This window comes from Lactuca virosa, chromosome 2 (assembly GCF_052849685.1).
Source record: "Lactuca virosa cultivar CGN04683 chromosome 2, Lactuca_virosa_CGN04683_v6, whole genome shotgun sequence".
In the NCBI taxonomy this organism is placed as follows: domain Eukaryota; kingdom Viridiplantae; phylum Streptophyta; class Magnoliopsida; order Asterales; family Asteraceae; genus Lactuca; species Lactuca virosa.
In genome coordinates this window covers 281497120-281569208 of record NC_136427.1, presented here as the reverse complement: position 1 = coordinate 281569208, position 72089 = coordinate 281497120, and the positions used below count along the sequence as shown (strand labels likewise).

Below are 72089 nucleotides of genomic sequence, written 5' to 3'. Positions count from 1 at the left end.
CACTTCTTCCACATCGTGGGCTTGGTCGTCACTGCATGCGTCATCGTCCACTTGCTCTGTCAGGCTCCAGAAGGCGTCAGAAGCCATGCCACGTCGTGGTCTCTGACAGTTTTGGGGTTTCGTGCCCCGAACTTCAGAAATTCATAACTTTCGCATACGAACTCCGTTTTCGACGTTATTTATATCGACGCGTAGGTGAGATTATGCTCTACAACTCTCGTTTAGACTCCGTTGGCTATTTTTGACTTCAACTTTAATATATTATTAATATATTGTTTTTAGTAGGCCGGGACAGGAAAACTCCGTTAGAAATCCATAACTTCTTCGTCTGACGTCCGTTTTCGTCTGTCTTTTTATCGTTGGACTACTATCGATGAGATCTTCAATTCTCATTTATAAAGTTTTGGCTAAATATCACTCGATCTCAATCTCGAGTTTCGGGCTGCATACTTCTAAGCTGAAACTTAGATAAATCATAACTTCCTCATACAAAGTAAGATTTGGGCATTCTTTTTATGCACGCTCTTGGTTTAACGTATTCTACGACTTTCGTTTAGATTAATAAGTCTAGATGTCGCTCTATCTTAAATTCATATTTTACGTCATTCAGCGTCGTGCCGGTTCTGTCGCGAAACTTCGACAGGTCATAACTTCTTCGTTATAACTCGGATTTCGGCATTCTTTATATATTCGGAAACCTCGTTTCAACTACTACAACATTATCCATAGATATCGGCTTTATCTAACATTTCATTTTGACGCTTATTTTCATACTTAATTCAATTAAGACACACAATTAAGCACAAAACACATAATACTCAAATAATACACTTCTATTATTTCAAAACGGGTTACAAAGGTTAACCTAGAGTATTATATCAACATTAATGACAAGCCCAGAAACACAGGCGTTACAATAGGAGTGTTAGAATGCCCATTAAACCTAACAGTGGTATCAGAGCCTAGGCTTGTTTTCACTTATACTTGATGCAAACTGCTTAAAAAACGAAGTTTTGTGCTGTCTGGACAGGGGACTCGACGAGTCCAAGGAAAAATGCATCCAACTCGCCGATTTTGTTCATGCACTCGACGAGTTGGACCCCCAAATAGCATATCTTCGAGTTTTGGTGCTGGAATTGGTCTAGAATCATTACTTTTGACTGTTTTGGACTTATAAATGTAACACCCAAATTTTCAAAACAATTTTTCACATTTTATAAAACACATTTCCATTCATAATCGTTATAAAAACACCATTGTATCACATAGTCAATCATAACATCATATCCCAAGATCATAATAAAAATCTTCCCGTGTGTGTACTGATCAAGCCGGCGCCTTCCCGCGATCCTCGCTGGTACCTGAGACACATAACACAACACTGTAAGCATAAATGCTTAGTGAGTTCCCCAAAATACCACACACAACACATATTAGCCACTCGAGGCTATAACTCTGATGACCCTCTGGTCAAGGTGTCTCTGTGGGACCCTCCAGTCCCATAACTCTGTGGGCCCTCTGGCCCTAACTCTGTGGACCTTCCGGTCCTAACTCTGAAAACTCTGTAACATACATAGCATATAACACATAGAAATCACATCATGCAAAAGCATACAGCATACTCTGTCTCATAGCTCTAATTACCACTCTAAGTAAAGTATAGTGAGAAGACTCACCTCGGGTAACTCGGTAAAGCTCGAACTCTGTAAAATCAGGTCTAGCCTCCGCCTAATCATGTAAAATAAATACCCTCAATCAATACATCTCTCAAGGCTAGACTATTCCTCCTCTTAGTACTCTCAGAAGGGTAAAAGACCATTTTACCCCTCTCATAACTCAAAGGCCCCACTATAGACCAAACCCTAAAAGTCAACCAAAAGTCAACCCTCCGGGTTACGCTGCGCGTACCAGATGTGTACGCTGGGCGTACCCGGCAGTCTCAGAATCGGGGAACGCCTCCCCGTACGCCGCGCGTACTGGGATTACGCCCGACGTAAATCCCAGTTTCAGTCCCTTAGCTCTTGAGGTCTTAAACAGTTAAGACTCACGTCCAACTTTTAGATCTAACCATTTTTAAGCCTCTTAATCCATAAAGTCGATGACTTTAAGCCTTTGCATGGCTGAACAAGTCACTAACACCCAAAATATACCATTTCCTAACACTAGAAAGCCCAATACTCAAGCATGATCTCATATCCACGACCAAGATGGGAACTTTATGGATCTACAACATAAATACCACTGAAATGGGACAGATCTAGGTCCATGGAGCACATTACACTCATAAAGTCTCCACCTTTGGGACTTTTAACCCTAAAATGGTCCATGAAGCAACAAACCAAATGAAAAGGAAAGTTTTGAACTTTATACCTCCAAATGCAGCTCCTTCCTCTGTAGATCTCAGATCCAAACTTGCACTTCAAACTCTAGTCTCCACAAACTCTTCTCCTTCTTCTTCACTAGCACACCAAGGCACTTTTAGCTCCAAAATCACACACACTCACTAAGAACGATGAAAAGTTCTCTCTTAGGGTTTTACTCACTGCTATGGAGGCTGAGAAATAAGCCTTAGCATCCAATATATAGGGCACAAGTCAGAAATTAGGGTTTGCACCTGGACACATTACGCCCAGCGTAACCCTGAGTACGCCCAGCGTACTTAGACGAGTCCGCGTCCACAATAAGCGCATGAGTACGCGCAGCGTACTCATTTGCTACCAATTCCTCTTAAGGGCTTAACTTGACACTTTGAATAAAAGAAGGGCTAAATAGTTGTACCTGAATTTCGGGATGTTACAATTCTCCCCCACTAGAACTAGACTTCGCCCTCGAAGTCTCACTCAACAAATAACTCTGGATACTGCTCGCGCATCTCTAACTCCGGCTCCCAGGTCATTTCAGAACCCTTCCGATGTTGCCACTGGACTTGAACCAATGGCACCTCCTTGTTTCTCAAAGTCTTGATCCTTCGATCCACAATCGCAACCGGTCTCTCAACATAATTCAGGCTCGCATCCACCTGAATGTCCTCTAACGGAACCACTGCCGACTCATCAGCGATACACTTCCTCAACTGAGACACGTGGAAGGTGTCGTGAATCTGGCTCAACTCCGTAGGTAGCTCCAAACGATACGCTACCCTGCCCACCCTGGCAGTCACCCTGAAAGGACCAATATACCGAGGTCCCAACTTACCCCTCTTCCTGAATCGGATCACCCCCTTCCAAGGAGATACCTTCAGGAGTACTAAATCACCAACCTGTAACTCAAGCCCCGAGCGACGTCTGTCCGCATAACTCTTCTGGCGGCTCTGAGCGGTCAGCAACCTCTGTCTGACCTGCTGAATCTGCTCAGTCGTCTGAAGTACTATCTCTGTACTACCCATCACACGCTGCCCGACCTCTCCCCAGCAAATAGGAGTCCGACACCTCCTCCCATACAACAGCTCAAAGGGTGGCATACCGATGCTCGAATGATGGCTGTTGTTATAGGAAAACTCAGCCAAGGGCAAGTATGTGTCCCAACTCCCTCCGAAATCCAACACACATGCCCGAAGCATGTCCTCGAGCGTCTGAATCGTCCGTTCACTCTGCCCATCTGTCTGGGGGTGGTATGCGGTACTAAAATGTAGCCTCGTACCCAACTCCTCATGAAACTTCTTCCAGAATCTGGAAGTGAAACGCACATCTCGATCTGAGACGATCGAGATTGGCACTCCATGCCGTGATACCACCTCCCTCACGTACAACTCTGCCAACCTCTCAGCGGATGAGCTCTCACTGATAGCAAGGAAGTGAGCGCTCTTCGTCAATCTGTCCACAATCACCCAAATTGCATCGACGCCCCTCGCAGTCCTTGGCAATTTGGTGATAAAATCCATGGTAATCTGTTCCCACTTCCACTCGGGAACCTCCAACGGCTGCAACTTACCATGCGGCCTCTGGTGCTCGGCCTTAACCCTGCGACAGGTCAAGCACCTCTCAACAACCCATGCTATATCCCTCTTCATACAGGGCCACCAATAATCTCTTCTCAGGTCCAAATACATCTTAGTGGCCCCGGGATGGATCGAAAACCTCGATCGGTGTGCCTCCTCCATCAATATGGTACGTGCCCCGCCCACAAATGGCACCCAGATCCGACCCTGGAAGGTCATAAGCCCTCTGCTATCGGTAACAAACTCCGATACATATCCGATAACCCGCTCTCTCTTGCGGTTCTCCGGTCTCACGGCCTCAGCCTGGGCCCCTCGGATGGTGTCCAACACCGGAGTCATCACTGTCAATCTCATACAAACGTCCCGTATCGGGGCGCTCTCCGCCCTACGAATCAGGGCATCGGCTACAACGTTAGCCTTGCCCGGGTGGTACAGGATCTCACAATCGTAATCCTTTACCACGTCCAACCATCTCCTCTGGCGCATATTCAGGTTGGGTTGATCCATCAAGTACTTCAAGCTCTTGTGGTCCGTGTATATGGTACACCGAACCCCATACAGATAGTGACGCCAGATCTTGAGGGCGAACACTACAGCCCCCAACTCCAGATCGTGGGTGGGATACCTCGTCTCGTGAGGCTTCAGCTGCCTCGATGCGTATGCTATCACATGCCCTCTCTGCATCAGCACCGCTCCCAGCCCCGATATCGATGCGTCACAATAAACCACAAAGTCCTCCATCCCCTCCGGAAGGGCTAACACTGGGGCTTCGCACAGTCTCTGGCGAAGTGTCTCGAAGGAGGCCTGCTGCTCTGGTCCCCATGAAAAAGCAACACCCTTCCGAGTCAACCTGGTGAGTGGCACGACGATCTTGGAGAAATCCCTGATAAATCTCCGATAATAGCCAGCCAACCCTAAGAAACTCCTGATCTCGGTGGGGGATCTCGGCACCTCCCAACCCATAACCGCCTCAATCTTGGCCGGGTCGACCAATATCCCATTCTGATTAACGAGGTGCCCTAGGAACTGGACCTCTCGTAACCAGAAATCACACTTGGAGAATTTGGCATAAAGCCTCTCCGATCTCAAAACTCCAAGTAACTCTCTCAAATGCTCCTCATGCTGCTCTCTAGATCTCGAATACACCAGTATATCATCGATGAACACGATCACCGAACGGTCCAACATCGGTCTGCATACTCTGTTCATGAGATCCATGAACGCCGCCGGTGCATTGGTGAGCCTGAAAGGCATCACCACGAACTCGTAATGCCCGTAACGAGTCCTGAACGCTGTCTTCTGGATATCCTCATCTCGTACTCTCATCTGATGATATCCAGACCTCAAGTCGATCTTGGAAAACCAAGACGCTCCATGCAACTGATCGAATAAATCGTCGATCCTCGGTAAGGGGTAACGGTTCTTGACCGTCAGTTTGTTCAGCTCCCGGTAATCAATGCACATCCGGTGTGAACCATCCTTTTTCTTGACAAAAAGGATCGGCGCTCCCCACGGCGAGCTACTCGGCCGTATAAACCCCTTCCCCAACAGCTCCTGCAGCTGCGAGGATAACTCCTGCATCTCTGGTGGCGCAAGGCGATAGGGCGCCTTGGCGATAGGCGCTGCCCCCGGAACCAAATCAATACGCAACTCTACCTGCCTCTCGGGAGGCACACCCGGCAACTCCTCGGGGAAAACATCTGGGAACTCGCGCACTATCGGGAGCTCATCGATCGACCTCGGTCTCTCTGCATCTACTCTCGTATCCACCACATAAGCCACAAACCCACTACAGCCCTGCTGTAAACTCTGCCTCGCTCTGGCGGCCGAACAAAATGCTGACCCAGAACGGGAACCCTCGCCGTACACCGTAAGTACTCCCCCACTGGGGTCTCGTATCGTCATCAACTGTCGCTCACAGTCAATCACAGCTCCGAAACGGCTCAACCAATCCATGCCCACTATGACACATACGTCCCCCATAGCAATCGGGACCAGATCTATCGGAAACTCGACACCGAAGATCTCGAGTACACATCCTCGAATCACATCAGTAGCATACACCGTTCGCTCGTCAGCTATGGAAACTCGTAGAGGTCGACTCAACGCCTCACGCTGGATACTGATGTGCTGACTAAACGCTAGTGACACAAAAGACCGACTCGCACCCGAGTCAAATAACACCAAGGCAGGTACAGAACACACAAGAAATGTACCTACGCATATCACAATATAAGCATAACACTACAAACTCAAAATGAACAGAGGAAAGAATACATACCAGCTACCACATCGGGTGCTGCGCGGACCTCCTCCGTTGTCAACTGGAAGGCTCTCCCGCGAGCCTTCGGTGCCTCAGCCTTCACCGGCCGACTCTCTGTAGCTCGAACAGCAGCAGGAGCAGATCCCTGAGAAGCTCCCTGAGCTGACCCTCGTAACTGTGGACACTCGGCCTTCCGGTGTCCGGTCTGGTTGCAGTGAAAACAGACTGCAAACCCCTTGGGGCAATCCTTGGCCATATGCCCCTCCTTGCCACATTTGTAGCAAGACCCTGCTCTGCACACTCCATCATGACTCTTGCCGCACTTGCCACAAGTGCGGCCCCTCTGGCTCCCTGATCTCGAATCGGCAGGCTTGGCCCGCTTGGCTGCCGGCTGAGACTGTGCCGGTCGCCGATCCCTCCCCTGAGACTCCGCCTCCTCCCTAGCCTGAGTCTCCAGCTCTATCTCCCTCTTCCGGGCATTTGCCTGAAGCTCGGAAAATGTCCGGTACGTCGAGTTCGCCACGAACTCTCGTATATCCCTCCTCAAAATGCTCAGATATCGGCTCATACGTGCCTGCTCGGAGGATACGTGCTCTGGGCAGAACATCGCCCGCTCATGGAACATCCTGGTGATCACTGTAACAGACTCTGTACCCTGGTTGAGGGTCAAAAACTCTTGGGACAAACGCTCCCTCTCCACCTGGGGAACGTACTCTTCTCGGAACATAGCAGTGAACCTCTCCCAGGTCACTGCAACAAGCTCAGTAGGCGAATAGTGCGTCGTCACAAACTTCCACCAGTCCTTCGCTCCCAAGCGAAGCTGGTTCAACGCGAACCGGACTCTCAAATGCTCTGGAGATGAGCAAGTAAAGAAACACCCCTCAATGTCTGATATCCACCTCATCGCTGCAATCGGGTCCTGGGTCCCATCAAACTCCGGTGGTTTTGTGTTGCTGAACTCACGAAACAGCAACGCATCACCACCTTGCGGCCTAGTCGCAGCTATAGCCGCAGTGGCCGCAGCAACCGCAGCCTCAGAAAGAGCAGCGTATCTCTCGTCAAATGTCTCTATCAGTGTGGTCTTGATAGACCCGAACATCTCTGGTATCTCTGCCCTGATGGCCGCAACCACCTCCTCATGAATGATCCTACGGATCTCCTCATCGCTAGTACCGCTGCTCTCTGGTGTGTGGCGTGTCCCAACCATGATGTCTCTGAAATACAACATAACAAATATTAGGGACTCGCTCGAGTATACTCGCACTCGATAACTCCACCCTACTTGCTCCTTAGTACCCAATGGATTATTACTTAGGGTGCGCACTGCTCCGGTGTCTTCAGTAGTACGGGCCCTATACTACCGTCCACACCGCATCAGCATCCACTCTAAGTCCTCCTCCTTGGATCCCAAGTCCCAAGTACTCTACTCTCTTTAACCACATGCTACTCACTAGCAGCTCTCTCATAAACTCCTCGCTGCTCTCTAAACACTCTCAAGTCTCCCTAACAACAAAACTCCTAGACTAAGGCATCACATATCAGGCCACTCTAGTCCTAATAAGAATACTTAGTCTACTCTAGCATGCATAGCATAACTCATCATATATCATAACATAATATATCTCATAACACTAATTACAAGGGTATTTTGGGAAATCACCGTTCGGGCGCTGGCTGATCGTACACACGGCTCTGCTCTGTTTGTCTCAAAACTCTTTTTACTCTTTAAAAAAAAAAGTTTTTAGTCATCAAAATTTCTCTCAAATCCTCAGTTTGAGTTCAGATATGCCCGAAGACGAATCCGAATCCCTCAAACCAAGGCTCTGATACCAACTTGTAACACCCAAATTTTCAAAACAATTTTTCACATTTTATAAAACACATTTCCATTCATAATCGTTATAAAAACACCATTGTATCACATAGTCAATCATAACATCATATCCCAAGATCATAATAAAAATCTCCCCGTGTGTGTACTGATCAAGCCGGCGCCTTCCCGCTATCCTCGCTGGTACCTGAGACACATAACACAACACTGTAAGCATAAATGCTTAGTGAGTTCCCCAAAATACCACACACAACACATATTAGCCACTCGAGGCTATAACTCTGATGACCCTCTGGTCAAGGTGTCTCTGTGGGACCCTCCAGTCCCATAACTCTGTGGGCCCTCTGGCCCTAACTCTGTGGACCTTCCGGTCCTAACTCTGAAAACTCTGTAACATACATAGCATATAACACATAGAAATCACATCATGCAAAAGCATACAGCATACTCTGTCTCATAGCTCTAATTACCACTCTAAGTAAAGTATAGTGAGAAGACTCACCTCGGGTAACTCGGTAAAGCTCGAACTCTGTAAAATCAGGTCTAGCCTCCGCCTAATCATGTAAAATAAATACCCTCAATCAATACATCTCTCAAGGCTAGACTATTCCTCCTCTTAGTACTCTCAGAAGGGTAAAAGACCATTTTACCCCTCTCATAACTCAAAGGCCCCACTATAGACCAAACCCTAAAAGTCAACCAAAAGTCAACCCTCCGGGTTACGCTGCGCGTACCAGATGTGTACGCTGGGCGTACCCGGCAGTCTCAGAATCGGGGAACGCCTCCCCGTACGCCGCGCGTACTGGGATTACGCCCGACGTAAATCCCGGTTTCAGTCCGTTAGCTCTTGAGGTCTTAAACAGTTAAGACTCACGTCCAACTTTTAGATCTAACCATTTTTAAGCCTCTTAATCCATAAAGTCGATGACTTTAAGCCTTTGCATGGCTGAACAAGTCACTAACACCCAAAATATACCATTTCCTAACACTAGAAAGCCCAATACTCAAGCATGATCTCATATCCACGACCAAGATGGGAACTTTATGGATCTACAACATAAATACCACTGAAATGGGACAGATCTAGGTCCATGGAGCACATTACACTCATAAAGTCTCCACCTTTGGGACTTTTAACCCTAAAATGGTCCATGAAGCAACAAACCAAATGAAAAGGAAAGTTTTGAACTTTATACCTCCAAATGCAGCTCCTTCCTCTGTAGATCTCAGATCCAAACTTGCACTTCAAACTCTAGTCTCCACAAACTCTTCTCCTTCTTCTTCACTAGCACACCAAGGCACTTTTAGCTCCAAAATCACACACACTCACTAAGAACGATGAAAAGTTCTCTCTTAGGGTTTTACTCACTGCTATGGAGGCTGAGAAATAAGCCTTAGCATCCAATATATAGGGCACAAGTCAGAAATTAGGGTTTGCACCTGGACACATTACGCCCAACGTAACCCTGAGTACGCCCAGCGTACTTAGACGAGTCCGCGTCCACAATAAGCGCATGAGTACGCGCAGCGTACTCTTGAGTACGCCCAGCGTACTCATTTGCTACCAATTCCTCTTAAGGGCTTAACTTGACACTTTGAATAAAAGAAGGGCTAAATAGTTGTACCTGAATTTCGGGATGTTACAATAAAACCTATTTTTTAAGTGGTAATGATTATGCTAAACCAATTTCAATGCTATAATCAAAGTTTCAAGTTTTATATGTGTTTATGTAATTCTTGAAAAATGTTGATTATGAATGTTCATGCTTATGAGTTTTGGTAGATCATAGGAATTATGTGCAAATTGTTTGTTAGTATAATTCTTGATCTCAATGAAATTGTACGGAGTCCATAACTTGTCCTCAAATTATGGATTACCAAGAGTTTTATGTTTCCTTGACTTATGAGTTAGTTTAGATTAATGAAAAAAAAATTGTGTTTTAGTTGTTTTCAATCCAAATTAATCTAGAGAAGTTCATAAAAGGTGTTTTTGTAACTTGTCTTCAAGTCACATGAAAAGTCATATTTATGAATCTTAAAACTCATAAAAGTGCCATAGGTTACACAAAAATGAAGAGTCTTTTTCATTTAATTGTTTTATGACTCCATAACTTGTCCTCAAGTTATGGATGTTTAAGAGTCACTTCTTTAAAAGTGTTATTAAAAAAATAAGAGGTTACATAAAAATGAAGAGTCTTCATTTTAATGAACCATTAAACTCATAAGTTATGAAATGAAAGGTTTTGAATAGTTTCAAAACTTGCCCTCAAGTTTTGGAATTTGTAAAGTCTCACACACATTAATGCTTTAATTCCAATCTCTACAATTTTAAAAGTTAAAATTCAAACTTTATGGACTTCATTAAATTAATTAAAGTGTTTAATAAAAAGAGTTAATAATTCCATAAAGACATGGTTTAAGTTTAATTAAATTAAGAGTATAGTTTATATAATAGATTAAACCACCAAGTATTTTAAATGTTTAAAATCACCCTTATACTATTATTATAATTTTAATTATATAGATATGTATAAGATAAAGTCAGTCTTACCATTAGTAGGCCTCATTCATGAAGTCGGTCTATAAGGGGGGTATAAGGTTACTGCCTATAAAATGGTAGTTTAATGGGTGTCCACTCTCACCCACCGCTTCCTTGACTGGTGGAGGGTCGTTAGCCGAACGGGTAGGAAAGGACTATAATTCTCCCTTCATTAAAAGTATAATGAAAAATACTAAGTAACTAAACACTTATAAATTCCCAATCTTAGTTACTTAGGAAAATGTGAAATAGGTGCTAACCCATGAAATTACACTTTGTACCTTACCAAGTCGATTAGTGGAGCGTGTGTGGTTAACCGGCACGCTAATAAGGACTAGTAAGAGTGGCAAAGGGTAACTTGACCTTATTATAGATCGGTGGAGCTGTGTGGCTAACCGGCACATCGATTAGGTGATAAAGTTAAGGGTACCAAGTCAATTGCATGGTTATTCACACCTTGTTTGTGATCCTCGGCATCCCAGTCACAAACTTGAGAGGGCACAATCGAGATTCAAACATGCCATTGAAAAGTTCAATGTATCTCAAAAGATCTAGGAGTTTCAAATCCAATTAAAACTTAATTATATTTCGTTTTTCATGGTGGAAATTGGTAAATCGTCATTTACCTACCTTCAACTATTTTATAACTCGGATTACGGCATCCCTCTTCCAGTTATAAATAGGTTGTTGGATCCTAGCCTTAATATTTCATATTGGGTGTTATATTAAGGACTTTAAATCAACTAACTTGAATTTCTCCCTTATAGATGTCTAGTTTAGACAACTATGGTCTTCCCATATCTTTAGGAACAAGCTTCCTAATGAAGATGATATCCCAAAAGGCAATCAAGGTGAAAGACTAATCCCTTTATTGAGCACTAATGGGACTGGAAATCATACTTCATTTCCTCCACCTCCTCCAATAAATCTCCCCATCCCACAAGTTTCAAGACTTGATAAGTTTTAAGTCACTCAATCCCTATTGGCAGACAAAGTCTATATGTGCTTAGGTCTTGGAGATTAAGTCACATATTGACAAGCCGAGAGAGTCGGGTGTCGAAGTCTCGAGGTAGCTGGCTGTTGACTTGGTTCTTCAGTCACTCCCTGATGACAGATCACGACATGACCCTTTAATGATCTTATCTATTTGCTTGGTGATGCTGAATCAGCAATGATTTGGAACACTGGTAAAGCAAATTTGATTAGAAGATCGACTTTCCAAAACTTCATGGACATTGACAATGGTGACACTGGAAATCCAGAAAATACTTTCTCTTCCCAATGGAAAGGGATCGGCCATAGTCAACTCGGTTGACCAAATGGTAAAGAGAAAGGCTAAGTCTGAGATAGTCCCATGTACCATTCCCAAAGAGTCCATATGTGCCTATTGCCAAAGGAAAGGGGCATTGGTTGCGAAGCTGCCGAATTTACCTGAAACCTCATAAGGATGGTAAAGTCAAAAGTTTGACTCTACTTCAGGTAAAGTCCGTTATCTAACTCTATTAAGTCTCTTTTGGAGATTCTTAATACATGATGTAATGTAATTACATTTTGATGTTTTTGAAGAATCAAAGGAAGCTTAAAGAAAAGGTGTGATGATTCTGATCGCATGGTTCGATGACCAGAATTTTGAGCCACTGCATAAGAGTTATGAGATATTGCTTAGGAATAGATAACAACATAGTTTTCATATGAATTTGCATTGTAAAGATAAGTTTTTCCGCAAGTTTTAAAATAAAAGAAAAGTTTTGATTTTATTTATTTTAAGTATCCTTACAAAGGCATTTGTGGAAAATTGTTGTTTATATGTTTCCATTGATAAGCAACATTGGAAAATGAATTTGATTCTTTCTTTTGTGGTAGTGTCATAATTTATCAAATAAGGAAAGATTCTCATCACCCAAGTTTCAATTGGATAGAAACTTGGAATCATGCAAGTTGTATTGTGTGATGAATGAGAATTTTCATCTTTGGGAAATTAAGACTAATTCCTTGTTCACATTCGCATGTGAGTCAAGCGAAGGACTAAATGATCGGGTACATTAAGTTGTGCACTAGTCAGGTCCACCACAAAGGTTGATAAGATTATTCGTTATGATTTACTAAAAGTTTAGTAAATATGATTATGCTTACAAGTTTAAGTGTAACGCTGAAACATTGGAAAAGTTTCAATATATGGCAGAATGAATAAGAAGAATCAAATAAGGCAGAAAGATAAAAGTTTCTCCAATCTGAAGAGATGGGAGAGTACTTGTGTATCTTGTTTTATGATTATCTTAGTGATTATGGAACCATGTCACAATTGATCCTCTAAGGATACCTTAGCGCATTTGTTCGCTAAGGAGAGGAATCATGAATTGTTGAAATGGTTAAATCAAAAGATAAATCATACTTCGTTCCAAAATCAAATCTTAGAGTCATACTCCAAGATTGAGCCTTGAGTGACATAATCTTAAGAAAGGTTTAAAACACTTGTCAAATGTAGAGTAAAATGTTTTCTTACTCTTGTACATTTGAAATTGGTAAGTTATGATGTTTTGGATAAAACAAAGACCAACTAAGGCCAATTGTGTGAAGTGTTTGTAAAAGAATCCGCACTATCTCTTGAATATTGGGCAAGTGAGTCTTATATGTCAAGAGGACAGCGGGAGTTTAAAAGATCCTAAAATAGTTTCAAGAACTAATCAAGAGTTTTGTTAATCACTAGCCCACAACTTGAGGTTTGTAACCTATCGTGTTGACATATTTTTATTTCTGTGTCTATTCCAGTTAAAAGTTGACTATGCTTGTGAGTTCTATGAGTTCTCAATTGTTTGCATAACAACCTGGAAGCAATGGTAGGCCCTTGTGCTGCCGGGTGGCAAGAAATTAAGATTGAACAAGTTCAATCTATATGTGTTTGGATTTGCCACTAACCTTGTCTTGTGATTATGGTTATGACAAATTCACATGGATAGGAACACTTACACCATAAAATCTAAGTGTCATAAGGTTTCTCTCCGATTCATGAAAATGATGGTGAGGAAACTCTTTCACTAAGTAGATTTTAAGTAGATAGCAATTGTGAGGATGACAAAAGGTCTAAACATTATGATTACGGCATCCCTCTTCATAATTGTTTAGACACACAAGTGAGCTATCTAAGGAAAGGTGTATGATTTTGATAAAGTCTTATCAAAGCAATTGCGTATCAGAAATCTGAACTTTGGTAAGAAAGTCAATAAAGTATTGATTTCTAAAAGTCCAGCTGAGTGCTCATAAGTTGGAAGTAGATATGAATCAAGACTGTCATGAATTTGGCTTGTATGATTTGTCTAATGTGCATTAGACATAGCAGTGGTTGCTACAACATTCATGAGTGCTCATAAGTTCTGAGTATTGGATTCAACCCACGCTCATTTGAATCACTTCATGGATTTTATCACGAGTGAATCATGAGACGATAATATCTTATATTCTTCAAACCTAGAGATATGAGTTGTTGACTATGAGTTAGTTATACATTAATTGCACGTAAACGCATTGGTAAATCGATGTTATAAAACATGCCTTTGTGTATGTTGGAAGTAGATATGAATCAAGACTGTCATGAATTTGGCTTGTATGATTTGTCTAATGTGCATTAGACATAGCAGTGGTTGCTACAACATTCATGAGTGCTCATAAGTTCTGAGTATTGGATTCAACCCACGCTCATTTGAATCACTTCATGGATTTTATCACGAGTGAATCATGAGAAGATAATATCTTATATTCTTCAAACCTAGAGATATGAGTTGTTGACTATGAGTTGGTTATACATTAATTGCACGTAAACGCATTGGTAACTCGATGTTATAAAACATGCCTTTGTGTATGTTGGAAGTAGATATGAATCAAGACTGTCATGAATTTGGCTTGTATGATTTGTCTAATGTGCATTAGACATAGCAGTGGTTGCTACAACATTCATAAGTGCTCATAAGTTCTGAGTATTGGATTCAACCCACGCTCATTTGAATCACTTCATGGATTTTATCACGAGTGAATCATGAGACGATAATATCTTATATTCTTCAAACCTAGAGATATGAGTTGTTGACTATGAGTTGGTTATACATTAATTGCACGTAAACGCATTGGTAACTCGATGTTATAAAACATGCCTTTGTGTATGATTCAACAAGTAGTCAGTACAAGCATATGAGTCGAAGTTTATCCATTCCTTTTACCTTTGGGATAAAAGCGATATCTGTGGGCCCCTCGATGATTTAGTGATGACAAAATGTAAGTGCTCGGCCGGGCCTGGACTGATTTGATTTGTTCAATTAGTCAGTCGTCATAAATCGGAAATCGGGAAACAACAAATGGACAGAGAGAATGATTATAATCCATGTCTCAGTCCATATGATATCTAGAATGGAGGAATATATGATCACTTATCTAATGGACGCGTCATTGATTTGTTCAGAGTTCGGCAACAACTTTTAAGAGCTACGATTGCTGGTCAGGTTGTGAAGGCATACTTGCAATAATAGTTATTAGACTTATCCAAGTGGGAGACTGTTGGATTAGTGTCTAAGTCCATAACTATAATTGGTATATACTTGACCCGACCCGGCATGGTCCATTTGGGTTGCATGGCATCATGCATTTGGATAGACTAAAATGAGAGAAATAACACTTAAGGTTTATTAATATATTATAAGTTCTAATATATTAATAAGATTATTTAATTAGTATTGATCAAGAATTAATCTAGAATTAATTAAGTGATCAAAAGAAGACTAATTAAATATATGGGTTGATTGTGTAAATCATCCCTACTTATATAGTGGGCTAATGCTCCATGGATTATCAAGTTGGGCTAAAACCCATAGGATGTTCCATGGTGTATTTGAACCAATGGATCCAAGGAAATGGAAAGCCATGACTATTAGGGTTTACCCTAATAGTGTCACACTATATAAACATATGATTCTTGTCAAAATCGGCCACTAAGTCTATGTGTGGAGGGCAAACCGATTTTTAGAAGTGTTCTACTTTTTCTCAAGTTATTCCAAGTGTTCATGATGTTATGTGAACCATTTGAGGTGTCACATTTGGGGCACTAGGCTCTTGAGCTCCATGGAATCAAGCACCAAACAAGAGGTATGTAATTCTACTAGATTTATATTATGTGTACTTTATATTATGCTAGTTAGAACAATACGTTGGAAAATTGATATTTGCATGTATAATAGAGAAAACATAGATCCAAGGTATTTAGGGTTGCATGTACATCATAGGAGTGTTAGAATGCCCATTAAACCCAACAGGAAGTTCATTGTGGTGCAAGGAAGCAAGGAGCTAGCTTGGATCCCTCATTCCCATCAGATTTTGGAGTTGTTGGAGGTAAAAAGTTCGCATCTTGATCTTTGTTCTTCTTATTTCAAGTTTGGGCTCATGTAGATGATTTTGGTCCCTTCCATGAATGCTCTTGGAGTATGAGGAACTCCAGATCTTTTTGTGACTCTCAAATGGTCCTTAGGTTTATGAGAATGAGAAAAGAGTTATATGTGAAGCTATTTTGGGTCCTTGAGCAAGTTAGGGTCATATTAAAGACATAATGGACTTAGGGTTGTAGATCTAGCTTTGGGATGAAGCCGTAATAGATAAAGTTGGAAACTTTATCCATTAAGTTAGTAAAAATAACTGCATTTGAAGTTATAGGCCTTGATCTGAAGGAATTAAGCACTTAATGAGGATTTTGCATTCTACCAGAAGTCACGACGTGGCCTAGGGTTTTCCACGACGCGGTGGTGCTCAGAATCGTGACCTTGTCCTTGCATTCTCACGACGTGACGCAAGGAATGCCACGACGTGACATTGACTTTGACTAAGTTGACTGTTGACTTTTGACCAGTTTGACTTTGGGTCAAACTTGGAGGATTTGGGGGTTAGTTGAGAATTTATCTGTTTTGGTGTTAGTTGGTTCGAGGGCTTGATCAGTGCAATGAGTTAGAGTGTTATTGTGCTTCTTTTGTGAATCAGGTGAGTTTCTCACTATGCCATGTGTCCCATTGTATATCCTTTTCATGGTAGGATAGAGGTACTTTTAGAGTACAAGTATGCTAGCCGTCTAGATAAGTTCTTGTTATGCTTTGTAATTAAGAAGACTTGGTTCTTTGGTATGCTAGACTGGTAGGGTCTTGACTATTGATCGTATGATTTCTGTTAGGAGTTATGCTTAGTTAGGATAACTGGGGTAGGACAGTTATCAAGATTGTGTAGGAATGACCAGTGAAGAACTTGTTTGAGAAATGGACAATGGCAAGGTAACTAGGGAAGGCTAGTTGTCAAGGGTATGCAATATGCTAGTTCATGTTATGTGTTTATGTTACATGATTTTGTGGTAGTGATAGTTTGGGTTCTATGTAGTCTAAGTTGGACAGTCTGAGAACTCTTGGTCTAATGCCTTATTGTGATGTTATTGTTAGATAATTCGCTCTCGGGTGGATCATATGTTCGACTGTCTATCTGACCCCTGATTGCATATGACTTTATGGATTGTATGAAAGACCAAGATCTGGCCTATGATAACGTATGGAAGACCAGGTTGTGGCTCTTGGCAGTGGAGTTTAGGCGGGGCCAGTTCACTCCTTGGGTGGGTCCCATTATGTATGCTGGGCGGGCCCCGTTATGTATGATTGGGCAAGGCATGTTCTATGAGTTAGGTTGGGCCCGTTGCATATAATGCATGTTTGTGGATAAGAGTTTTGGTCGCTCGACGCTAGAGTCGAGGATTGTTGTGGATGCATTATATGTATGGTGGAATATGTGGTATACGGGGGAACTCACTAAGCTTTATGCTTACAGTTGTAGATTCAACATTTGACAGGTCGTTCGTGAGAAGAGCTCGGGGAGACTGTACACACGCATCGAAGATGTTCGTTTCCACATTTTTGTAAATTTAACTCTGATATTATATGGTTTCAAACAATCAAATGTTAGTCAATGGTTTTTGAAGAAAAGGTTTAATTGGTTATTATATTTTAAAATTCAAAGATCTATTTGTAATTTTTGGGACATTACAATTTCAGAATTGCTGAAATATATTTCTGAAACAGGTTATAAATTTTGATAATAGTTTTTGGCTATTTTATAATATGTTGAATTCTGTCCAAACAAAATGTAAAAATATTTTCTGGAAATTCTAAGTTTAAATAATTACATTGATTTTTGAAATGTCACCATCTACAGTAGAATGATTTCCTAAATGAAATTTATGGATGCTAACTCCATTGAGTGATGGATTGATACGAGTGCTACCCGTCATTTGTGCTCAAAGAGTGTGTGTATGTATATATATTATAGAAAGTTTTAGAAATGGTAAAGTGCAAAAAAAACTAATTATTAGTTTTCACTTCTTTGTAGTTTTGGAAAAGAAGATGATTCGTACACAATAATTGAAACATCCCAAAAATACAGACCAAAAATAAAACCATAAGTCATCCATCATCATAAAGAAAACCATAAATCGTGTATCTCAAAACATCATGTCAAAATACTGTATCAAATCTTATGAAAATATCAGAGTCTAAACATCCCAGGCTGAAGTTGTGGTGTGTGCCATGCGATCATCCCGAGCCCTTCCCCTTGCTAGTGGAAGTACCTGAAACCAAAACTGAAAACTGTAAGCACGAAGCTTAGTGAGTTCCCCAAACTACCACATACCATACAAATATCATGAAACTAGGAGATACGGGCCCCGCCCACACTCCGCTGTCTAGGAGATTCGGGCCCCGCTCACACTCCGCTACTAACATGCATACAAGTATCAAACAGACAACAAGTATATCTACCAAACAATCACATATCTATACTCAAATATTACTATAAGCATTGGGCCCCACCCACTCTAAGCTACTGCGAGATTCGGGCCCCGCCCACACTCAACTACTAACATATCACATATACGGACCGGCCTTGGTGTCGTAGACCCGTTCCTACTGAAGGAAACTCACCTCGCAAGACTGACTGCTGAAAACTCGAGTGAGAAATCACTGTTTGCTGCTCCGGCGACTCTCCAGCTATCAATTCCATAATAACACTTAATCAGAATCTGGTAATCCTCTCTTAGGGTAAAATGACCATTTTACCCCTAGTCAAAGTCAAAGTCAAAGTCAAGGTCAACTCCCAGTGAACCCAACTCGTCGAGTTATCTCCCAACTCGGCGAGTCCCTAAATGCTTAAACTCGTGGTCAACTGAGTCAAATCGTCGAGTCCCTTAACAGACTCGTCGAGTTCTTGCTGTCATAATAATCAGGACAACCCGCTTCAACTCGTCGAGTCCTTCCCTGGACTCGACGAGTTCCCCTGTCTGATTGAGCCATCTCAATGGATTAAGCTCCTACCATTCAGATCTATGGTCCAAACTCCTTCTTCATACTGGAAATACACTCTTAAGGGTAAAGTTTCCAACTTTACCCGTCCTTAGTCCTTCCTAATGGGTTTAACCCAAACCCTAACTTCTTTAAGAAATAATACTTGGTCCACAAGCCATAATACCATAAACCAAAGCACAATATACCAGATCTAGGCTCTTATCATCTGTGGGATACGTAAAGTCCCGAGCTTTCCTCCCATGCATAGTCTTTTAGGGCTAAAAAGGCCATGTTCTTGCATATAAACTTGCATGGGGTCTCCATGGTCATAAAGTTTGCACCTTTATGCCATGGAACCCTTCCTAGACCCCAGATCTGAGATATACATCACTTGGGACGTCCCAATCCCAAGGGCTAAGGTTCTTGAACCAATTCCTTCATAAAATGTAAACACATAGATCTAAGAGAATAAGGATCAAGTTAGGGACTTGATTACCAGAATATGCAGTAAATGAAGTGTAGCTCCTGGATCTACTTCTTCCCCTTTGAGCCTTCTATCTTCCTCTTCTTCCACAAGCTTCAAATGGCACAATATCACTCAAAATGGCAAGAACTAGCTCAAAATCACTCAAGGTGGATTAGGGTTTGGAGGTGATAGAGGCTGGGGTGGAGGCTAGATATGATGTTTAAATAGGGTGCAAACCCTGAAGATTAGGGTTTCCTCCTGATGGACCTACTCGTTGAGTTCAGGCTTCGACTCGTCGAGTAGACCACTTAAACCCCGCGTCCCAACTGGCATCTACCCGACGAGTTAGGGCTACCAACTCGTCGAGTAGTTCTTACAAAATGAGTATTTTAATAGATTAAATGCGTACCAGGAACGAGGCGTTACAATAATTCTTCGAATATACACAGTAATTTATGTTTTATAATGGTTGGAATATACACAATAATTTATGTTTTATAATGGTTGTACAATATGAAAAAAAAACATATCATTATTGTGTATTTTAAAAAAATATTAGACTAAACTGCACAAATGGTCACTGTGGTTTGCTCAAAATTGCCACTTTGGTCCAAAAAAGTTTGCACTAGCACCATAGGTCCAAAGTTTTCATTTTGTTGCGAGTTTGGTCCAATTTGTTTTGAACTTTTTCATAATGACGATTTTGCCCTTACTTTTTTCTTTTTTAGTTATTTATTTATTTAAATATATTTAGTTTAAAAGAAAAATAAAAAAGAAAATTGTCTTTGCTATTTTACTTTAATAATTTTTTTATAAAGAAAATAAATAAATAAAATATACAATCTCTCTCTCTCTCTCTCTCTCTCTCTCGCTCTCTCTAACTTCATACCATTACACCCTAATCTCCATTGCCCATCACCACTAACTGAACACTATACCCCTGTTTTTTACCAGATTGGAGATGAAGGAATCAAAGATGATCGTGATGAAGGCCACCGCCTACAACAATTATTTTAAGATAATTTCCTTATTCAAGTTTCTCTTTGTGAAACGGAAAATCCCATAGTTCTTTCCGCCAACAAGAGTTGAAGAAGAAGCAATTTCTTTGAATATCTGGAATTAGAGTTTTGGTTGGTCATAAATCTCTCTTGCACCCACACAAGAAGCCACGATAGGTCTCTTCTTTCTTTTTGTTGAACTGCAGAGAACAATACATGGAATAAGGGGCCAAAAGGGGTCATCGATTAATCAGCCCCATAAAACAAAATCGAATCACAGGAGAACAAAAACATATAAGATATTTGCCATGGTCTTTCGATTTCTGATTTAAGCTACATATTGCTCTTCAAAAGAAGTTAGCCAAGCCCCTCAAAATGTATTTCATATATTTTTATTAAAAAATCATTAGCTTACTGAACCAGAAAAAGAAAATAGGTTTAACACCCAAACCAAAAATCAAACACGAATTGATCTTTAGATTCAAAACAGAAGAAGAAAACCATGTGATTCATCAATTCCAGAAATCAAAATTCCTGTATCGATCCAGAAGGGGTAACCCGATAAAGAAAATGGGACTCGCCAGATCAGAGAAGGAGCAGTATCCGGTACTGTCGATCGGAGGTCTGGAGCGGAGATCGGAGAAGAGGCGCCGATACAGAGATGGTTTCTAGAGAAGTAAGAGAGAGAGAGAGAGAGAGAGAGAGAGAGAGAGAGAGAGAGAGAGAGAGAGAGAGAGAGGTGGGGTGGAGTTTGGTGGGTTATTAGCTGTATATTTATTTTTATTTTTTTTAATATGAAAATCAGAAAAGCAAATAAGAAAGAAAAAGAAAATCATATTAATAGGGGCAAATCCGTCATTTTGAAAAAAGACATATTAGATTGGACCAAAAACGCAACAAAGTGAAAGTTTTGGACCTCTGGTACTAGTCCAAACTTTTTTGGACCAAAGTGACAATTTTGAGCAAACCACAGGGACCATTTGTGCAGTTTAGTCAAAATATTATATACCAATCAACTTGTTTTAAAAAATATATATTCTTGTTTTTCAGAAAAAAAACTAAAAATGTCATACCAAATAAACGCTTGTAAAAATTATATAATAATAATAATAATAATAATAATAATTATATTAATAATAATAAAGATTTTTAAATGAAACGCAACTAATTTTCTTTTTCTTATGAAAAATACCAAAAGTCCCAAATCTTTTACGTTATACATTCCAAAAGAAGAGTGGGGTCGAAAAAGCACCGCCAAATTTATTCCAAGAATCTCGATATCAACTTAGGAAACGCTCATTCCAAAAAATCAATTTAGTCCAAGAATCTTTATATCAATTTAGGAAACGCCATCCTTCGAATTAAGAAACGCTCATCCAAAAAATTAATTTATTCCAAGAATCTCGATATTAAGTTATTAACTGAATAGCATTTCTCGTTGCTATCTCTTTCTCATCTCTTTCGTTGGTAGCCAAATTCATTGTTACTGCGCTCCGCCACTGAGTTGCTGTAAGTATATCAATAATTCATTGTTTTATAGTTGGAAACACGAACTTCATAATCATACCTTATTTTTTGATTACTGATTGAACTCAACATGTTCCTGCTTGATCTACCATTCTAATATTTACTTTATAGGCAATTCTTCACAAAGATCAGAAGTATCAAGAATAGATTCGCTTTATGAATGGATATTGTAGATTTGTAGTGATTTTGTACGTAAATATATGTTATTGTATTTTTGGAGTGACTAACTCACACCATAAGTATATTCCTAAATCTGTTATTAATTATAATATAATCTCTGTTTATATGGATGTCGTATTGTACATTTGTACAGTGGAGTAATTTTTGATGTATTTATATATGTACCTTTTTCATTTTTTCAATAGCCTCAAAGAGCAATCAAATACGTGTTATTTTTTTTTAAGGTCAATCGATTGTATGGACAATCTTTTTAATGATTATTTCAATCAAGCTGTGCCTTGTTGTTTTGAATAATCCTCCCTTCAATAGAAAGAAATTCACTCTAAAATCCGTTAAATTTGAAATTGTTAATTTGCAAGGTTGTGCAAAATGGACGACTGTTATTTGATTAAGTAAAAGTGGATTATAAAGAAAATGGAGAATGTTATGAAAACTAAGAATGGGAATGTATGAAGCAATTGATGCCAATAATGTTTATTGAACCTAATTTAGGGTGAAAAAGGTAAATAAATGTTCAATAAATACAAATGCCCCAAATGAGTAGTTATTTGTGTAAATGCTTTTCGTTAGACCACTTTTGGTTATTTAAAGAAGTTTATTTATGCAGTTTCATGAGTGTTATGGAAGATTGGTTGGTGTCACTCTATGCAGAGCTTGAAGAGAAGGGTATTACTATACCAGAGAGGTACTCTCAGTTATTTATATTTATGGAACAATGTTTTCACATTTTTTTTCCACAATTTATTCAACTGACAAGAATTATGCATTATTTTTAAAACTGGATGATTGATGTAGGCTTAATGAGGATGAACTTCGTAGGTTCCATGATGCCTTTGGTGGTGACTTTGCAAAGTTTTTATCATCGGTTGAAAAAACCATTCAATGGAGGTGTAAATACACTATGCTTTCACAACAAGAACTTGACGCATGGGGCAATTTGGTCTTTTGGCATGGATCTGATGTAATGCAACGACCTACCCTCGTTATACGGATTGGACTCGCAGGTTCTACTTTGGATTCAGATGACCAAGCGGAGTTTGCTAGAGCAGTCGGTATGCAATTAATGCAGTAGCTACTTCCTCATAACTTTTCTATGTTTTTTCTATTTCAATATCTTTATTGGTAGTAATATTTCGTGCAATTTAATTTCCGTGTTTAATCAAATGTTTGAAACCATATATGATATATATTTTATATATCAGTTTCACAGGTCGAATACGGGGTTGTAAATTTGGTTCATCCAGAAAATCCTCATATTACTGTTTTGTTAGATTGTTCTAGACTATCCCGGTTTGAATTCCCGCTACAAACATTTAAATCATGTGTGGCTCTTCTTCAAGATCATTACCCAAACAGGCTTGGATGCTTACTTGTTGTACGACTTCCCTCTAATGCCAAAGTCATGACTCAAATTCTTTACCAAGTAAACATGTTTGTCACTTTAATGTTTTTTTTCCCCAATTTCATGTGGCATAGAAAATTCTACATTCTGTTTTGTTAATGATAAAGGATTTGAGGCCTGGAACAATGCGAAAGCTGATATTTGTGGAGGCATTCGATTACAGAAGAGTTCTTTCAAGCTACTTTAAAGACATGCCGGATTTTCCAACAACTGGAGAAGAAGCTATTGGGGGGCTTGTCATTCTATGTTTATTCATTGGTCTCCCTTTTCTCTTATTTTTATCACTTTATTTTCTCTAGTTTATGCTCTGATTATGGTCATTGTCAAGTTGATAGAGAGCATGCATATTCTTCCATAAAATTATAAACACAATTCCAAACAAGTGAAACAGAATTATCAGAAGTTCATTGTCATATTGCACCTTCTCAATGTCATCATATACATTCATGATCTCTTCTCACATATAACAAACACCTCCATAACTACAATTCATGTCCGGATAGTGGTTTGCTTTTAGTTTCCATCACCTATTTTTGGAATGTTCTATTGTAAAGGAAGTAGCAGCTCACACAAACCTCTGGTGGCCGGTTATCCCAATCAATTCACAGTCGATTGATGAGATGTTTGATATCACTTCTAGTTCGTTATGCAGAACCATGATGGGGAGTGTGAAGTCAGTTGTTATCTTTGCTCTCATTTGGGTCCTTCGGTGTTATAGGAATGATCGTATCTTTAACAACAAGGTTAAGCAAACCAAAATTTTATCGAGTGAAGTGCAATTGTATGTTTATTTCTGGCATAAAAATAGAAGTAGAAAGGATGATCAAATTAAATGGCTTGATTGGTGTACTAACCCGTCTTGGGTATGCTTGTAACTTTCTTCTAGCCACTCGCTTGCTTAATTTTTGTAATAAAATCTTTCTTGTTGTTCAAAAAAATAAAAATTAAAATAAAATAAAGATTGACTGGAGTCGTTAAATTGAAGTACAGTTCCAAGAAACCAACCAAGTCAAGACAACTCATGAGATACACGGGACTGACTCGATTTAACTCTAGTTCGAGTATCAAAATACCTGGCTCGTTAAGTTCACAACATTAATTGAAATTAGTCAAACTTATACATTTATTTTATTCATATATTATATAAGTAAGCTTAGTCGAGCCAAATCCCACGAGCTTAATCATATTTGTATTTCGAATTTGAGGTAATCAATACATAATCGAGTAAAGTCGAGGTGAACTTGAAAGTATTGATTAGTTGGTCGACCTAGACGCATGGTGCGCCACGCACACCGGCCGCTCCTCCAAAACCACCTCCGAATCCATCTCCCTTATGTAATGCCAAGTTTTTCCAGGTACAATTTCAGTTGTTCTTGATCTTTTAGGGTACAATATTTCTTTTAAAAGATGCTAGCTGCACATCATATTATAAGTAATCATTGGAATTGTGAGCAATCTTGATATTGATACCGAAAGGAAAGGTATCTTGAAATCATTATGTGTGTTCGTTTGAGGAGATTGTAGTCACTTGAAAGCTGAATCGTGTCTGATTGTAACATTTTCAGGCCAACATGAGAATATTGGTTACCGGAGGAGCTGGTTTCATTGGTTCTCACTTGGTGGACAGATTGATGCAAAATGAAAAAAATGAGGCGCATTTTCTTTAAACATGTTTTGGTGACATTGCTGTTGTTTTGGTACTCAAGGATTATACTAACTCAGGTGATAGTAGTGGATAATTACTTTACTGGATCAAAGGATAACCTTAGACAACGGTTTGGTCACCCAATATTTGAGCTTATTCGTCATGGTATGTGTTCTAATTATGCAAGATATTGATACTATTAGATTAACCAATTATTATAGTTTACTTTTTCTTTTAACTCTATGCAATATGCATTGCTTATTATAACTGTAAACCATATTCTTTATGATACAAACATCACAGAACCATTTTTTTTTTTTTCACTCTCTATTAAATTATATTAGACTAGTTCAATACATATCGATCGAAGGCAAACGGGCAACAAGCTGCGCCGCTAGCATGTCCTGCTTCCCTAATATTTTACAAATACAATGCTGTGAAGGTATCTAATCGAGACTTAAGTTTAAAGGAAATCTCCAGAAAAGTCCTAAAATTTTATCATAATTTACGAAAAAGTCCCAAACTAAAATTTGTTTACGAAAAACATAAATTACTGGTAAAAATAACGATTTGACCCATTTTTCCCGGTTTACCGGTTTTATTACTTACCAGTTTCATTAAAGTCCCATTATTTTACCATAATTTATGAATAAGTCTCAAACTAAAATTTTGTGATGATTTAGCCATTTCATCCATGTAACATACATTTTACCGGTTTCATTGCCGATCTGGACGCTTAATCATTAAATGAGCTGATGAGATAGATAAGTTGGGTTATATAATGTTATGTTTACCATAAAACTTGATATCTTGATATACTGTATATTCTTTTGGAATATAAAATGCATCTGGTATGAATCAGGGGAGATGGGGCCGAGTTTATAAGAGACGCAACGCAAGGGGCGATTAGTAATTTAATTAAAGTTAATTATAGACTTTATTTGTTTTTATTAAGTTTCCTAGTATGGTGATTTTCGTTTATGTTTAAATAAGGGCTAGGGCCGGCTTGGGGAGGGGACGGGAATTAAGATCTTTAATCTTTCTTTGTGGATATCTCTCTGAATCTCGAACTATCAGAGCCCCATTGTTGATTTCTTTTAAGCATTAAGCTAATAGTAGTTGCAGCTTTGATTCCGTTCATATCAAATTGGTATCAGAGCGACGTTCCTAGAGCACTGTTCACAACGTTATTGTTCATCAGATTTATAAATCAGATCCATGACAAAACCAGTCACTCGTTCCGAAAGCACCAAAGATTCGACCTCCGATGGTGATCGCGACCGATTGGAGGAGATGAAGCAGGAGATTAATTCGATCAAGGCAGATGCAGAAAAGAGACATGTTATTGCAGACCAAAGGCATGCGGAACTGATGGGATTGCTCTTGAAGGTTTCGCAAACTTCTAGCGTACCACCACTGATTTCTTCATCAACAAGTCAGACCCATCCACCGCCACCATCATCGAGCCTACCACCACCACCACCGTCGTTGTTCCAGTCAGTGACATCTATACCGATCCCGACATTGACCACACACCTGACGGACAGATCGTTCCAACACCAGCCCCACCTTGCCCAGTTTGGAAGGGAGGATCAAAGGGGCCAACCCACACCATTTACATTCGGAGACGTCTTGGGTTCAAGTAACGGTCGAGGTAAACAGACCTACTTGGACACGGGGTGGGGGGGGGGAAGACCAGTATGAACCCATGGGTTATAACGAGAGCCATGTATTTAACCAAGACCTTACGGGTGGCCACAAAAATGGAGGAGGATGGGTACCGGGAACAGATTATCGCCTGCGAAAGCTAAAGATGCCATTATTTGAAGGTGAAGATGCATTTGGATGGGTATACAAGGTTGAACGTTTCTTTGAGATCCAGGGTTTGGTTTCGTTTATAGAAAAACTCAGGGCCACGGTATTATGTTTGGAAGGACCAGTGTTGGCTTGGTATCGTTGGAATAAGCAGCGTCCGCCATGCTGTAGTTGGGACGAACTCAAAATTAGATTGCTTGACCGGTTCCAACCCTCGCTAAATGGAAGTTTACATGAACAATTCCTAAAACTTACTCAAAAAGACACTGCGTGCGAGTATGTTGGCAGATTTGAAGCATTGGCAGCCCAACTGAGTGGTATACCTGAACCAATTCTGGAAGGAAATTTCATTAAGGGACTTAAACCCGAGTTAAGAACATCGGTGCTTAATTCACAACCAGTAGGCCTTAGTTAAACAATCAGACTAACATTGTTGATTGATGAGAGCCACTCGGGTACAGATTCGATAACCGAGAAGGGGATAACCAGGAGCGCCACTACTCGACCTCATGTTAGTTTTGTCAAACCGTTAGCCCAAATCGTGGGGCCTGAGTAGAAGGTAACCACAATCACTAAAGCACCTTTTAAACGGTTGACAGAAGCAGAAATAGCTGCAAAACGAGCCAAAGGATTGTGTTTTAGTTGTGACGGAAAGTTCAGATCGGGACACAAATGCCCTGGAAAAACATTACTGAAAAAACATTACAGGTGTTGTTGGTCGATGAAGAAGGTAGTGAAGAGGAGGAAGAGGACCCGGAGGCCGGAGAATGCTCATCTTGACATGATATTTGTTTCGGCTAGTTCGGTTATGGGGTTGATGTAACAACGTAAATTTTCAAAACAATTTTTCATTTTTAAATCATACTTTCATTCACATGATAATCACAAAACATAATGTGTCACTGTGTCATAACAAAAACATGTCCCAGAATCTCAATAACATAAACTCCATAAGTGTGTACGGATCATGCCGGCGCCTTCCCACGGTCCTCGCTAGTACCTGAAACACATATCATAACAACTGTAAGCATAAATGCTTAGTGAGTTCCCCAAAATACCACATGCCACACATACGTCTTTCCAGGCCACAACTCTGTAGGATCTTCCGATCCATGTGTCTCAGGGAACTCCCGTCCCAAATCCCGGTAGACCTTCCGGTCCTACCCGTGTCGACCTTCCGGTCCGTAACCTCTTGACCTTCTGGTCCATATCATACATAATCATACATAGCACATACATATCACATAACCGCATATAGCACATACATCATAGCATACAAGACCTTCCGGTCACACATAAGTACCCTTCCAGGTACAGTATAGTGAGAAGACTCACCTCGTATGATGTCTAGTAACTCACGTGCTCGATATCCCTGAATCTCGAAACAACGACCTAGCCCCGCCTAATCACATAAAGTAATTATTTCAAATCATTAACGGCTCTCAAGGCTAGACTAATCCCTTCCTATGTCCTCTCAGAAGGTTAAAAGACCATTTTACCCCTCAATGGTCCCAAAAGTCCAATTGTTGACCAAACCCTAAAAGTCAACAAAAGTCAACTCTCCGGGTTACGCTGCGCGTACCAAGCCTGTACGCTGGGCGTACCCGGCGACCTCACAGAAACGGGGAACGCGACCCCCTACGCCGCGCGTACTGGGATTACGCCCAGCGTAACTCCCAGTTTCAGACTCCTTAGCTCTTGAGATCTTAAACAGTTAAGACCCACACCCAACTTTTAGATCTGACCATTTCTAAGCCTCTTAATCCATAAAGTTGGTGACTTTAAGCCTTTGCATGGCTGGACAAGTCACTAACACCCATAACATTCCATTACCCAACTCTAGAAAGCTCATAATACAAGCATGACCTCATATCAACGACCAAGATGGAAACTTTATGGATCTATAACACAAATATCGCTGAAATGGGACAGATCTAGGTCCATGGAGTCCTTTATGCTCATAAAGTCTCCACCTTTGGGACTTTAACCCTAGAAATGGTCCATAAAGCACAAACCAAAAATAACAAGTAAAGCTTTGAGCTTTATACCTCCAAGTGAAGCTCCTCCCTCTGTAGAACTCAGATCCAAGCTTGTACTCCAACTTCTAGCCTCCACAAGAACCTCCTCTTCTTCTTTACTAACACACAAAGGCACTTTCTTGCTCAAGAACACACACACTAGCTTTAGAACGATAAAGTTGCTCTTCTAGGGTTTCTCTCTGAGGGATGGTGGCTGGGGACAAGACCATCTCATTCCTTTTATAGCTCTCAAGCCACAATTAGGGTTTTGCACCTGGGCCAACTACGCCCAGCGTACCTAGGCGAGTCCGCGTCCAAAATAAGCACATGAGTACGCGCAACGTACTCTTGAGTACGCCCAGCGTACTCATTTGCTATAATTTCCACTCAAGGGCTAATCTTGACAACTTGACAAAAGAGAAGGGTTAAATAGTTGTACCTGAATTTCGGGATGTTACAGTTGACTACACCGCAGACCATGAAACTCAGAGGGCATATCAGTGGGATCGAGGTGGTGGTACTTATTGATAGTGGAGCGACCCATAACTTCATTTCACTACCTCTAGTGGGAAATATAAGTCTCACAGTGAAAGGCACGCGCGAAACAGTGGTGATGATGGGAAGCGGGAAATTTGAAAAGAGTTATGGGTTGTGTAGACGAATGGTTTTGTCTCTTCCAGGCTACCAAATGACAAGTGATTTCTATCCTTTAGAGCTCGGGAGTACATATTTAATTCTAAGAATTAAATGGTTGCGCACTCTAGGCGATACACGCGTTAATTGGAGAGAACTCACTATGTCTTTTGTAGCAGAAGGAAAGAAGGTCACACTAAAGGGGGAGCCAGGGTTGACTAGAGCAGAGACATCATTACAAGCGCTAGTTTGCGACCTTCCAGGAGTAACCGAGGTTACTTGGTCGAGTTTCAGAATTTAGTTGTTGCTACGGGACCATCATCACAAGTGCAACCGGATTTGGACGACTTACTAACTGATTTTGCTGATGTTTTATACTACCTGCAGGTTTACCCCCATCTCGTGGACACGAGCATGCCATTAATCTGAGGGTCGGGACCGAACTGATCAATGTACGACCCTATCGATATCCACAACTGCAGAAGGACGAGGTGGAAAAACTCATTGAGGAGATGCTTACAACAGGGGTAATTCGAGCAAGTTCTAGTCCGTTTTCCAGTCCGATGTTATTAGTGAAAAAGAAAGATGGCAGTTGGCGATTCTGCATCGACTACCGGGCTCTTAACAAGGCAACAATATTAGACAAGTTTCCTATCCCTGTTATTGACGAATTGCTCGATGAACTACATGGCGCGGTTATTTTCAGCAAACTTGACTTAAAATCCGGGTACCATCAGATTCGGATGAAACCGGGAGATATTCAAAAGACGACACTCTGGACCCACGAAGGGCATTATGAATTCCTTGTGATGCCCTTTGGGTTGACCAATGACCCATCAACGTTTCAAGCACTTATGAACAAAGTGTTTCGCCCGTATCTGAGTAAATTCGTTCTCGTCCTCTTTGACGATATATTGATCTACAGTCGGTCGATAGATGAGCATCGGGAGCACCTTACACGGGTTTTTGGATGCCTTAGAACTAAGGGCCTATTTTGTAATTGCAAGAAGTGTGTTTTTGGTCAAGATAGGGTGGAATACCTTGGGCAGATAGTGACAAAAGACGGTGTCATGGCTGATCCGGCGAAAATATTAGCTATGACCTCATGGACTGAGCCGAAGACGATACATGAGCCGAAGATGGTTACTAGACTTATCCAAGTGGGAGACTGTTGGATTAGTGTCTAAGCCCGTAACCATATTTGGTAAGTACTTGACCCGGTTGTGCATGGTCCTTTTGGGTTGCCTTCACCAAAGCAACTTGACTGGAGAAATAATAGAGAAAGAGGTTATTATGATTTATTAATATATTATAAGAATAATATATTAAGAGAGAAATCATATTTGTTTAATTAACATTGGTCAATAATTAATTAAGAAATTAATTTTGTGATTAAAAGAAGTTAATTGAACTAAGGGGACTGAACTGTAATTATGTGATAGTTACAAAGTTGGGCAAGGAAACCCTATGGGATAGGGTGGACGAATTCAAGGGGTTAAAGGCCTTAGAATTCGTCCAAAGATAGGCCTTCTAGAATTATCCTTGGGCTGCTTGGTGGCTAAGCAACCAGATAAGGATAAGGACTAAAGCCCTAATTCCTACACCTATATAATGGACCCTTGGCATAAGAAATTCGACCACTTGATCCCTAGAGTTCCTAGAGCCAAATTTTACCTCTCCCCCCTCTCTCTCTCTCTCTCTCTCTCTCTCTTGCTTCTTCAATTGCTCTTGGTGTTTGTGAGGCATTAGAGGTACTACACTTATGGTACTTGCTTTCAAAGATAAGAAGATTCAAGAAACAAGTTGTTATTACTATATAACAACAAGAGGTATGTAATTCATTCTTCCTTATGATTTTCGAAATTACTAGGAGCATGCTAGGTTTCTTTTTGTGTTCATAATGTTGTATGACTAATAGTGAAAACATAGATCCATATCTAGGGTTGCATGCACACATAGGATTGTTTGTATAAAACCCATCAGTGGTATCAGAGCGTTTAGTTTTTGTTTTCAATTAGTTTTATTCAAAAGTATGAATTTGACATATTAGGGTTTATAGCCAATAAACCCTAAAGGCATGATTTTCAAAATTATGGTTCATAAACCCTAGATTTCGAAATTTGATAGGGTTTCCCAAACCCTTTCCTTAGCCTCCAAGATTTCGAATTTTAGGGTTATCCAACCCTAGGGTTTTTGAAATTGCCTCCTCCCCAAGATAAGATTCCTAAATTTAAGGGATTTGGATAATGCCATATCTCTTAATTATCCATTTAATCGTTTAATATGGTAATTAAAGATTTTTGAATTATCCCATCCAAATTTTCGAATTTGAGGGGATTTAAGGGATTAGGTTAAATTAATTGTTAATTTAATAGATAATCTTTCAAGATTTGATAATTCAAATTAATTGTTTAATTTTGGGATAATTACTACATCAATGTTTTAAATATTTAAGATTTTAAAATTAAAAGGTTATAATTTTCGAAAATTTCAAATATGATTAAAACTCTAGTATTTTGAAATGTTTAAAATACACTCTTATACTATTATAATATTATAAGATTAATAATTATATATATATATATATATATATATATATATATATATATATATATATATATAAGATTAAGCTAGTCTTACCGTTAGTAGGCCTCATTCACGAAGACGATCTATAAGGTGGGTATAAGGTTATGGCCTATAAAATGGCCGTTTAATGGATGTCCACTCTCTCCCACCGCTTCCTTGATTGGTGGAGGGTCGTTAGCCGAACAGGTAGGATAGGGCAAACCTTTCTCATTAATAAGTATAATGAATTATAATAGTAACTAAATGTTTTTCAAACAATTCCCAATCTTAGTTACTTTAGGAAAAATTGAATTGATGCAATTCCATGAAATTACACTTTGTACCCTTGCTAAGACGTTAGTGGAGCGTGTGTGGTTAACTGACACACTAATTGGGCTCTAAGAAAAGGTGGAAAAGGGTGACTCAATGTTTGTCATAGTTTGATGGAGTGTGCGTGGCTAACCGGCACATCGAATAGGTGACTGTAACAATGAGGGGACCATGTACATTTGCATGGTTATTCACACCCGCTTTGTGATCCTCGGCAACCCAGTCACAAACCAGAGGGGCATATCGAGATTTAAACATGCCATTGAAAAGTTCAATGAATCTCGAAAGATCTAGGAGTTTTCAATACATTTAAAACTTAATCTCTTTTTCGTTTTCGTTTTTCATGATGGAGAATTAGTGAATCGTCATTCACTTACCTTCACATTATTTACTTGTTAGATTACGGCATCCCTCTTCAAATTTGTAAATAATGTTGTTGGATCCTAGCCCTAATTTCTCATTTGGGTGTTTAATTAGGGATTCATTTCTGATCAAACTTTGTTCTTTGTTCTTTTTAGATGTCGAACGTCAACAACAACGCTTCTGGTTCAACTTCCTGTGGCTCGTTCTCACTCATGAACTTGTGTGGGAGAGTGATCTTTGACGGGACCAATTTCAATGATTGGATCTGCAACATTCGAATGGTCACTCGTTACGAGGACAAAGAGTATGTCCTCGATGAGAAGCTGAAGGAGATTGACATCAACACTGCTGCTGCTAAAGAGATCGCGGCCTTTGAGGCCCACGAGCGTAATGTCACGAAAGTTCATTGCATCATGCTGGCGACTTTGACTGCAGAACTCCAAAAGTCCTATGAGGACATGTACCCATATGAGATGCATCAAGATCTGCTGGACCGGTACCACCAGAGCGCTAGGCAAGAAAGGTACGAGATCATCACTTCGATGATCACTACCAAAATGGGTAATGGAGAGTCCCTTACCGCTCATCTTCAAAAGATGCAGAGATATGTCGATCGCCTGCTAAAGTTGAATGTGAACTTTGATGAAGAGCTGGCAATTGACATCATCCTTCATTCCTTGCCTTCCTGTTATAGCCAGTTCCGCATGACCTACCACATGAACAAGGAGGAGGTCTCTTTGAGCAAGCTTCAGGGCTTGTTGAGGACTGCTGAGAGCAACCTCAAGGACAAATATGTTGCATCAACTCCAACTCCCGCTGCTGCCCCTGTCTTGGCAATAGGGCAAGGGAAGGGTAAGAAAAGGAAGGCTCCCTCAAAGAGCCACCACAAGGGAAAGTCCCAAGATGGTACCTCTTCTAGTGGAACCAAAGTTGGTTCTGCTAAACCCAACTCTAACCCTAAGGAGGCAGAGTGCCACCACTGCCACAAGATAGGGCATTGGAAGAGAAGCTGCCTAGAATATATGCAAGCCATCAAGGATGGGAAGATCAAGCCATCTTTCGCAGGTATTTACACAATTAAATCTAATGATTCATCGCATGCTACTTCTTGGGTTCTTGATACAGGATGTGGTTTTCACATATGTTCTTATTTGTAGGGACTAAGAAGAAATAGGGATGTGGAGCATGGAAGGATAAATCTAATCATGGGAAACAGAAGATCGTCGTCTGTCACCAAGATCGGAGTTTATTCCTTAGTGCTTAGTAATGGATTAGGTTTAAATTTAAACAATTGTTGCTATTCGCCAGATATGGCAAGAAACATCATTTCATTTCATGGTTTATATAGACAAGGATTTAGATATTCATTTGATAATGAAAGTCCTATTTATTCTTATCTTAATAGTGTTTTATATTTTGAAGCATTGCCTTGTAATGGAATATATGAAACTGTGATGGTTGTAGATAACTTAGGAAATGATGTGTTGTGTGTCGATTCTTCCAATAGTATGGATACACCATGCTTGTGGCATTGTCGTCATGGACATGTGTAACAACGTAAATTTTCAAAACAATTTTTCATTTTTAAAACATAATGTCATTCATAAGATATCATAAGAATCCATTGTGTCACATGTCATCATAATAAAACAAATCCCAAGATCTCTAATACATAAATCCCATCAGTGTGTACAGATCATGCCGGCGCCTTTCCGCGATCCTCACTGGTACCGGAAACACATCACACAAACACTGTAAGCATAAATGCTTAGTGAGTTCCCCAAAATACCACATACGCACATACACCACTCAAGGCTATAGCTCTACAAGACCTTCCGGTCCATGTGTCTCAGGGGACTTCCGTCCCACAATCCTGGTTGACCTTTCGGTCCATATCATAATGACCTTCCGGTCCATAACATAATGACCTTCCGGTCCATATCATAATGACCTTCCGGTCCATAACATACTACTCATAACATAACATAGCACATACATGTTAAATAACAACATACATCACATACTCCTCATAACACATAAGACTTCCGATCACACATATTACCACTCTAGGTAAAGTATAGTGAGAAGACTCACCTCGTACGATGTCAGATAACCTCTCGTGCTCGATAACCCGACCTAGCCTTCTCCTATCAACATAATAACATCTCTAATCAATACTTTCTCTTGTCCTCATTTCTAAGGAGTGGGTAGAAGACCATTCTACCCCTCCCAGATCTTTCTCTAGAACTAGCTTGACCAGAACCCTAAGGTCAACTGAAGTCAACTCAAGTCAATGGTCAAACTTTGACCAGACTCGTCGAGTACACTTGTGTGACTCGGCGAGTCCGGTGTCTTCTGAATCCTCATAGATCCTCACTCGACTCGTCGAGTTAACCTTTCACTCGACGGGTTACCACCGGTCATGAATCGCGGGGCAACCCGACTCGACTCGTCGAGTCCCCTTATGGACTCGGCGAGTTCCTTCCGTGGCAACACTCAAATGACCTTCTGAGGTCAGATCTGTTTCTCTAACCTATAGATCTGACCTTAACATACTCAATAATCACGTAAAGGTCCGACCTTTACACTCATGCAACGTTCAATATGCTTCTTTTGGTGAAATAGCCTCTAAAATGGCAACCTAGGCTCATATCTCTAAGGAAGTAGCATAAAGCAGGGAGGTTGGGGCTCTCTGGACCTCTCAAGGTCCAGATCCAAAGTTTAACACTCAAAGGGACATCATAAGCATCATATCCAAGCCAATAAAGGATAGAGAAAACCCTAGATTCAAGGGTTCTTCACCAAAACAGAAAAGGGTTCGATTTAATACCTCAAAGATGGAGTTTCCTTGCTTGAAATCACAGAATAGCAACCCCCTTGACCTTCTTTTGCTGGAATCTCCTTCTTCTTTGCAAAAACCACACGAACAAGGATTAAAATAGCCTTTCTCCTCACACCACACACTTAAGCTCACTAGGGTTTCTCTCTCTGGACTGGTAGCCGCAAATGTGGGCCATAAGGTTCCTTAAATAGGGCACATGCCAAAGGATTTAGGGTTTCCACCCACAGCGCCTACTTGGCGAGTCTACTCATGGACTCGTCGAGTAATTTATTAAACTTACGTGGCCACCCCGCTTCTACTCGATGAGTTATAACACCAACTCGTTGAGTAGGTCAATGATTCACAAAATTAAATAATTAAAATAATATACCTGGAAATCCGGGTGTTACAATTCTCCCCCACTAGAATCAGACTTCACCCTCGCAGTCTCGCTCTGCAAACAGCTCTGGATGCTGCTCCCGCATCTCCAACTCCGGCTCCCAAGTCAGCTCGGACCCTTTCCGATGTTGCCACTGGACCTGAACCAGGGACACCTCCTTGTTCCTCAGAACCTTGATTCTCCGATCCAAGATCGCGATCGGTTTCTCAACATAATTCAGGCTTGCATCCACCTGAATATCTTCTAGTGTTACTACCGTCGACTCGTCGGCTATACACTTCCTCAACTGAGACACGTGGAAGGTATCATGTATCTGGCTCAACTCCGCAGGTAGCTCTAAACGATACGCTACCTTGCCCACCCTCGCGGTCACCCTGAAAGGACCAATGTACCGGGGTCCTAGCTTGCCCCTCTTCCTGAATCGGATCACTCCTTTCCAAGGAGATACCTTCAGGAGTACGAAGTCTCCAACCTGGACCTCAAGCTCGGATGGTCGCCTATCCGTATAATTCTTCTGGCGACTCTGGGCTGTCAACAATCTCTGCCTGACCTGCTGTATCTGCTCAATCGTCTGAAGCACTATCTTAGTGCTACCCATCACTCGCTGCCCAACCTCCCCCCAGCAGATGGGAGTCCGACACCTCCTCCCATACAACAACTCGAAAGGAGGCATACCAATGCTCGAATGGTGGTTGTTGTTATAGGAAAACTCAGCCAATGGTAAGTACGTGTCCCAACTTCCTCCGAAGTCCAACACACATGCTCGAACCATGTCCTCGAGTGTCTGGATCGTCCGCTCACTCTGTCCATCCGTCTGTGGGTGGTAAGCGGTGCTGAAATGCAACCTCGTACCTAACTCCTCATGGAATTTCTTCCAGAATCTGGAAGTGAAACGTACATCTCGATCTGACACAATCGAGATCGGTACTCCATGCCGCGATACCACCTCTCTCACATACATCTCTGCCAGTCTCTCTGCGGAAGAGCTCTCGCTGATAGCAAGGAAGTGAGCGCTCTTCGTCAGCCGTTCAACAATCACCCAAATTGCATCGACACCCCTCGCGGTCCTCGGTAATTTGGTGATAAAATCCATGGAAATTTGTTCCCACTTCCACTGGGGAACCTCGAGTGGCTGCAACTTGCCATGCAGACGTTGGTGCTCAGCCTTAACCATGCGACAGGTCATGCACCTCTCAACAAACCACGCCACATCCCTCTTCATACAGGGCCACCAATACTCTCTCTTCAGGTCCAAATACATCTTAGTGGCCCCGGGATGGATCGAGAACCTCGATCTGTGCGCCTCCTCCATCAGGATGGTACGTGCCCCGCCCGTAAACGGCACCCATATCCGACCCTGAAAGGTCATAAGCCCTCGGCTATCGGTAACAAACTCAGATACCTGCCCAATCACCCGCTCTTTCTTGCGGTTCTCCGGTCTCACAGCCTCTGCCTGGGCCTCTCGGATGGCATCCAACACCGGAGTCATCACCGTCATCCTCATACAAATATCTCGTATCGGAGCACTCTCCGCCCTACGGCTCAGGGCATCGGCTACAACGTTAGCCTTGCCCGGGTGGTACAGGATCTCGCAGTCATAATCCTTTACCACATCCAACCATCTCCTCTGGCGCATGTTCAGGTTGGGCTGACCCATCAAGTACTTCAAACTCTTGTGGTCCGTGTATATGATACACCGAACCCCATACAAATAGTGACGCCATATCTTGAGGGCGAACACCACGGCCCCCAACTCCAAATCGTGGGTGGGATACCTCACCTCGTGAGGCTTCAGCTGCCTCGATGCGTATGCTATCACGTGCCCTCTCTGCATAAGCACCGTACCCAACCCCGATATCATTGCGTCACAATACACCATGAAATCCTCCATTCCCTCTGGAAGGGCTAACACCGGGGTTCCGCACAGCTTCTGGCAAAGAGTCTCAAACGAGGCCTGCTGCTCTGGACCCCACGTAAAAGCAACGCCCTTCCAGGTCAACCTAGTGAGTGGCACGACAATCTTGGAGAAATCCTTGATAAATCTCCGATAGTAGTCGGCCAACCCCAGAAAACTCCTGATCTCGGTGGGGGATCTCGGCACCTCCCAACTCATCACCGCCTCAATCTTGGTCGGATCGACCAATATCCCATTCTGATTAACGAGATGCCCCAAGAACTGGACCTCTCGTAACCAGAAATCACACTTGGAGAATTTGGCGTAAAGCCTCTCCGATCTCAAAACCGCGAGGATCTCTCTCAAATGCTCCTCATGCTGCTCTCGGGATCTCGAATACACCAGAATATCGTCGACGAACACGATCACCGATCGATCCAACATCGGCATGCACACCCTGTTCATGAGATCCATGAACGTTGCCGGTGCATTGGTGAGACCAAAACGCATCACCACGAACTCGTAATGCCCATAACGAGTCCTGAACGCCGTCTTCTGGATATCCTCATCTCGCACTCTCATCTGGTGATATCCAGACCTCAAACCTATCTTGGAGAACCAAGACGCTCCCTGTAACTGATCGAACAGATCATCGATTCTTGGTAAGGGGTAACGGTTCTTGACCGTCAACTTGTTCAGCTCCCGGTAATCAATGCACATCCGGTGTGAACCATCCTTTTTCTTGACAAAAAGGATCGGCGCTCCCCACGGCGAGCTACTCGGTCGAATAAACCCCTTCCCCAGTAGCTCCTGAAGTTGCGAGGATAACTCCTGCATCTCTGGCGGCGCAAGGCGATAAGGCGCCTTTGCGATAGGCGCTGCCCCCAGAACCAAATCGATACGGAACTCCACCTGCCTCTCAGGAGGCACACCCGACAACTCCTCAGGAAAAACATCCGGGAACTCACGCACTATCGGAACATCATCAATCGAACTCGATCTCTCCGCTGCCACCCGTGTATCCATCACATAAGCTACAAACCCGCTGCAGCCCTGCTGTAAACTCTGTCTTGCTCTGGCAGCCGAACAAAATGCTGACCCATATCGGGTACCCTCGCCATATACAGTCAGCACTCCCCCACTAGGGTCTCGTATCGCCACCGTCTGCCGCTCGCAGTCTATAACCGCCCCAAATCGGCTCAACCAATCCATATACACTATAACGCAAACGTCCCCCATCGCAATCGGGACCAGATCTATCGGGAACTCAACACTGAAGATCTCGAGTACACATCCTCGAATCACGTTAGTAGCATACACCGCTCGCTCGTCAGCTATGGAAACTCGTAGAGGTCGACTCAACGCCTCTCGTCGAATACTGATGTGTTGACTAAATGCTAACGACACAAATGATCGACTCGCACCCGAGTCAAATAACACCAAAGTAGGTACAGAACTCACAAGAAAAGTACCTACGCATATCACAATATAAGCACAATATCACAACTCGGCATAAATAAATAAATGAATACATACCAGCCACGACATCGGGCGTTGCACGGACCTCCTCCGCTGTCAACTGGAAGGCTCTCCCGCGAGCCTTCGGTGCCTCGGCCTTCACTGGCCGACCCTCAGTAGCTCGTGCAGTAGCAGGGGTAGATCCTTGCGCTGATCCCTGTGACAGCTGTGGGCACTCGGCCCTCCGGTGACCCGTCTGGTTGCAATGAAAGCAAACCATAAATCCCTTGGGGAAGTCCTTGGCTATATGCCCCTCCTTGCCACATTTGTAGCAAGCACCCGCCTGACACACTCCATCATGTCCCTTGTCGCACTTCCCACAAGTGCGGCCCTTCTGGCCTCCAGATCTCGTATCAGCGGGCTTAGCCCGCTTGGCTACCGGCTGTACCTGTACCGGTCGCCTGTCACTCCTCTGAGACTCGGCCTCCTCTCTGGCCTAAGTCTCTAGCTCAATCTCCCTCTTCCGGGCATTTGCCTGAAGCTCGGCAAACATCTGGTACGTCGAGTTCGCCACGAACTCGCGAATGTCTCTCCTCAATATGCTTAAATACCGGCTCATGCGTGCCTGCTCGGTAGACACATGCTCAGGGCAAAACATCGCCCTCTCATGAAACATCTTGGTGATCACAGTAACAGAATCAGTACCCTGCTTGAGGGACAAGAACTCCTGGGCCAGCCGTTCCCTTTCCACCGGGGGAACGTACTCATCACGAAACATAGTGGTGAACCTCTCCCAGGTCACCGCAGTAAGCTCAGCAGGGGTGAAATCCGCCGACACAAACTTCCACCAGTCCTTCGCCCCCAAGCGAAGCTGGTTCAGCGCGAACCGTACTCTCAGATGCTCCCGACACGAGCAGGTGTAGAAGCATCCCTCAATGTCAGAAATCCATCTCATCGCAGCAATCGGATCATGCGTCCCATCAAACTCTGGTGGCTTCGTGTTGCTGAACTCTCGGAACAGCAATGAGTCACCCCCCTGAGGTCTAGCAGCAGCAACAGCTGCAGTAGCTGCAGCGGCTGTAGCCTCAGTAACCGCTGCGTATCTCTCGTCAAACGTCTCAATCAGAGTGGTCTTGATAGACCCAAACATCTCTGGTATCTCTGCACGGATAGCCGCAACCACCTCATCGTGGATCATCTGACGAAGCTCCTCATCACTCACGCCGCTGGTCTCTGCTCTGTGGCGTGTCCCAACCATGATGTCTCTGAAATACAACATAAAAATATCAGAGAATCGCTCGAGTATGCACGCACTCGATAACCCATCCCTACTTGTTCCTTAGTACCCTAAGGATTCTTACTTGGACTGCGCACTGATCCGGTGTTTTCAGTAGTATGGGCCCTATACTACCGTCCACACCGCATCAGTATTCACCCCAAGTCCTCCTCCTAGGATCCCAGATCACAAGTACTCTACTTCTTGCTAAGCACAGGCTACCCTTCGGTAGGCCCCTCATAAGCTCCTCACTGCTACCTACTCACTCTCAAACATCTCATAACAACAGTAATCTCCTAGGCTAAGGCATCACAAATCAGGCCACTCTAGTCCTAACATGAATACCTAGCCTTCTCTAGCATACATAACATATCATATCATATCTCATAACACATAATGTAAGGGTATTTTGGGAAATCACCGTTCGGGCGCTGACTAATCGTACACACTGTTTCTTTCCGCTTTTCTCAAATTCTTTTACTTTTTAGAAAAATTGTTTCTTTTGTGAAAAACTTTCTCAAATCCTCAGTTTGAGTTCAGATACGCCCAGAGGTGTATCTGAATCCCTCAAACCAAGGCTCTGATACCAACTTGTAACAACGTAAATTTTCAAAACAATTTTTCATTTTTAAAACATAATGTCATTCATAAGATATCATAAGAATCCATTGTGTCACATGTCATCATAATAAAACAAATCCCAATATCTCTAATACATAAATCCCATCAGTGTGTACAGATCATGCCGGCGCCTTTCCGCGATCCTCACTGGTACCGGAAACACATCACACAAACACTGTAAGCATAAATGCTTAGTGAGTTCCCCAAAATACCACATACGCACATACACCACTCAAGGCTATAGCTCTACAAGACCTTCCGGTCCATGTGTCTCAGGGGACTTCCGTCCCACAATCCTGGTTGACCTTTCGGTCCATATCATAATGACCTTCCGGTCCATAACATAATGACCTTCCGGTCCATAACATACTACTCATAACATAACATAGCACATACATGTTAAATAACAACATACATCACATACTCCTCATAACACATAAGACTTCCGATCACACATATTACCACTCTAGGTAAAGTATAGTGAGAAGACTCACCTCGTACGATGTCAGATAACCTCTCGTGCTCGATAACCCGACCTAGCCTTCTCCTATCAACATAATAACATCTCTAATCAATACTTTCTCTTGTCCTCATTTCTAAGGAGTGGGTAGAAGACCATTCTACCCCTCCCAGATCTTTCTCTAGAACTAGCTTGACCAGAACCCTAAGGTCAACTGAAGTCAACTCAAGTCAATGGTCAAACTTTGACCAGACTCGTCGAGTACACTTGTGTGACTCGGCGAGTCCGGTGTCTTCCGAATCCTCATAGATCCTCACTCGACTCGTCGAGTTAACCTTTCACTCGACGGGTTACCACCGGTCATGAATCGCGGGGCAGCCCGACTCGACTCGTCGAGTCCCCTTATAGACTCGGCGAGTTCCTTCCATGGCAACACTCAAATGACCTTCTGAGGTCATATCTGTTTTTCTAACCTATAGATCTGACCTTACCATACTCAATAATCACGTAAAGGTCCGACCTTTACACTCATGCAACGTTCAATATGCTTCTTTTGGTGAAATAGCCTCTAAAATGGCAACCTAGGCTCATATCTCTAAGGAAGTAGCATAAAGCAGGGAGGTTGGGGCTCTCTGGATCTCTCAAGGTCCAGATCCAGAGTTTAACACTCAAAGGGACATCATAAGCATCATATCCAAGCCAATAAAGGATAGAGAAAACCCTAGATTCAAGGGTTCTTCACCAAAACAGAAAATGGTTCGATTTAATACCTCAAAGATGGAGTTTCCTTGCTTAAAATCACATAATAGCAACCCCCTTGACCTTCTTTTGTTGGAATCTCCTTCTTCTTTGCAAAAACCACACCAACAAGGATTAAAATAGCCTTTCTCCTCACACCACACACTTAAGCTCACTAGGGTTTCTCTCTCTGGACTGGTAGCCGCAAATGAGGGCCATAAGGTTCCTTAAATAGGGCACAGGCCCGAGGATTTAGGGTTTCCACCCACAGCGCCTACTCGGCGAGTCTACTCATGGACTCGTCGAGTAGTTCATTAAACTTACGTGGCCACCCCGCTTCTACCCGACGGGTTATAGCACCTACTCGTCGAGTAGGTCAATGATTCACAAAAATAAATAATTAAAATAATATACCTGGAAATCCGGGTGTTACAACCAGAAGGATTGACAGATACTATGGAAGTACAGGTAGTGCCAGAACAAGTGTTGAAGTTGAGGAAACATCAAGGAAAGCAGGAAGTTTTGGTGAAATGGAAGGATTTACCAGAGGTTGAGGCGACCTGGGAGGATATCGAAGTTATACGAGCTCAATTTCCTGATTTCCACCTTGGGGACAAGGTGGATTTTCAGGGGAAGGGTATTGATATGAATCAAGGGAGATGGGCCCGAGTTTATAAGAGACCCAACGCAAGGGGCGATTAGTAATTTAATTAAAGTTAATTATAGACTTTATTTTTTGTGATTAAGTTTCCTAGTATGGTGATTTCCGTTTATGTTTAAATAAGGGCTAGGGCCGGCTTGGGGAGGGGACGGGAATTAAGATCTTTAATCTTTCTTTGTGGAGATCTCTCAGAGCCTCATTGTTGATTTCTTTTAAGCATTAAGCTAATAGTAGTTGCAACTTTGAGTCCGTTCATATTAGCATCCAACGTAAACTGCAATAATGACACAAACTAGCAACAACTGCGTCATTTTTTATGTTTATAAGAAATTTCAAATTGTCTATCTAACCATATGCAACCTAATATATCCATCTCATCAGACATCAACTCATTTTCTGCCCTTTTTTCCTAGAAACACACATTTTATTGGTTTAATTGCTGACCTAGATACATAGTCATAAATGAGCACATGAGATGGATATCAAATTTTACAGTAAATGTAGCACCATATAACCCATTTTATCCATCTTATCAACAAATTTAATGACTAGGTGTCTAAATCAACAATGAAACCGATAAAATGTACGTTACATGGAGAAAATGGCTAAATCATCACTAAATTTTAGTTTGGGACTAATTCGTAAATTATGGTAAAATAATGGAACTTTAATGAAACAGGTAAGTAATGAAACCGGTAAACCAGGAAAAAGGGGTCAATTCGCCATTTTTACCGGTAATTTATGTTTTTTCGTAAACAAAATTTAGTTTGGGACTTTTTCGTAAATTAGGGTAAAATTTTAGGACTTTTCTGGAGATTTCCCTAAGTTTAATTACTTGTGTTAATCATGAAACTAGTTCTACACCATGCGAGTTTTCCTTCTTTCTTTTTTCATCCCCTGTTTCCAGAAAAAAGTTGTTCCTTATTTGCTTTCTTTTTTCGCCTGATTTATGGATGAGCTAAATGCAATGTATAGCAACATACTTCCATATATTTATGTTTCAGTTCTTTCTGATATAGCATGTATTTTTATTTGTTTTGTTATCAATGCATTTTGTACTTTGAAAAATCTACCAATTTATAGAATTGAACTTTCAAAAGCTTTTTCTTATGTGGATGACATTGCTATAACTGAGTAAAAATAGGAAGAAATATGAATAAATTAATGAAAGTGTTGCTATTTCTTGCATTAATTTATATTTATACATACATCAACAAACAATCAAGACGAACGTGATTGGAACCTTGAACATGTTGGGACTAGCCAAACGAGTTGGAGCTAGGTCAGAAACTTGTGTTTTGTATTTATACTTTTGTTAGACGAATTTTATAATGTTGTTGTTATGTTATGTTTACAGAATATTGCTGACATCAACTTCAGAGGTTTATGGAGATCCCCTTCATCCTCAGGATGAGACTTATTGGGGAAATGTCAATACAATTGGTAAACTTAACCACGCTTACACTTTCACATACCCTTTAATATACATTTCATGCTACTGTGACCATGTGATGAGAAAAAAAAGGCAATCTGTTATGTAACCTTATGCCTATTGCAGGAGTTAGGAGTTGTTACGATGAGGGAAAGCGAGTAGGTGAGACTTTGATGTTTGATTACCATAGGCAGCATGGAATAGGTGAACATTGTCTTACCTTTTTGTTATGATGAGTACATAAATGATCCTTGATTGATGAGTAGCATTTATTTCTCTCTATTACATCATTATATTATAACATCCCGCTTTCATTTCTCTCGATATTTTTCTTATTAAGGCATTGTACTTTAAAAAATCTAGCCCTTTATAGCATTGTGGTTTGTATTTTGTATTTTGTTTTTCTTATTAGGACATTGGTAGATTGTTTGAAATAAGAATTAAGTAAGTTGCATTGAACAGAAATAAGGATTGCTAGGATATTCAATACATATGGTCCAAGAATGAACATCGATGATGGTCGTGTTGTCAGCAATTTCATAGCTCAAGCATGCCGGTAACAACATAATACATAATACACATTTTACATCTTTCACTTTTAGTTTTACCCACCCCTCCCTCTTGGGGCTTGGCTTGTTTTGTGTTTGTTTCATCTTGACTCTAATGTTGTCACTCAATTAATTACCAATTGCAGGAATGAGGCGTTAACTGTTCAATCACCTGGAACTCAGACTCGAAGTTTCTGTTATGTCTCTGACATGGTAAGCTACTACTACTACATACAAACAACTTGTATATTCTTCTACTTACATTGCAAATCAAACTTTAAAGTGGTTAACTTGTTATGTTTACTAATTACCAGGTTCCTGGTCTAATAAAAATTATGGAAGGAAGCCATACAGGGCCAATCAACATTGGAAATCCAGGCGAATTCACCATGATTGAACTTGCTGAGACTGTCAAAGAGGTTTGTTACTTAAAACTGCAATTGGTCTTTTTTTTTGTTATAATAAAACAGTACATGCAATGAATGAATGAATGAATGAATGCATCATGGGTTTATTTATTATGCAGTTGATCAACCCAAAAGTAGAAATTAAACATGTAGACAACACACCGGATGATCCTCGCCAAAGAAAGCCGGTGATCACCAAGGCCAAGGAGTTGTTAGGCTGGGAACCAGCCATCAAGTTGCGTGAGGGCCTTCCTCTCATGGAACAGGACTTCAGACAAGACTCCTTGGACTCACCAACAAACCATAACACCTACCACTTCACTTCTTAATACACACAATTTTCCCCATATTTTCAGTTTAAAAAAAAAACATGTAACACCCATATATCTTATCTATTTACAAATAAAATGCCCCAACCTTAATTTCATCATTATCAAATGCACCAGGCCAAGCGTTGAGGTTATTATCACTCAAATTTCAGAATCATTGTTTAATACAAACCAACTCATAATCAACTCCAAAACAACACAACAACAGAGAATGTTTAGTAAGCCAAGACATTCACTCAAGCATAAGCTTGATTTCACCAACAAAACATTCAAACAAAAGAGACTTGTTCATATTTTTAATCAGCAGCAAATAACGCCAGGCCATAAACAACACGTGATATCAGGAATTCACCACAAAAAAAAAAAAAAAAAAAAAAATAGAAATCCATCAATCACTTTGAACATATCATGGAAAAAGAAAGTAATTATTATTATCGTCATCCGTGGGACTCGAACCCACGACCACGCGGTTAAAAGCCACGCGCTCTACCAACTGAGCTAGAACGTCAAGATGCTTTTGTAGATAATCGTTGATATTTAAACTAGGTAGAATATCACCTCTTTATCAAAGTAAAATTAAATATCATTTTTTGCAAAAATATCAACGCTTCCATGGCTAATTTTATTCGAGTAAAAGTAACTACGGTTATAATAATTTAGGGTCCGTACGATTTAAATTTTCATAACCAAATGATAACAAATTCAATATAAGCCAATTTTATTATTAATCCTCACCAAACGAAATGTTATTTTTTTATATTTTCATTTTGTAAAATGTTCTCATATAATAAACGTTTTAGAAGTATAAGTGACTCTTAATTGACAACCTCTTAACTTTTCACTCTTTAAAAATATATTTTAATCTTTTATTTGCTTCTTGAAAAATCAGATGCTTATCTATCTTGAATTAAACCAAAAGACAATTATACCCTAAAATTAAAACACGGGAACTTCGCCAGCCTCCGCCTCCGCCACTTCTGCAGGTAAGGATTTCCTTCTCTTTTTCCCCTGAAATCGAGTTCTGAAAATCGATGTGGTAATGTCCTCTGAAAATCGATGGTTGTATATGTATATGTAGTTCTTTTTTCTTTTCTCTGTCCTCTGAAAATCGATGGTCGTAATATATCAGGGCTGTTTTGGTCTTTTTCTTTTCTTCCTGAAATACCTTTTCTTCCTGAAATACCTTTTCTTGATGTATTAATGCTGAAATCTGATGTATTAAAGCTCATTGTGGTAATGTCTGAACACAAAAATCTGATCTGATTCTTTTTTTTTTTTTTTTCTGAAATCATATTAATAGTTTGAAATGTCTATTTTTCTGAAATCAGATGAACACATCAGCACATATGATTTCAACATTTCAAACCTCATAACATCAAGTTTCAGATTTCAGCATCAAACAATAACATTCGTGGATTTGGATTTGTGTTCATTTTGATTTATGTTCGATTTGGATTTTATATGATGTTTATGATTTTTTTAATAATTATTTAAGAAATTTTTTCGATTTTTTTATATAAATAGACTTTTGAATTCACTAAAAAATAATGGAGAAGGGTAGAATTGTCATCAACCAACATGTTAAAATCTTAGAAATTCAGAACAAATGATAACAAATTCAATATAGCCAATTTTATTATTAATCCTCACCAAACGAAATGTTATTTTTTTTATAATTTAATTTTGTAAAATGTTTTCATATAACAAACGTTTTAGAAGTATAAGGGGGTGTTTTGAAAATAATCAGAATTTAATACCGTAATTTACTGATGTAAAATGGGACAAGCGACTCAAGCCGCATACCAAAAACACCCGACGAAAATCGACGACAAATCCATAGTCCATTTCCGCCGTATTCCGTCACCCCCGGCTTCCTAGTCATTGGGGGTTTCGACGTCGCGCCACCTGGCCAGCGTTTTGTCTCGATCGTCACTCTTTTCTTTCATCACTCTTCAACACTTCATTAACCAATCGTAAGTAAAACCCTTTACAAATGACATGCAGTAGGATTTACGAATAATTTGTTACTTAATTGATAATTTGGATTTTAGAGTTGACTTGGTGATTTTTGTTCTTAGTAACGGTTTAATTATTTATACAGTTAGCTGTTCAGCTGAATCTGCTAAATGTATACTTCCCCTAGAAAAAAACGAGAAGAAATTGCAATGTGTATACTTGGATTAAGAACATAATAATGTTGTTTGTGTGGATGCTTATTTTTATTTGGTTATGGACTTATAAGTTGGATGTTTTCTAGGGTAGATAACTGAACATATACTCTGTCAGCTGTTTGCATCCCTTCTTTTATCTCTATCTGTCATCCGATGTTGAATATTATGAATGTTTAAAGTAAAAATCAGTATTGCATGGAACATATATGAATTTCTTTGTTCTCTGTACACTTTATTCCTTCATGATCTTAATTTACAAATTACATGTGAAATGATTGTTTGCAGTAATGTCAATTGGAGCCTACAGTCAACTGATTTTCAGTCAGAGCCCTGCTTCCCCTCGATTTTGTTCTTTACACCAATCAACGATTGGCTCCTTCAGAGCTCTAGCATCCAGGTTTTTCTGCCAAATGAAATCCCCAATATGTTTTTATTTGCCTCTTTAACCTTCTTGTTTGAGCTGGATTGATTGTATATATTCTTATATAAATAAACTGAATCCTAGTCCCTCTACTTTTGGTTGTCTACAGGCAATTATTAAGTAAAAGCCACACAAGTTTTTTACCAGGTATAACTAATACTGTATCACTACAGGGATTCTATAATTTATATTCTCTAACTTGCATTCACATGTAAATTGTATTAATGTGGAATGGTTTTCTTCTTCCAAAAATGTTAACCTATTTGTTTCATTTCAGTACGACTTTCTAACACTGTTAGAAGTGCAATGAAATCGTATAAACTATCTGAGCTTACACCAACTGAGGTTGACAATCTCAAGGCTCGACCCCGAATTAAATTCTCTTCCATTTTCAGCACAGTGAGTCTCTTTCTGTTTTTTTCTTTTGGGAAAATGTCTTTCAGAATCCTTATATCTGGATGAATTACTGAAGCTCACTGACAAAATTGTTTTACTTCAGGTCCAGCCGATTGTTGATGATGTTCGCAACAGAGGAGATGCTGCTGTTAAAGAGTCAGTACTCTTTTTTTTTTTTAATCAATGGAGTGTTTGAGTTTCTTTTTGATTAAATGTTTGCACCCAAATGATGTTCTATGTCTTGTTTTGCAGTTATACTTTACGCTTTGACAAAGTTGAATTAGAAAAGATTATTGAAAATGTGAATGAACTTCCAGATCCAGAGGTACTTACTTGTATAGTTGTATAAAGTATAAACACACCAACACCAAAAAGTATGCATTTTTATTATCTGGAATAATTTATCTCTATTTTTAACCTTATTTCAGCTTGATGAAGCTGTTCGTGAATCGTTTGATGTGGCCTACAGCAACATCTATGCATTCCATGCTGCACAAAAACCAGTGGAGAAAGTTGTTGAGAATATGAAAGTAAGTTGTACACATTTTACGAATTTAGTCCCTCAACTTTTGAGTTAATATCGTTCTTTTGTGAGTTTTTTAGGGTGTGAGATGCAAACGAGTGGCAAGGAGCATTTCTTCTGTTGGACTTTATGTTCCAGGTGGCACTGCAGTTTTACCCTCAACAGCTCTCATGCTTTCCATTGTAAGAAATAATAGTTATCTCCATTGGCATTATTAATTTATTATATTTAAAGAAAATGGTTGTAATTTGAGTTTTTGCTTATTATGTCCATCAGCCAGCACAGATTGCAGGGTGTAAAACGATAGTGCTTGCAACTCCTCCCTCTAGTGATGGAAGCATATGCAAGGTATTTGTTTCCATCTGGATGAGTTAAGTTATTTTTATTTAAATTATTTACAAAATTTAAGAGTGACAATGTGTAGGAGGTACTATATTGTGCGAAAAAAGCTGGTGTGACTCACATTCTTAAAGCTGGTGGAGCTCAGGTTCTCTACAACACCATTTATTTATTTTATTTTTTTCTCTAGAGAAAGTTGTTCTTTTTTTGTGATAATTTGAAGCTTTTGTAGGCCATTTCTGCTATGGCATGGGGGACAGCAACATGTCCTAAGGTTGAGAAGATATATGGCCCTGGAAATCAGTATGTGACAGCTGCAAAAATGATTCTCCAAGTATGTGATCCCATTTGTGGCAAAATGAATAAATAATTAAGACATTATATAAAAAAAAAAAAAAAAAAAAAAAAAAACTAACTATTTTTGTATATTGACAGAACAGTGAGGCTATGGTATCCATTGACATGCCTGCAGGACCATCTGAAGTGCTTGTGATTGCTGACAAATATGCTAGTCCGGTTCACATAGCTGCAGATCTGCTTTCTCAGGTTACTTTTTCAAATACCCCGTTATTATTAATTATTATTATTTATGGAAAATTGATATTTAATTTTCTACTTTTAGGCTGAGCATGGGCCAGATAGCCAGGTGGTTTTGGTGATTGCAGGAGATGGTGTGGATATAAAAGCCATTGATGAAGAAATCACCAAGCAATGCAATAGTCTCCCAAGAGGAGACTTTGCTTCAAAAGCTCTTAGCCATAGCTTTACTGTATTTGCACGCGATATGGTAGAGGTTAGTTTTTCTTTTCTTTTCATTTTATTTTTTATAATGGGTAATCTCTAATGTTTTTGACTTTTAACAACCTGAATCTCAGGCGGTTACTTTTTCTAACATGTACGCACCCGAACATCTGATCATTAATGTTCAAGACGCAGAAAAGTGGGAAAGTTTTATCGAAAATGCAGGTGAACATCACTTGATACATCTGCCATAAATGATAAATTAAAAAAGGTAGTGAAATTTTTAATTTTTTATTTTGGTTTGCAGGGTCTGTGTTTTTAGGGCAGTGGACTCCAGAGAGTGTGGGGGACTATGCTAGTGGGACGAATCATGTGCTTCCCACTTATGGGTATGCACGGATGTACAGCGGGGTGTCTTTGGACTCTTTTTTGAAGTATATAACCATCCAGTCTTTGACAGAGGAAGGCCTTGCAAAACTTGGACCTCATGTGGCAACCATGGCTGAAGTCGAAGGCTTGGATGCTCATAAGAGGGCTGTTACTCTTCGCCTTCAGGACATTAAAGCCAGACAACAGGTTGTTTGAGCTTTCGCGGAGTTGGGTTGTTTGTTTAGAACCCGTGTTGTTTGTTTTTTGTATTGGAAGAATGTTCAATTTTGAGTTTGGATCAATCATTAGAACCCATAAATTTCAATAATTATGCATCTTTTCTTTATTATTAACAAAATCCAATCCTACGTATTTGGTGCTGTTTCTATTTAACTTTAAGGGATTTAATCCAGTAAGATACAAAAATCATGGCTTCATATAAAAAAGGGAAAATGACATAAATGCCCTACAAACTTTCTAAGGTTTACCCATTTAGTCCTTAAAGTTTTTGTCGGGCTTTATGTGTAACACCCGGTTCTGGATTGCTTCGTTGCTGGGGGCTGCGGGCCAATCATCAGCAGTCAAGAGGCTTAAGGCTTCGGGAAAGGAAGGATTTAGCCCATTTCGGATATAGTTGCCATGGTATAAGCGGTCCAAGTATTTGATCGTGTTTTCAGAAGCCAAGGGTGTAATAGTAATTTGACATTCCGGTCTTTTATGGATTTTGGATTTTAGTTCGGTTGGCTTTCAGGCTAAATAAAGTTGATAGAAGTGTAGGGCTTCTCGTTAGCTTTCCGTGAATATAAAGAACGTCAAAATCGGACTTATAACGAAGAAGTTATGGCCTTCGGAAGTTTCATGGTTTTCAGGCTTAGCCGAGTACGCGGGGCGTACACAAAGCGTACGCAGGGCGTACTAGTGAAGAAGGCAGTACGCGGGGCGTACCTTGGAGTACGTTGGGCGTCCCTTATGTACGTCGGGCGTACGCCAGTCAGATCAGAACCCTATTTTAGGGTCTTGGACCTTATTTAAGCTCCTTATCTCATTACCTAACCCTAATATCTTCAGCCTTCATCCCTCTAAACCCTAGAAATCGACCCATAGCCCCCATTTGAGTGATTGTAGAGCTTTAAAGTGATTTTTGTGTGTTTTGGTGCTTGAGGAGGAAGAAAGAACTTCTTGAAGAGTCATTGTTTGACTTGGAGCTTTTGGATCTAAGCTTTGTGCACCTAGATCTATCTTCTGGAGGTATAAAGTCTTAACCTTGACAACTTTTTCATGTAGATCTAGCTAAGTGGTACATTGTTATGGTTTTGGTCCCTTGAAGTGGTTCTTGTGAGTAGAAGTTACTCCAGAACCTTTGAGCTGCATATTTGGCCCTTATTGAGGTTATGGAGTCATAAAGTTTGGATCTTGATGAGTATAAACCTTTCATGCATGATTTGGTAGTCATTTGATGAACTTTGGGACTTAGGGTTTTGATTTGGTCCCCATTGAGTTATGCTAAGTCATAAAGTTGGAAACTTTATGACTTAGGAAGTCCCTTGAAATCAGATCTGGAAGTTTGGACTGAGGTCTTAAGGTATTAAGAGCTTTTAAGACATTTTGGGAGTGATTTTTGACCTTTTGGAATTCATCTTTGGTGTTTGGGCTTCATTAAGCCATGCAAAGGCTTAAAGCATTCGACTTTATGGATCAAGTCACTTATATTTGGCTATTCTGAGATGTTGAACGTCTTGACTTAATGGATTAAGAGATAGAATTGAAAGTTGGTCATCAGGAGGAGTACGCTGCGCGTACAAGCCTGTACGCGCAGCGTACTAGCTCTTAAGCCAATACGCTTAGCGTACAAGCTGAGTACGCCCCGCGTACTCAGCAGAGTGGGGTTTCGGATTTTGGGCTTCAGTTTGGGCCATCTGTTTGGGCCTTGATGCTTGGGCCCTAATGGACTATCTGAGTAGTTGTATTCTGGACTAATTTGAGGATTAGACCTTAGGATAAGGCCCATGAAAGAGTTTGGGCCCAATTTGGAAAATTGGGCCATTAGTGGGCTTTTATGGATTTTGGAGTTTTGGGTTGATTGGTTTTGGGCTTGGTCCTTAGTTATGTATCTTGTTGGGCCAGAGGTAAAATGGTCATTTTACCCCAAGTATGGATTATGGATCATGGTATAGAACCCCAATTGCTAATTGGGTGATATTTTGGTATTGATAGCTCGAGGAGTTGCCAGGACAACAACTAAGGATTTCTTGCAGTGGACTTCAGCAGCATGAGGTGAGTTACCTTCCAGTAGAATTGGGTCTAAGGCTACAATGCCGGCCCACTAGTAGGAGTTGTTTGTTAGATGATTGTCTTTGTGATAATTATCTGGTATGTCATTATTTGTTATGTTTGTGTGCTAGGATGCTACGTGATACATGTTAGTAGTAGTAGGGGTGAAATAGTCCCCAGATACCAATTGAAAGATACCGAAGGGGGTCGTCAGAACCCATGCATGCCTAGCAGTATGTTTATGCTATGTTATTATATGGTAGTGGTAGGGGTAGGGGTGAAATAGTCCCCGTTATCCGGTTGAAAGAGACCGAAGGGGAGGCCAGCACCCAGATATGCTAGCCAGTTATCCGGTTGAAAGAGACCGAAGGGGAGGCCAGCACCCAGATATGCTTGACAATGTATATGTTGTATGGTATGTGGTATGATGGGGGAACTCACTAAGCTTCGTGCTTACGGTTCTCAGTTTTGGTTTCAGGTACTTTGTTTTCAAAGGAAAGGAGCCGGCGATCGCAACGCATCACACTATGATTTTCCGCACATGAGATCTTTGGGATTACACTCTGATATTATTTTATGATAACATGTTCTGATTACTGACACTTTGGTCTTGACATGTGATCTTGTTATGAATGTTTTTATACTGTTGGTTTTATAATAACTTAACTAAAAACGAAATTTTTGGTCTTGAATTTTGGGATGTTACATTATGGGTCCCTAAACTAGGATATGACATGCTCTTTTAGTCCCTGTCAACCTGTAATAGCCGGTTCAGTGACCTTTTAGACCAAAAAACTCACATTGTGCCCCTTTAAAGCAAAAAAAATAAGTTCGGGGATCAAATGGTCAAAATGTTGTTTCAGTTAGGAGATTTTGAGTGCACTATTTCACCTGGTTGACAAATGAGTGAAACACTTGATAATCAGATTATTATTTTCATTATCACTTAAACTTGTATACAATGAGATATAAAAGTATAATTTAATGGTAATAGTAAATAATTGTTATTTATATTACATACCATCTCTATGGTATGGTAAATATGATATGCTTTTCCTTTCGGTTATAGTACTTCCTCTGCTTCTTTGTAAACGTCCAAAAGTTCTTGATATATGAATTTCATGTACTCAGGAAGTGTATCGATGTAGCTTGCCAACCATCTATATACATTAATTAAAATGGTCAAAATGTTGTTTAATTTAAAGAATTCTGGGAACTACTATACGTATCGTTGGCTATTATAAGTAATTAATGCATACCACATACATTTGAACAGCTTGGGTGAACATCTCAAGCTCTTCGTATGTACCATAGTTATCATACGTGTCATCCAATATGATAGCAAGATTGCATGTTTTCATTAGAAAAATCCTAGCATCAGAATATTGAGGCTCAAAATACACTGCCAATATCCAAAAGTAGCCTTCTACCAATCTGTCGCGAACATAAGGTAGCCTGTTTTCTAAATCCAAATTCTTCCACCATCTATTTAGACACATGAAGGTGCATGGCCCGCCATGAGAAGAATTAAATGAGTAGATTAACAAATTAAGGACACTAGTTAATTGGAGTGATTGATTAAGTGCATACCCTTTGATCTAATCAATATGATTGGTCTAGCCAATATTATTACCAAGGTTTCACTCATTCTATGTCCATTTACATTAGAAAACTATAGAAGTTGCTAGGTTACGTACTTGTTGATTTGGCTGAGCTCCTTTTTGTGCAAGGATTGAAGTAAATTGAAATCCAACATGGAAAACCGTAATAAGGCTTCATTATGGGAAGCTTCTTTCTGATAGATATGTATGTAATGCATGGCCGGTTTAGAGCATGGTCAACCTATGCATTGGCACAGGGCCCAATATTTTTAGGGGCCCATATTTTTTTAATGCTATACACTTACGGGCTGGCCAAAGGTCGAAGGAATGAAGACCTTGTCGATCACCCACTAGACGCATCGCCAGAAGAAGCACCAACAGAGGCGGAGCTACTTGGAATCTCGAGTAGTGCCTCCAACCTACAACTTTAATACGTCGTATCCTTCCCTCCTGTGCTGCCTGTGGCTGGCGATTTTTTTCTTCAGAATACGTCCCCTGCCATTGTCGATCTCGACTGCACCACCTCCTGTAGTCCTCTTCCATTGGCGATTTGTTATTAGGTCGTTATCTCTTCACAGGCCCCATCACACATTACTTACGATCACAACAAGATTGTCGTCATTGGTTCTCCTCTCTGCCACTGCTTTGCTCGTGATTTTTAAAAGTTTTATGCACCTTTACATTTTGACCCAAAATGAAACTTTTGGTATGGATTGCTTTCTTACCCGCTCTCTATATATGTATCATATCCCAATAATCGACTCAGTTTTTATTGTGTATAACTGTATGAGTTAAGCAAGTCTTTATATGGCATAATTTCAAGCAAATTACATGTTTGATAAAATGCCTGAGTGAATCCCTGTTTAGAAAGAACTTGAAGTTGCATTTTTTTTCTTCATAGATTAGAACTGAAGGCCCTAGGATCCTGTTTTTGAGTTGTTGGTTGTTTGTGGATCAACTTATCAGATAGTTCTTGCCCTCACTATTGAGTTGGTGTTGTTTTGTTGCTTTTGTTTAGGCCTGATCTGATCTGGACCTTTTTGCCCCTATCTTTTGCTTCTTTTGGTCCTCTGATACCTTTAGAGTAGGTAATCTTTTTTGGTTTCTTCCTCATTTGTTCATTTTTTTAGTGGTTTCACTATTAGGCTTTTTTAGTGTTTCTTTTTATTTGTAGTTGTACTGTTTGTTTGTTCAACCTCTAGCTGGATTTTAGAGTAGGTTGCCTTTGTTGGCTTAAATTTGGCATAAAAATTTTTGGTTTTTCAATATTTGTGTGAAAAGGGAAAGCAAACAAGTTAAAATTATGGAAAAAACAATTTTATTTATATAAATTACAGAATTGCTCCGTGTGTTATGTTAACATTATAGAAACTAGGAAAGAGACCATGCTTCGCATGGGTTGAAAATAATTTAAAGTTTCCTAAAAAAAATGGTTGGAAATAATTTAAAGTTTTCTAAAAAAATGGCACAAAAGTGACAATTTCCAAAAATATGTAACGACGAAATCTAAGAGTGTATAGTAGGGTTGGAAAAAGTATCGAAATAGAACAATGTTGGAAAAATAAGGGACCAAATTGACAATCGAACATACTTTTGTGGGTGAAGATTGTAGTTGTAAAAACTGAAGGGATTAAACTGTGAAGCCCCAAAGAGTGGTGGCAGAAATCTAAAAGTCTAAACTTTACTGTTGAAAGTTCTCATACGCTTTAATATTTATAATAGTACATATGTTATATTGAATTACAAAAATGCTCTCATGTGTTATATTAATTGCAATTTCAACATTACACAAATGGTCCAATGTGTAAAAAGAGTTTTAGTTTATATAATTTAATACTATGATTTTGCTAGGTTTATTGCTATAAAGTTTATCGTCATTTAAAAAAAACATTAGTGTATATAATTTAATTCGTTACACGTTATAACTTAAGGGCTTTTTTTTTCCGGCTCGTCCTGGGCATTTAAATTCTCATGACCGGCCCTGATGTAACGCAATGCCTCAAGCCTTGGCAACCTTTTCCGGAAAGGTTGTTCTAGTGCTTGTTCTATCTTGATCTTAAGAGATGAGTCCTTACACATATGATCATTTGCTATGTTTTTAAGTTGAAAAGTCGTAAAAGCAAGGGATGCATCGTAAAGTTATCCAATATTTACATTTTTTATAACATAACTATCACTTAAATCATTATATGTTACAAATTGATCCCCAAACTTATTTTTTTGGCTTTATAGGGGCACAATGTGAGTTTTTTTTGTCTAAAAGGTCACTGAACCGGCTATTACAGGTTGACAGTGACTAAAAGAGCATGTCATATTCTAATTTAGGGACCCATAAAGCCCGACAAAAACTTTAGGGACTAAATGTGTAAACCCTAAAAAGTTTGTAGGGCATTTATGTCATTTTCCCTATAAAAAAAGGGTGAGATAACTGTTTAAGAGGGTGTTTGGGATTTCATTTTGAAGTTAAAAATGACTTTTATGTAAAAAGATTTATTGACTTATCAATGTGGGAAAAGGAGATTTTAAAAAAGTGTTTGGTTTAGCTTTTTAGTGACAAAAGTCAATAAGTTAAAAAGTGTTTGGCTAACTTATTGACTTTTGCTTGTTTTTTATTCTAATAAGTTATAAGTCATTCCAAAAAGTCACAAATTGTAACTTCTTCAAAACTCTTTTTCAAATACTAAACCAAAAGTTATTTTAAAAGTCTTTATTAAATATCCAAACACTTTTTTTAACTTATTGATTTTTCAAAAAGTCAATAAGTTAAAAAGGAGATTTTAGATGAAATCCCAAACACCCTCTAAATCCTGACTTTTTAACAATTTCTACTTATTTATTTTCCTTCCATTTGGCCAAGTGTATCTTGGATTTCTCATATTCTTTCTAACATTACTTATCCGTACAAAACTGAAAGAAAAATTAAAAAACATTGCCAGTAATGAAGCTAAAACTTGATCTCAAAATTTCTTTTCTGGTTCTAAAACTAAAGCATGATACATATATTTGAGCTCTAATATAAAAGGGGAGGGGAAACCCATCTTGTTCACCTACATACATACATGATTCCAATCCATAATGATTCCATCATTAAATCAAACATGAAAGGACATGGCAGGAATATGAATGATATCCTCAAGCTTTCCAAACTCGTACTGATCCATCCACAGATGCAGTCATGACACAGTTATCTTTTGGGTGATAACTAACGCTTGTTACCTGCCAACAAAAAGTAGAATTTGTTTGGTTACTAGTCTTACCCAGAATACCAATCTACTTATATTTTTATCTCATTATTACTATTATGTACATAATAAATTTAGAAAGAAAAGATAAGGTGTTAGTTACCACTGAGGAGTGAGCACGGAAACTTGAAACCACAGATGCATCCACCAGATCCCAGAAAAAGAGACGCCCATCTTCAGATCCACCAACCACATGAGCATCACTGTTGGTAAGACAGCAATCCATTTTGAATGACTGGGTCACAACACAAGTTCAAAACATTAGTTACTTACTCTTAACAACCTATTACCTAACAAAAAGCAACTCAAAAAGAGATACATACCTTGCATGTATGGCCTTTATATTCTTGTAGTAATTCACCACTAGTTCTGCAAACCAAACCAGAAGAAGAACAATTTTTATAACAGACTCATCCATCCTTTTGGTTAAAAGAGATGTGAAGCACAAACTCACCTGTCCAAAAGGCGCAGAGTAGAATCCAGACAACTGGCTAATACACAGTTACCATCATTTGATAGAGAGATACAGTTTACAGGTTGCCCCAAATCATCAGATAATTCTCTGGAAACAGAAGAAACTTCAAACTTCAAACATGCTACAAAGTTTTTCATTTCATAATCATCATGATTGTCACATGTCATACCTACCTACCAATCCGGATGTCAAATGTGCGTACAGTTCCATCAACACTTCCAGCAATGATTTCAGTTTTTGTTAAACAAACAGACATAACGCTGTCTAGAAAGGTGTCAATGATCTGTGAATCAATTAAAACTATCATCAACTTTTGATAATATAAATATAAAAATAACTTAGCAGACAAGTAGATGTAAGAAAGGGAAAGGGAAAGAAAGCTAAACCTGAATTGGCTCAGTGCTGTGAGATCTACAGTCCCAGGCACGCAAGGAACGATCATACCCTGCTGATACAACAACAGATGAATATTCATTGAACTTTACAGCATTCACCTACATAAAAATGGTGTTATGATTGTGAAATTATAAATATGTGTTATGTGATTGATAAATTGGTTTGTTAGGGAAATTACATACCTCACTGTCGTGACCTCGAAACTTTCTGATCACACGCCCAGTCGATACATCCCAATAGAAGACTTGACGATCACCCCCACATGAACAGATTTTTGAATTATCCCTACAATCAAATAAATCATAACAAGGAACATTCAGCCGAATAACTAGGGTTAAGTATAATGAAGAATAATAAGAAAAAAAAATCATCGGAGGAATTTCTATGTGGATGAATGAACACAGTAGCGAGGATAACTTACGGTGTAACGTGGACGTCTCGAACTTCACGAGCATGGGCTTTGTAGGTCTTAATATGAATACCCCGGTGAGGATTCCATAGGCGAATAGTCCGATCTTTGCCTCCGGTGAGACAATAATTTCCATCTTTGTTGAACCTTGCCGTTAAAACTGCACCTTCGTGCCCCTTCAACACCTGCGCCTCGTTCTTTGGTAAATCTTCGGCGCTCATCCTACTCCGGCGACCACCGTCACTGGCACTGCTTCATTCACTAGTGTAGGTGAGTGAGCGTTACAATGGAAAGAATTTGGACCGGCCTGGTACCTATGCAACATGGGCTCTTGTCACTTGTGGACTTGTGCCTTATGAATTGTGATATTTAACCTAGGCCAAAAATTGGCCCAACATACGTTGTTTCTTGGTTTTCTTTGTTTTTTATTTTTATTTTCATCACATTATTTTTTTTATTTAGTATTATTATTGACTTTACTCCAATGATGTAGATGCAATGTCAGCGTGAGGTATACCTAAATGAATAATGTTACCTGTTTACTCGATTGAAATATACTCCAATGATATAATAAAAAACTAAAAATGCGATCTAAAAAAGTAAATTGCTTAATATAGATTGTTATAATAGATAGATCTTTTTTTTTCTAAATAAACAAATTACATTCTATGATAAAAAAGAAAGTTTTACATAGACGTAACGGGTAAACGAGCAACAAGCTGTGCATCAACCTTTTTTTTGGATGACAAAACTAATTCTTTTAAAAACAACATCTATAGAAATTGGAGTCATAACATTACTATGCATGACCCGTTGGACTCTATTGAGTAGCTCCACAGCTCCTGGAGCAAGGAAACCGAAAGTATCAAATGCAAAGGGTATAAGCGTGTGTTGATTTTCCATGCACGTTTTCTCATGTTTTGCCACTTTGTTTGATGCAGCTTTTAAAACAGTTTGCCCCACAGTGAAAACCTCACTCCCCAAGCCCACAAGAGGGGAAACCCCTGTTAGATCCACACATGAATATCGAACTAGGAATTGAAAGACTTTCTTTCTTTATATACGAGTCAATTACATACCGGAAATCTCGAACAGTAAATGCTATACCGGAAATGCGATATCTAAAGTCAATCTCAGTGGCTGCTTGCTGCTCACCCCTATCTCTAAAGGGGCGCACACTCGTTACCACTAAACGACGAAGCCGGGAGCGGAAGGAGGGACTTGAACCCTCAACCTCAGCCTTGGCAAGGCTATGCTCTACCAATTAAGCTGAGTCAAGGAACTGGAAGACAGACACGCGGTGAACTGACCTCTTTAGGCAAGAGAGGCAGTAGGAAGAGAGCCATTAGAAAAGAAAGAAATTCAAAATGTTCCTGATGGAAGTGGCTATGGGTAGCTAAAGTGTCTGCACTTTGATTCCTCCATCCCATCCAAATACTAAAACATCAGTTGGTCTAAGTGTTGATCTTCCTTCCAATGGGTCAGTCAGAAAATTCACAGGTGCCTCTTTCTTGGCAGAAACCCCAGCGCACCTAAATATGTCGAAAAGAACATCCCTAACCAGATCGTGTCGGTATTTGAAACCCGAGAGCTCTTTACAATGAAATGCATGCTCCCCAAAGGAGTCCAAGCATTCCTTGCGACAAACATGGCAAGTCTTGTCAGCCGAAAATAAAAGGATCATAAGACGAACTTGAGGATGACACGATACTCCACTGGCGACATATGCTGGTCAAGACCGTCAATAGGAATAGTCATAAGAAAATCTTGAGCATGTGGAGCCCTTAGACACTCAAAAATTGTTTTCTGTCTAATCGTCATGTCGATGTGAACTTCCATGTCTTTGAAACATAATCAGGGCCGGCCCAGGGCATCAATATTGAGGGGGCATAAACTGAGGCCGATAACTATTACTAAATACTATAAAAAGTCTGCCCAAATTTGATTATCTTGGATCCCAAAGTGTGCAGCGGGAAAGGAAAAGTCGAAAAGACATTAGGCGGAAAACAAAAAAAACGGTGAGGGTATATCGCTGATAATTGTGCCTAACAGAAGACGGGGAGTCGAGGCCTAGGGAAGAAAAATCAGAAAAGTCCTTTCGTTGGCAACAGATTGATGATTACGCCGTTTCTCCCCCCCCCCCCCCCCCCAATCGATTGCCATTGGAGATATGAATATATTTTTTTTACATTAGCTTCGTTTTCATGATTTTAATCACTAGTTTCGTATAAATCAAAATCAAAATTCTCATCTCAACATCTCATTCTGATATCCTTTGTGTTTTCTGATTTTCTGGAGGAGGAGTGAAAGAAGAGTTTGCATCTGATTCACAATCTCTCTAAGGTATATAATTTCTTATTTTTAATTTTTGTGAACTGTTACCATGTTAGTAATTTCTACAAGGCATCTAATTTCTAATTTTTGTTTTGTTTTAATCAACACTTTTTAGTTTTCAGATCACTTTTGTTTTGGTTGTTAATTCTTAAAAATGAATTTGCACTTGGGGTATTTTGCACTTGGAGTTGTCACGATGCTTTGTTTTTAAGTTTGGTGGTATTCTGATTTGTACATTGACATGGCGAAGTCACAAGTTAGGTGTTGCTCCTAGTATTTGTGGGGTGTTTACAACTTGGTTGTTATTCTTGGTATTACTTGGAAAGTATGATGTCATGATTGGTGTCTCAACAAAGACAAAGTTTATTGGTTCTGTTGTATCAAAGTTTGTTAGCTTTTGTTGTGTTTCCAATTTCGTTGCTATATTGGAGATGTCTATTGTTGGGGATTTTCTTTGGGTTTTTCACATGATTTGATTGATTTTTGTAACATACACGTTTTGAAATCGTGTTAAAAGTAAACAATATTATGAAATATTATGTGTTATTGAGTATTGAGTTCTAACATATAGTTTTTACTAGAAATGAAGTAAAACTATGTTTAGACTCGGAAAATATTGGAAGTCTTATGAGATTCCAATTAAAAGATAATTATCGAAATTTAGCGAAAATATAAAATTTGAAATAAGTAAAATTTTATTATTGAAATTTGTAGATAATTTCGTTAGAAACATTTAGGCGAAAACCTCATCGAAATCTGAGTTATAACGAAGAAGTTATGATCAATCGAAGATCCGCGACAAAAACGGCACGCGCCGAATGACGTAAAAAGTGAAATTTTGATAAACTACTTTTTAGCCTTGGTGATCTAAACTAAATTTGTAGTGTAACGCCCTGTTCTAAATTACTCAATTATAGAATTTCAGAGGCCAAGGCTAGGGGCGTTCTAGTCTTTTAAGAGTCCTAGAGGTATTATTCGAGAAGGTTTTGGGCCGGGGAGTGTTTTTAGACGCGTAGAGCTTCTTGCCACCTTTCCGTGGATATAAAGTTCATCGGAAACGGATCTAGAATGAAGGAGTTATGACACTTTGAAGATATTGACATTTATGGCCCTTAATGGAAAAGTTGACAAGGCAGTCCCTAGCATGCACAAAGTGCACGCGTGTTTAGCTGGGTACGCCCAGCGTAAGGCTGGTGTACGCCCAACGTAGCGGGGCAAAAGATCGCGGGTTTTTAAGGCGTACACCCAGCATACGAGAATTACGCCCAGCGTACGCTAACAACCTCTAAACCCTATTTTTGGGAGTGCCACTATATAAAGAACATAATGGCTTCAACCCTAGCCCCCATATCAGCCTCCCCAACCTCAGAAGAAACCCTAGAATGTCCCAACCTTCATTTTGTGAGATCTTGACCTTGAAAAGCTTGTTTTGGTGGTTTAAAGCTTGGAAGAGAAAAGAAGAAGATTGGCAAGGAGGAACCTTGGAAGCTAGAGCTTATAGATCTGGGATAAGTGCTTCATTTCGGACCTCCACAAGGTAAAAAGTTTTGAGCTTGATGATTATTCTCTTAGATCTCTCTTAGTACAAGTTTATGGACTTTTTGGTCCCAAGAATGGGTCTTTGAGACTTAAGCATGTTTCTAAGACCAGGGTTGCCTCCCTTAGAGTCATATGTGTCCCATAAGCAGTAAAGTTCCAACCTTTAGGACTTATATGAGTTCATGCATGGGTTAAGACCTTCATCCATGGAAATAGATTATGGTTTTTGGAGTTGGGGCTTATGTGAGTCAAGGAAGCCATAAAGTAAGCAACTTTATGGTTTAAGACGTGAAATAAGACTTGGATCTGAGTTGGTAGCTTCTGAATCGAGGTATTCAGCTCTTAATAGAGAAAGGACTTAACAGAGCATTACGCCGAGCGTACGTGCAGGTACGCCCAGCGTACACGTCATCTAGCATGTACGCCCATCGTACATTGAATTACGCCCCGCTTAACACTGCCAGTTTGGGCCTTGAGTATTTGGGCCTCGGTGTGGGCTGTGCTTTGGACTTTGGGTCTTTGGGCCTTAGTGGGCCATCAGGAGTCAGGGAATATGGGCCAAGTATGGGTGTTGGGATTAGGGTAAGACCCAATAAAGAGATTGGGCCCAATGTAGCAAAGTGGGCCATTAGTGGGCTTGGGAAGCCTACCTAGGGTTTGGGCCTTTATATATTATGCTTGGGCCTTAGTTATGGACTATATTGGGGTAGGGGTAAAATAGTAATCTTACCCTGAGAAAAGCCTATGATATTGAGCTAAGTAATATTATGATATTGGTAGCTCGGGGAGCCGAGGAAGCAGCAGTCGGGGAATTTCCAGTCAGCAGTAGAGGGTTATCAGCAAGTTCAGCAGTGCAGGTGAGTTTCCCTTTGTGTGGATGGGTGTACGGCCACAATGTCAGCCCATGTAGTTATGAGTAGGAAGACCCGGGGGTTAGCCCTAGGCACCGTATGCTAGTATGATATTCAGGACCAAGGTCCGATAGCGGGCGGGTGCCCAAGGAATGGTTTGCATGATAGAGTATACTTGTTGTCTGTGTGATACATGTATGTGCCTGGTAGGGGGGTGAGTGTGGGCGAGGTCCCGTATCTCACCTATAGCAGAGTGTGGACGGTGTTCCATATCTCATTAGCAGCAGAGCAGGGGCGAGGCCCAAGTTAGGGAAGGAGTGAGTGTGGGTTGGGCCCATATCTCAATATCAGTAGGAGTGTGGATGGGGTTCCATGACTCATCAATAGCAGGACAGGGGCGGGGCCCAAGATAGGCGAGGCCTTTAGGACAGGATACAATAGTGTATGTTAGTTATGTGTTATGCGTTATCTTACATGTTTGTATATGTTTAGCGGGCAAGGCCCAGAGACAGGCGAGGCCTAAGAGAAACAGATCTGTATACCGAGCGGGGCTCGATGCCAGGCGGGGACTGATGCCGGGTGGGGCCCGATGCCGGAGCAAGTCCGATGTCGGGCTAGTCCCGATGCAGCAGGGGCGAGGCCCAGTATGTGATTATGTGTATGGTATGTGGTAGGTTGGGGAACTCACTAAGCTTCGTGCTTACGGTTTTCAGTTTTGGTTTCAGGTACTTCCGGTAGCGGAGGGAAGAGCTCGGGATGATCGCATTGCACACACCAAGAAGTTTAGTCTGGGATGTTTACTCTTATGAAATGAACAAGTGTTTTGAAAAGATACTCTGATTTGTTATATAACTCTTTTAGTATGTTTGAAATGATTTAATACTATGGTTTAGTTATGACTTAAAAATGAAATTTTCGGACCGTATTTTTGGGATGTTACATGTAGTATTTGTTAAACCGAGAATTTTCATAAAAAGAACGTCTAAATCTGACTTCGTATGAGGAAGTTATGATTTTCTAAGTTTCGGGTTAGTAGTAGACAGCTAAAAACTCGAATTTTAGATCGAGTGATTTTTAGCCGACACAACCTAAACGAGAATCGAAGGTCTCGTCAATAGTAGTACAATGGTAAAAAGACAGACGAAAACGGACATCGGATGAAGAAGTTATGAATTTTTAACGGATTTTCCTGTCCCGGTCTGTTAAAAACAATAATATTAAAAATAAATCAAAATTAGCCGACGAAGTCTTAACGAAAGTTGTAGAATATATTCTCGCCTACGTGTGCATATAAAGAACGTCAAAAACGGAGCCCGTATGCGAAAGTTATGGATTTTAGAAGTTCGGGGCACAATTTCCGAGAAATCTCGCATGGATAAGGTCCGATCTCGGTGAGTCACCCGCTGTGTCCGATGCGTGTCGCCTGCTTATTTAACCAAAGATGTGGTCCAATGGCCTTGCCCCGTGTCCGAAGCGCTGGATGAATCTGGTTCCGACGCGTGCCAGATCCGAGCCTCGCTGTCCTCCTTACCTTCACGTGTCCGAGCCTCGCACGAGCCACCTGCCCTTCCTCGCATGCGCGCCATCTGGCGCCCCTCGCTGCTGCCGCGTGTCCACCTTCGGCCGAAGCCTCCCCTATAAATAGAAGAGCTGCGAGCCTTGCCGAGTAATTTTGAGAAATTGCCATTTCTCACCCCAAATTTCATATTTCCACTATTTCAACTTCCCCCGAAGCTCCGGGATTATTTCCAACGCCCGAAACACGCCCCGAAGTTCCTGAAGACCCCAAAAAATTTATCTTTTCGGTTTTGAATCCCAACCCTCGCAAGGCCCGGTTCTCAAGAAAACTCCCGATTTTCAACGATGAAAGTTAATTATAGTAACGAAGTGCTGCCCAAATTACTATTTTAACCCCCGGTTATTTCACGGTGAGTTCAATATGTAGGAACAATTGTATGTTATGTGTTATATGTGCTATATGCTTTTCAGTGTTATTATTCCGGGTTATTTTCCCGTGTTATTTTATTTTTGCTATTTATGATAGCAAAGCTATACCTTTGACCATGTGATCAGTGAAAGGACTTAGATTCACGGTGGTACTGGTACGTAGCCTCTGGCCATGTAGAGCATGTCTCCGTAAGAGAATGACTTCTATTCTATGGCATTGGCAGATGGTTAGACAGGGCTATAAGTCTGAAATCTACCGAAATGTTTAAATCAGAAAGTGTATGTCTTCTGTGCCATTTGGGCCGAAGCTTTATTGATGTATATCAAGTATAGAAATTGTCATGTCTCATTGATCGTATATCTTTGAATCAAAACATTGATTGATATAGAAAGTTTGTCACATGATTCACATATGCCTTTGTTGTTCCTTGTTCCTCTTTGCTTCTGCCATATTGAAGTATATATATATATATATATATATATATATATATATATATATATATATATATATATATGGCATAACGTTATATTGTATCTATTATTGAACTCACTAAGCGTCACCGGTTACCTCTCTCAATGTTTAACAATTGCAGGAAATAAGCAACCAGTATAGTTATATACTGATAGAAGATTTGGAATAGTTTGAAACTATTGTATTTAGTAATTATGTATGTATAACTTATAGTATCTTGGGAAGTTATGTAACATATAAAAATTTGTAATAGTCGGTTTGTATCCAGTCTTATGTAAACAAGTTATCAATGTAAAATATTGTTTTTATGAATATGCAAGTAGCATGTTTTGGAGTAACAATTGTCGAGTATGAAAGTTTGGGTCTTTCAGAAATACGAAAGTTTAGAAAGGGGTTCTTTCAATTTTAATTCTTCCTCGTGGCTGATATCTTCCGGTGGGTTGTTTTCTGTTTGCTTTTGGTGTAATTGTCTTGAGTTCCCTGTTTTCTGTGTTACTTTTGCAATGATGTATATGTTTCCAAATGTTTGTTTGTATATAAGATTTTGTTGATTGTATTTTTTATTGTAGCATCCTTGTAAAAAGAGTGTTTCAAATTTGAAGTCATTTGTGATGTTCGAAGACTTAAAGAATGAAAGGCGTGACAATTTTTAGCATTGAATGTTATTTTTAGCAAGTGTCGGAAATGATAGAATATTTTGTATTTTTGCTTCAAGAATGCAATCAGACAGTGTTTTAAGCTAAGTTTGTATATGTTAGTTTGTGTAAATATGAGTCTTTAAATAAAATGTTTTGTTACATTGTTTTTTTCTAATTAATATTTCTCTTAAAGATTCGAAGTAGATCAACACCATTAAAATAGGGCATTATTATGTTTTTTTGCCCGGGACATTAAAAAACATTCGACCGGCCCTGAACATAATATTCTATTAATAAATGTAAAATACATTATTGTAATAGTAATGTTAACAAATATAAAGTTTAAAAAAAATACATTATTATATACTATATTTATTGCTTTATTTTACAAGAAGCAAGGAGAAATGTGACATGCACCAAAATTACAAAAAAAAAAAAAACAAAAAAACAAAAAAAAAAAAACCGACATTTTCGAACCCAACAATATCCTATGATTTTAATTTAGTTCGCATATTTAAAGTCTTCACCAAAAAATAAGAACACTTATACATGATATAACTCATCAACATCAAAATACTTTTTAGGCCGAAAAATATATCTATCAAATTATTTTAAGTATTCATTTTGTTCTAAATAAATATAGCTATAATTTTTGAAAAAGTTGTCTACGTCTACACTCTATATATGAATCATGAATGCAAAATTGTTTATAACCATGATATATTTATTCATCGCGTGGATATTGATTTAAAAATTTTAATTGTTATTGTTTTTAATAAAGAGTAAGTTTTGATATTTAACTCAGATTATTTTAATATATTATGTATTTAAAGTAATCGTTGATGTTGTTAACCAAAATGGAACAGGGGCGGATCTACTAAGGAGCTCAGGTGAGTAGCCCGAACTAAACCTTCAAAATTTTTAAGTGTAGTGGAATTTTTTGAAATTTTTTTAGTGTGTTACCTTTAAAATTTATGTGTTTCACCCCTCACATTTGGTTCTGCTAACTCACTGCTATGGTATACACTGTCTTATTATTTTATGGGAAATTGAGGAATCTAACCCATCTAAATGAACTATTTGAAAAAAATGAGCAATTTTTTTTTTTGGTAAAATAACTACTTTGTCCGGAATATCTCATTCTAGAGGGGTCTCCAGAACACCGGAGTAGGATTCCATACTATCGTTCCGGAATAGAGTTATTTTTATGTGTAAAATGTGTTTTGTTCTTTTTGTATAAGTTTTGTTTTTTATAAAATCTAAAATTGAATTGCAATCTTAAAATCAACAAAAAAACTAACAAATACATAAACTTAAGGGATTTGTTTTAAGTAATATTACAATGTTCAAGTGGTCTTTGTCCTTGTACCCCCAAAAAATTTCTGCCAATCTTTTACGATATGACATAACTCATGGACCGTTTTTCCCCTCTACGGAATACGATTTCCCGGAGACCAACATCTCTAGGAACCAGCACAAAAACACCCCACAATCCCCTCTACTATCAATCTGTTGTGGTACGTCTGGGGGCTTTTCGAGGGTCATACTGAACTCTCAAGTGGGATTGTATCGGTTGGTTCGGTACCCCAATAGTTGATACTCACTAGTAGTATGTGGATGCGGTCTCGCATACATATAAACCATTCATCTTCTTCTGAAAAATATTGGTTCGTCCAGTGACTATCATATATAGTCAATTTGAATGTCTTCAAATCTAAAGCACCCAAAATGTAACATCCCCCTCTAGCACATATCACAATATTGTCCGCTTTGGGTCACTCGGCACGAGGACTTCCCATGGGGTCACCCATCCCGGTACTACTCCCGCCCGAGCACGCTTAACTGCAGAGTTCTTATGGGATCTGTTGCCCTCACGGCTTTAAAACGCGTTGTGATAGGGAAGGTATCCACACTCCTTATAAGGAATGCTTAGTTCTCCTTCCCAGCCGATGTGGGATCAGGTGCAGCTAACCTGCCTGCCTTCACCCCCCATTATAGGTTTCGACGTCCCCGTCGAACACATCGACCCGTGCCCTAGCTCTGATACCATTTGTAACATCCCCCTCTGGCACGTATCACAATATTGTCCGCTTTGGGCCACTCGACACGAGGACTTCCCAGGTGGTCACCCATCCTGGTACTACTCCCGCCCGAGCACACTTAGCTGCAGAGTTCTTATGGGATCTGCTGCCTCACGACTTTAAAACGCGTTGTGATAGGGAAGGTATTCACACTCCTTATAAGGAATGCTTAGTTCTCCTTCCCAGCCGATGTGGGATCAGGTGCAGCTAACCTGCCTGCCTTATAGATTTAATGATGCTTGCGTCTATTTAGGTGTACTACCTAAAATATATTAGACACACTCCTCATAATAAATCCTTAGCATTCTAAGTTTAAGTCTAGAAATAAATTCTTATTCATTCTAAATAATCTTCTATTAAAAAGTCATTTTTGACGCTTATCGTCTCTAAATTGACTAGCCCGAATCTACGGGCGTTACACAAAAACCAGTGTATATTGATTGGGATGTAAAACTACACAAAAGGTTGGAATTAATTAATCATAAAATAACATTATATTATAATATACTCTTACTTAGGTAATGTAATCCAAACACAATTATACCATATCACACTCTGCCAACCTGGATAAACGGATTCGCCAACCATGTCACTCTAGTCAAATACATCAATGTTGAAGGTTGTCGGCACAACCGTCCACCGAGCATCATCCCCTCTACGCTCTATCAGTAATGAGATCCACAATATGATGTGCTAGCAAGCAAAATTTTTGCAGTAAAGTAAGTATGGTTATTAGAAACGTAGTATGTAATTAGCACACAATTATATAACTTACATCATATTCCAACTAGCCTGTGTAACTATCCGCATATAAGCGTGCCCAAAACTCAATCGCCGAAATACCGGTCAAATAACGGTGAGCAAACAACAACGAAGCATCCCGTCGTTTATATACACTATGTACGACATGTTCTAAAAGATTATCCAACGGTGCTGGGTGTTGTCGTGCAACACATTTCCTTTTCATTTGTATCCATGTAAACTTATACCATATGGACATAACTTTTTGGCGCATAAAACGCCTAAGAGGTGTTGTCGACGGCGTTTAGTATTAATCCTGCGAAATCTCTTTTATATCCGACGATTGAATACATGGAGACAACTGCTCAGGGTCGTGATTCAGTCGTTGTTCGGGTGTGCCTAACCTATAATCATGCACCCATATTTCATTGTCATTGCACTTTGTGGTACCAACATCTTGCACGATAATTGTCTGTATGATTCAATAATGTTTAATTATAAATGATGCAAAACATAAGGACCATATAATTTAAATAAAAACTGTATGAGAGTGAAATAATTAACAATGTACCTCCACCCCCTTCAAGGCATAGGTAAGTTTTAGAAGCATGGCTAAAGTAGCGTCATGCTCTGCTAAACGCTTATCATGTGACCTCAACTACTCTCGACATTCACTAAGCTTGTTTTGTAATTGACAAACCTCGTTTTGCAACCCAATAATATTTCGGTCATTATCAGTTGATGGTTCAGCGACCGACGATGGTGGTGGTGGTTGGTGAGATGGAACATCTATATGTGCCTTCTTTTTTCGACACTCATGGGTAGGGGGTGTTTGGGTGATGATGTTAGGGAAGGTGTCCTATGAACTTCTGTGTCAGGAAAATCAGGGTCATCAATCCATGCTAAGCTAACTATCTACCATTCAGCACAACTCTCAGTTCTGTCGGCTATGACTTCTGTACAAGTCTATTATCCTGCTAACAAAATTATAAAATTATAAACAGAACATAAATTATACATATAAAAGAAAATATTAAAATATATAAGTAACCATATGTTGTCGATTTTTATAAACCGGTTGCACTAAGTCTTTTGTAAAGGTCTCTGTTTCGACCATGCAACAACATGAGGGATCACATTCTCTTGTCGGGTACCAAACAAACTGCTTACATGAAAAGTCTCAAGAATCCATATCTGAAAAAATCTCGTATTAGAATCTTATCAAACAAAAAAATAATAATAAAGGATAAATTAAAAATCATTTACTTACTTAAAATCGTATAAAAAACCGTGTATGATGTAGGTCATTTTTTGAGGTTGTTTCTCTTTCAATGTGACCGGGTGTATATGTTTGTCAACCTTATTGAATACATCAATTAGCTGTGAGTACAATTGATCCCAAATTATCATCCCTCGCAGATATCTACGACATAAAAAATTCTCCATTAAATTTCTAAAAAATATTAGTAATGATAAATAATTACCCTTAATTATAATATGTAATAAATCAACGACATAATACATGTTGAATTCATCAAAGTCGGATACCAAAGCAAAATACTTCTCTAAAACAGGTTCTTTAGCCAACCGCCCATTGAACCCCTTTTCTAATAGATATAAGAGACATACAGTGACTGCATCCTCGTCTGATAAGTCATTAAGCAAATGCTCAAACACATTCTTCACGTCTTCTAATTTGACGGATGCATTCCTCACGACCATAGGAAACACACAAGAACGAAAGGTGGCGTCGGAACCGGAGGCAGGAAAATAATCTCCAAAGCGGAAGTCGGTGACAAGATAAAATTCTTTCTTCCCAAAAGACCGATCGTAACCCCCAATCTCAAAACCCATTTCCTCTACTAAGCTTTGGGTGTTCATGATAACTTCATGACAAAAAGACATAATGCAGAAGAAAATGATCCTAATCTACATTAGGAATGTCTAACATCTCCCAAAACATGAATTCCGGAACATAGTCTTGCCTGTCAATCTGTCTTTCAATGCCGCAAGAATTTCTTCGCCGATTTTTGGTTTACAAGACAGTGTAACGATGCCTCAAAAACCTTGTCATGTTGCAATAAAAAAGTTGTTATAAACCAACTCTGGAACGAAAACTAACCAACACCCCGGACTATTTCTTAGTGTTTCAGACTTGTTCTTCGAGTTTCGAACTATTTCATCGCATTCTGGAGCATTTCAGAATGTAAATTTAAATTCCGGCCCACTA

The 72089-nt window shown here is 39.9% G+C and overlaps 2 protein-coding genes, 1 non-coding gene and 1 pseudogene across 4 annotated transcripts; 2 read left to right on the top strand and 2 right to left on the bottom strand.

Annotated features, from left to right (window-relative positions):
- The first annotated feature begins 22987 nt into the window (after positions 1-22987).
- LOC145158568 (UDP-glucuronic acid decarboxylase 5-like) lies at positions 22988-45902 on the top strand (annotated as a pseudogene).
- Positions 45903-46337: 435 nt separating this feature from the next.
- TRNAK-UUU (transfer RNA lysine (anticodon UUU)) lies at positions 46338-46410 on the bottom strand. Its single transcript has one exon. It is a non-coding gene; the product is annotated as a tRNA-Lys (tRNA).
- A 376-nt stretch (positions 46411-46786) lies between these two features.
- HDH (histidinol dehydrogenase) lies at positions 46787-51234 on the top strand. 2 transcript variants are annotated; one of them, XM_079080722.1, is made up of 15 exons: positions 46787-46885; positions 48359-48470; positions 48604-48641; positions 48772-48893; positions 48994-49046; positions 49143-49215; positions 49319-49420; positions 49494-49595; positions 49690-49761; positions 49838-49900; positions 49985-50086; positions 50188-50298; positions 50375-50545; positions 50628-50718; positions 50801-51234. In XM_079080722.1, the coding sequence occupies exons 2-15, from the start codon at positions 48361-48363 to the stop codon at positions 51076-51078; spliced, it is 1488 nt and encodes a 495-aa protein (XP_078936848.1). In that variant the 5' UTR covers positions 46787-46885; positions 48359-48360; the 3' UTR covers positions 51079-51234. The 2 variants fall into 2 exon arrangements, with proteins under 2 accessions (XP_078936848.1, XP_078936847.1); XM_079080721.1 differs by lacking the exon at positions 46787-46885 and adding an exon at positions 47671-47875.
- A 6439-nt stretch (positions 51235-57673) lies between these two features.
- LOC145161225 (Transducin/WD40 repeat-like superfamily protein) lies at positions 57674-59547 on the bottom strand. The gene is made up of 8 exons (XM_079080719.1): positions 59269-59547; positions 59030-59132; positions 58838-58945; positions 58625-58734; positions 58431-58538; positions 58300-58345; positions 58080-58211; positions 57674-57950 (listed from the first exon to the last, which is right to left on the bottom strand). The coding sequence occupies exons 1-8, from the start codon at positions 59475-59477 to the stop codon at positions 57867-57869; spliced, it is 900 nt and encodes a 299-aa protein (XP_078936845.1). The 5' UTR covers positions 59478-59547; the 3' UTR covers positions 57674-57866.
- Positions 59548-72089: the final 12542 nt, after the last annotated feature.

Coding starts and splice junctions, on each gene's coding strand:
- HDH (XM_079080722.1), top strand. CDS start 48,361: ATGTCAATTGGAGCCTACAGTCAACTGATTTTCAGTCAGAGCCCTGCT. Junction 49,216..49,318: donor ATGAACTTCCAGATCCAGAG/GTACTTACTTGT, acceptor ACCTTATTTCAG/CTTGATGAAGCTGTTCGTGA. Junction 50,299..50,374: donor CTGCAGATCTGCTTTCTCAG/GTTACTTTTTCA, acceptor TTCTACTTTTAG/GCTGAGCATGGGCCAGATAG.
- LOC145161225 (XM_079080719.1), bottom strand. CDS start 59,477: ATGAGCGCCGAAGATTTACCAAAGAACGAGGCGCAGGTGTTGAAGGGG. Junction 58,946..59,029: donor TTCGAGGTCACGACAGTGAG/GTATGTAATTTC, acceptor ATTTTTATGTAG/GTGAATGCTGTAAAGTTCAA. Junction 58,539..58,624: donor TTTGACATCCGGATTGGTAG/GTAGGTATGACA, acceptor TTCTGTTTCCAG/AGAATTATCTGATGATTTGG.